The sequence below is a fragment of the Punica granatum genome, chromosome 2, assembly GCF_007655135.1.
Source record: "Punica granatum isolate Tunisia-2019 chromosome 2, ASM765513v2, whole genome shotgun sequence".
Classification (NCBI taxonomy): domain Eukaryota; kingdom Viridiplantae; phylum Streptophyta; class Magnoliopsida; order Myrtales; family Lythraceae; genus Punica; species Punica granatum.
In genome coordinates, this window is record NC_045128.1 from 25,913,925 (window position 1) to 25,985,245 (window position 71,321).

The window sequence follows — 71,321 nt, forward strand, 5'->3', positions numbered from 1 at the left end:
AGGTTCCGACCGGTTCCAGGTATACCTAGTACCCGTGCACTCCCCTAGACCCAACCATTGTGGATACTCTTAGCCACCGAGAGAGAGAGAAACGACATAAAATGTTTCAAACAGGAGAAAGGGGAGTGGATGTAAACTTGTGTTTTGAGGATAGGAGAGAAATTGATGAGAGCTATGTGTTTGAAAATTGAGTAATTTCATCGATTTATCCCTGCATTTATGGTTCAGTTTTACTTTCTTCAAATATGACAAAAGATACTAGGGATAATTTTATAAAATTAGACAGGAAATAACCGTTGGGGGACGCTCCATTTGGTTTCGGAGTCGCAGTTTAAAATTTTAACTCAATACACTACACAACAAAAGATATTTTTCCAAAGTCAAACTGGTGGGCCTCATATATTATTCAATATACAATCCCATACACTACTCAATACACTACACAACAAAACTGATAAGGTTTACAGGCCCTATATTTTTTTTGTCTTTTTCCACAATCAAAATCAAAGTTACAAATTCAAAACTTTTACTCTGAAATTAAATGCACTGCAAGTGTTTCCTTTATAGAAGTATAGATATATAGATTTGGTGAAAATTAGTAAAACATTTGATGGTAATGATGGTAATGATGATAACAATAATAATAATAACCATAACAACAACTACAACAACAACAACAATAATAATAAGGGAAAAGTACAAAAATCCCATTATGATTTGAGATTGAGACATTTTGGACCTTATGGTTATTCTAGGGATAAATAACACCATATTGTTCACTTCGTGAGACTTAATGGATCTCATTGTTAATTTTTTCATTAATTTTGGTCCTCAAACTTTCAATTTTTTTTACAATTTGGTCCTAAAATTTGAAATTGGGGCGTGGGGAAGGGGCTTGGGCCTCCGATCAAGTTCACCGACTAGAGGCTCAAGCCCCTTTCCCCCCCTTTTTTTTCGAATTTTAGGACCAAATTGCAGAAAAAATTTGAAAGTTTGAAATCCTGGTTGATTTGGGGGCTGGGGCAACCAATTTGCAGCCCCAACCCCACCTCCATGGTCGCCAACATCCTCTATGGGTGCATGCGACCTCGATGGTGTGGTCGGCGTCGCCAACCGACGGCCCCGGCCCCTTTCCCTTTAATACATGTGGCATTCCAAAAGTTGTTGAATGAGAAGCCTTCATTTCAAGATTTTGTGCAAACGAAAAAACAAGAGTGAATGCCCCAACAATTATATATTATATATAGATTAATACACATATCGATAGAGAAGACGCATTTAATATAAAATCTATCTATATATTTGTTGAGGAGACTCGAAAAGTCAGTCCACCATGAGCAAAGGGAACGTTTGGGGCTTATGTGGAAGAATCTTATTAATGGATGGAGAATTTCCGTGTAAGTAATCTACATTTCTATATAAATGTATATATATTAGATTTTTAGGCCAGTGCGTTGCACAGTATTTACAAATAAAAATTCATAATATGTAGAAATTTAAATATATATATATCTATTGAATTATAAATTAAATTCAATAATAATGGTTATAAATAGGAACTATGTATAAAATATATCACATATAAATTGTTTTTACTCTATTATTTTTAATATTGCAAATTTCCTGATTTCACAACAAATAATTGCACGAAAAATAAATATAATAAATAAGAATACCCAAGCCAAGAAATCATATTAAATGTCAGCAAAATAGCCTCTCAACATGCCCATAGACAATGAACACATGAGCTCCAAATCCAACTTATATATACATATATATTTTCATGCGATTAAAACAATTTAGAATTTAGTGATCATAATGATTCCATTAATTTTAGTAGTTACAAAACTTTTTATTCTTTTCATTGACTGCATTGATGGTAGAATTTATGTTGGATTAATATTAATGGGAAGATAATGTTTTGTATAATATATTGCATGAACATTTAGAATTTTTTAAGTCACAATGATTATTATACTGAAATTGATCTAACTTCTAGTTTAATTTTATTTCAAAATATCAATGTTCTAAATTTTAAATGATCATTGAATTTTCACATCTATTAATACCTACTGGTTTACATATAGATAATAAACTAGATTCTTTTGCTTGTGCCTTGCATAGGACTTTTACAATAAATATATTTTTATTTACATTTTAGCTAAATTTTAAAATTTTCATGAAAAGATATTCCTTTTTTCTATAGCATATAATAAAAATCATGTCCAAATATCTTTAGGAATTTCAGTCAATTCATATATTAAATATATGTTAGAGAAGCATAAAAAATAGTGCTGTAAAGTTTCCAGAATTATCAATTTTTCTAATCCATTAAAAAGGTAGTAACTATAACTTTTTTTTTTCATTGTACTTGCTTTCATGTTATCTTTTGTTGTGCAAGTAATCCCTTCTGATCTTAATCTAAAAAATGACATCCGTTATAAATTCTATCAATTTTGCATACGCGAGCGATTAACTTCAGATCCATTTTTTACAAATCACCATCTCCTACCCTCTCCCCCTTATCTCACGCCTCTCCATCTCAGAGAACAACTTCCCCCAAATTGGAAAACCCTAACTCCCCCATTGATTCGTGAAGTTCTTTCGATCAGCTTACTTTCGAGATTGTTCAACGAGCTGAGATCTTTGTCGCCTAGGGGAGGCAGGGCTCGCGTGATGTTGAAATTATTGACGGGCATTACACATGTGACATTTTAAACGTTCATAAACAACACTCATAAAACCTTCATTAATAAACAAATAAGATAAGTTAAATAAAAAAAATCTAAATTTTCAAAAAAGTCTCAATTTCATCATAAATTTGGTATGTAATGAAAAAAAATCATATGTTTTATAAATTATCTTGGAAATAACCTCTCTCCTCATCTGGGTCTCCTTACAGTGCTCCTAAAGTCGGCCCCGGCTAGCATCTCCCCTCAAGGACTATTTCTGAGAAAATTTTAAAATATGTATTTTTTTTAAATTACAAATAAAAATTTGAAACAAAACTGAGACTTTTCTAAAAATTTAGGTTATTTTTCTAAAGAAAAGAGAATATGATCAGATGATGTGTGAACTTTATCGGTGCGTTTGGTTTCAGAGTTAAAGTAACTTTAATTTTGATTGTTGAAAAGGACAAATGTTGTGTAGTGTATTGAGTTAAAGTTAAAGTTAAAATTTTTGACTTGGGAAATGTGTATTTTTATTGTGTAGTGAGTTGACTTAAAGTTAAAGTTAAAATTTTTGTGATTTTAACCCTGAAATTAAACGGGTCAATTGGGTCCCGTAAAGTCCACGTGGGTAAATAGACGAAAAACTTAACATAATAGTAATGAGATGTCAAATCTAAAACGATTCTCAATACATGTGGATTTGTTTTGTTACAAAACAAAATTTATGACAAAACTGAAACGTTTTACAAAATTTAGATTTTTTTTGGTAATTTACCCTTCTTTATTTGCATTTATTTCATGTAAATATTTCATTAATAAAGTATTTATTTTCTTTGAGACAATATTTTTTAATCATGAATATTATTTACAGATTTACATTTATGACCTCATAATATTTAAAAAATTACCTTTCTAACTGTACTTAATTTGTGGAATACAACTTTATATATATGTATATATATAGATTTTTACTGTATATGATGAACTTTTGTTTCAAAAATATTAACATCTATTTTTTATTGATGATAATTTTTTGTTGCATGTGAAATTTTTTTATTCCTAGTTTTATATGTGTTTTATGACCAAATAATTTTTATTATATAAGATATGCTTTTGTTTTAAAGACATTAAAGTAAAAAAATATATATATTTATACAATTTTTGTTACATTTTGTAATTTTTTTATTCCTACTTATAATTATCTAATAAAAAATTAAAAGAAAGGAAACCTGCCTAATAGCTTGACCTTTACTTATTCTAATTATTATCATCATAAAATTGAATAAAACTATAAATTCAATTGAGTAGTGATCGAGAAAGTTACAAATTTAGCTCTATTAATTGGATGAAATGAACTTCACCCATATAATTTTTTATATTTTGTCAGGTTCTTTTAAAAGTATATATTTATATTGAGATTATTACATATATGATATTGTATTACGAATTGGTAAATAAATTTTATGCTAAACATTACATATGTGATATGATATTAGTAGTAGGTGAATAAATCTTATGCTAATTCATAAGCATAATTAAATTTGTAAAAGTTAATCATGATTTTTTTATCATGATTTTTGCCTGAGATATATATATTTATTGATTATGAGCACAATTAAATTTGTAAAATTTACGCCATGTATTAATTAATAGTATACATATATTTTTTTTATCATTTATGAATTATTTTTAATTAATTCAAATTATTTGATAAATAGAACATGATATATATTAACGACTCTATATCTATTTATCAGATAAAAATTATATATATATATGTTACTCAATTTATTATTTGAAAGAATATATATGAAATAATGTTTATATGAATTAATTGTATAGAGATTTACAATTTTACTCCGATTTATTATGGCGTAATCAAGCTTATATAAAATATAATTTTAAGTTATTTATTAATTATTTTTAATTAATTCAAATTATTTCATAAAGGGACCATAATAAATACTATGATTCTACGCCTAATTATTAGATACGAAGTTTATGTATGTTAACTTATTTAATATATGAAAGAATATACAATAAATAATTTTTATATTAGTTAATTGAATAGAGATTTATAATTTTACTCCAATTTATTATAGCGTAGTCATGTTTATATAATATAAATGTTGCAATTTATTAATGAATTATTTTTAATTAATTCAAATTATTACATAAAGTGATCATTATATATATATATATGTACAATTCTACACCTATCAATATATATACATAAAGTTGTATCCAATCCTATTAAATAGTGATAGAAAAGTAAATGTCTTAATAGATAAGTATATTATTTTGAAAATGAATAATATTAATTATTATTGTAATTATTATTTATATACGTATACATATAAAAAGTTGTATCCATCCTATTAAATAAGGGCGTAAGAGTGACAGTCCTAATAAATTAGTATATTATATTGAAATTGAATAATGTCAATTATTATTATTGAATAGTATTAATTATTATAACTAATCTATATGTATAAGGTTGTTTCCTACCTCATTAAATTGGGGTAGAATAGACCAACGGGGGTTAGTTCAAGCGGTTCGATACTTGTTCCGCTTAAATGAGGTCTCGGGTTCGAATCCTTGTGAATATAGAGAATTCACGCTTGGAGAGTTTTACCCCTTAGTGGGCCAGCTCGGCTTGACTAGATTAGTCGGGGCTCAATTAGGCTTCCGGATACCATGGTTTACAATAAAAAAAATGGAGTGGAATAGTAAATGTCTCAATTTAATAGGGGTAAAATAATCAATGAATTAGTAAATTAGTATGTTATATAGAAATTGACGTTGCGTTTGGTTTGTAAGTAACATTTTAAAATTAGATTTTGATTTTGAAAAAGAGTTGTATAAATGGTTTTGTATGGGGTCCACCCTTTGATTTTGTATGGGTTATTTTGTTTTGTTGTGGAAAAAAAAGTAGTATAAATGAGACCCACCCTTTGACTTTGTATGAGTTATTTTGTTTTATTGTGGGTGGAATTAAGTTAAAGTGTGAATGAAGTTAAAGTTTGGAATTCTTTGAAGGCGTCGAGCACAGCAATGTGAAACATCCATCGGAGTTTTTGCAGATTGGGGTTAACTAGTGGTGTTATACTCTAATCGGGCAGTTTATGAGCAAGGCTCCCGATTTCGGGAAGGTAGTCTCTGTTGTAAATGGTTTATGGGGGAAGCAGGGGAAGGTAATGGTTAGCACAATGAGTTCTTTATTCATATTTCAATTGCCAAATGAAGACGTCATGACATGGGTTTTGGAAATTGGAACATTGGCATGCGGAGAGGAAGTCTATGATTATGCTTATGTAGAGTCCAAAATTCACTAAGGAGGATCTAAGCTTGAAGAAAATACCAATTTGGGTGCAATTACGAAAGATCCCACTTCAGTATTTCCATCCCAAAGGTGTTAACTACCTAGCAAGTACCATTGGTAAGACACTACACATGGATAGAGCTACCACTCTTCGTTCGAGATTAGACTATGCAAAGGTATGTATAAAAGTGGAGATCGAGAAGGAAATCCCAAAGTTTTGAATGTTGATTTGGGTAATGAGTATATAGTGGAGTTTTTGGTGGATATTTCTTCGTTGCCATCGATATAGTGGTACAGTGAGGTGGCACTAGCAGCAGGATCGATGGCTCTTATTACTCCTAAATCTGCTAAGGAGGGATGCCTCGCAGTAGAAGTTTTTGAAGATTTGGTTGTACATTCTATCACTCCAGCTACTTAAAAGAAGACCCGGGCTGCTGATGATAAGTCTCGGAATTATGTAGCTGATGTTTGTGCAGCCAAACCTGTTGAGAAGGACTCCGTGTTTGCTGCTGATACTTGTGCAGCGGATAACTTTGCTAAAGAGCATAAGGTAGGAGAAGTGCCGAGACAAGACTCGAATAGTGAGAAGAGAGTTGTTCCTATTAAAGAAGAGACCTCAAGGGCTGACAAAATGCAAGCTGACATAGATGAGGAAGTAGAGAGTCAAGGAAGTATGACTAGTTCAGATGATGAATTGGAAAGTGTTGCTAACGTGAAAGAAATTCGATTGGGAGACTCGAGAAAACTAAAAGGCGCAACGATGGGAGGGGCGCAAGTAGTCTTGAAAATGCAGGGACAAAGGAAGTCGAGGACAGGCATAGGTGGTAAACCTCCTAAATTCCTCTCATGATAGTTGCTTCTTGGAATGTTAGAGGGCTAAATACCCTCTTAATCAGAAAATAGTTCAGAAGTTTGTGAACCCCAAGGGATTTGGCCTAGTGGTTAATGTGCACTCAAGTTTGCACCGAGACTTGGGTTCGAATCCCCTTGGGGCCACCGGAGCGCCTTTGGCGTAATTACTCGCTCCGTGCACCGCCGGGGGTTCACGGAGCCTCGGGGATTAGTCGGGCGAAGCCCGGATACCCCGGGTTAGCCAAAAAAAAAAAGTTCAGAAGTTTGTGAAGAATCATGATCATGTTAGTAAGGACATCCTTTATCCCCATATTTATTCGTCATTGCCATGGAGATGTTCTTAAACCTATTGGAAACTGTTGTAGCTGAAGGTAGAGTTGGTCTTCATCCAAGGTGTAATTCTCTAAAGTTGACCCATCTCTATTTTGCAGATGATAGGTTCTTATTCACAAATGGTTTTAAGGAGTCTATCATTGCTATTCTGGATGTGTTGAATTCTTTTATAATTGGACTGGTTTAAAGCTGAATCTTGAGAAATCTGAAATTTTTACGGGAGGCATTAATGAGGAAAGTGTCTTTGAATTGGCGACTTGTTCTGGGTTAAAGAGAGGGACGCCACTTGTGCGATTCTTGGGGCTTCTTCTTGTTTCTAGGAAGTTCTCTTCGAAGAATTATGAGGCTCTAATAGAGAGAATCGTGAAAAGAAGCAAGAGTTGGTCTGTAAAGTACTTATCTTATGTAGGTAGGGTGCAATTGATCAACTCTGTACTCTTTAGTATGGCTAGCTATTGGTGTTCTCACTTCATTCTTCCAAAAAAGTCATTAAATTAGTACAACAGAAATGCAGATCCTTCCTCTAGAGAGGTCTAAAGTAGCATACAGGTGGAGGCAAGGTCAACTAGGAAATTGTATGTCTTCCAAAGGCTGAAAGAGGTCTCGACATCAAGGATTTAGTTTTGTGGAACAAGGTATATGTGTTAAAAAACTTGTGGTCTCTCTTAGTGAATTCGAGATCTCTTTGGGTGGCTTGGCCTGCTAAATACTTAATAAAATGACGAAGTATTTGGTCTTTCCGGTTACCTAGAGAATGCTCATGGAACTGGAGAAAACTTATTTAGCTTAGTGTTTTGATGTTTCTTTATATCAGTTGCAGAGTTGGCTCATGCATGAGTGAGTCTTTTTGGTACAATGCCTAGCTACCAATTGGACCATTGATTAACTTTTGTTGCTGGGGAATACAATGTTTTCCATCACTTAGAAAACATGCAAAAGTTAGTTCAGTTCTGGTGGGTGGCTATTGGCACTGGCAGAGGAGTTTGGACTTGCAAGCTGCTCTGATTCGGGACTTGGCTACAATAATTGAGCTCTCAAATCAGGATAAAGTCATGTGGACACCTAACAAATCTAGGCAGTTTTCTATCGCCAATGCCTGGAAGTGTTTAAGAGCCAGAGGTTAAAAAATGGAATGGAGGAATGCAATTTGGTTTGATGGACAACTTCCTCAAACTTCTTTTATTAGTTGGCTTTGTGTGCATAATAGGTTGGATACAAAGGATCGGTTGCTAAATGGAGGATTTCGCTTGCTGCAGCTGAATGTGAATTTTGCATATGCAGTTGGAGACTCGAGACCATCTCTTTTTCAAATGTCCAATTACTTAAGGAATTTGGAGAAGTCATTGGCTCGAATTGACTAGCATAGATCTGTCGTGGATTGGAATACGGAGCTTTACTGTATCTCTTCTCTTCGAGGCAAGAAGCTCGATGTTATTTGTCTTAAACTTCTATAGACTCATTATATATACTATATATGGAGGGAGAGAAACGTTACGATCTACCAAAGGCAAGTTTTGTCACCAACTGCTATAATTTTGAAGATTTTTGCAGATGTGCAAGCGAAGTTGTTTGTTCACCCCTGAGTCTCGTATAAGATTGTACGTTTTGTCTTAGCAGGTCATATGCTTCATCTTTCTGATGTTGCTCACAGTTAATTGGTAGACTTTTGGGGTATTTTGGTTTGTACATGTTGTACTTCGGTGAATGGCTTCTTCATGTAAACACAATTTGCTACTAATGGAGTATTGCCATTTATTAAAAAAAAAGGGTTGGGTGAGAAAGCAAATTGGAAGGAAGTTAATTTGATCCAATTTTATGTATATATATAAATTTATTTTAGTAATTCATATTATATATTATAAGTTACACTTAACAATAAAATTAAAAAAGAACAAACAATACACTTTAGATCCCACCTAAAGTACAAGGGTAAATTCAATTTCAGTTGCAAACTGATAAATTGTATTAGTAATTGATATTATATTTATGCACATACCCTTGAAGAGTAAGAACGAAAATGTACTAGAGCTCATGAATGAGGATATTGACAGCACGAGGACTTTAAGCCTATGCAACATTCTTATCAGGTGGTGATGGCAGGCACAATAGTGGCAATGGATAAAATGGTAGATAGAAGAAAACGAAGAGAATAGAAATAGGGTAAATTGCACTGGTGGTCCAAAATGTTTTACAAATGTTTCATAATGGTCCAAAAAGTTTTTTTCGTTACATAATGGTACAAAATGTTTCAAAGTTGTTTCATGATAGTACAAACCGTCAATTGGCCCTGACGCCGTTAACATTTTGCTGACGTGGCGCGTCCTACGTGTCACCTCCATGCCGACGTGACCGAAAAATTTTAAAATTTTAAAATTTTAAAAATAATTTAAAATTTTAAAAAATTTTAAAAATAATTTTAAACTTTTAATTAAAAAATTAAATTTAAATTTTAAAATAATTTTAATATTAAATATTAATTTTTTATCAAAATAAAAAAAATTCAAAATTTTAAAATTAAATTTTTTTATTTTTTTTTCTAAATTTTTACTCTTTTTTGTTTTTTTATTATTATTTTTTTATATTTTTTAAAAAAATTAAATTTTTTTTATATTTTTAAAAAATAATTTTCAAAATTTTCAATATTTTAAAATATTTTTTTATTTTTTTGAAAATTTTTACTCTTTTTTTGTATTTTTTAATTATTTTTTTGGACTTTTTAAAATTTTATTTTCTCTTAAATGACGTAGCACACTATGATTGGTTCCACATAACATAAGTGACACATAGGACGCGCCACGTCAGCAAAATGTTAACGGCGTCAGGGCCAATTGACGGTTTGTACCATCATGAAATAACTTTGAAACATTTCGTACTATCATGTAACGAAAAAAACTTTTTGGACCATCATGAAACATTTGTAAAACATTTTGGACCACTAGTGCAATTTACCCATAAAAATAGGGAGAGAAGAAGAAACTTGAGATAAGATAAAATTAAATTAAATAAAAAAGATATTAATGATATGGTATATCTTTTCTCTTAAACTCTTCTTCTCTTTCTTTTTGTTTTTTTTCCCAACTACGTATTTTTGTGTCCATAGAATCTCCCAAAAAATTTGATTGGAAATTTGAAAATAAATTATAGATGGCATAATGTCCAAATAATTTTTAAAATAAATTAATATAAATTTTGAAAAATTTGTCAAACAATATTAATTTTTAATCACAAGATATATGTTAGTAACTCTTTAGAAAATATCCATCTATAAAATCATTTAAAAAAATTCTTAATATAAATTTTGAAAATTCATTGATAAAAATGTAAATAGGAAACGGGAGAGAGAAACCGTGAGCGTTAAATGAAGAAGTTATTTCATATTTGATACGTTCGTCAGAGTGAATAATTATGTGAAAGAACATGCTATGTAGTTTTTATAGTGAAAACAAATATGAAATGGTGCATGAAATCGAAAGGTCATGAGAAATAATAGGTTTAAGTTGGTTTTTGAAACTTGAAAAAAATAAAAGGATTATGGTCCAAGAAAGAGAATACGAATTTTTTTTCCAACAATTAGCAAAGTCAAAGAATAATAATTAAAAGGAGAAATAATTAAAAATCGAAAGAGAAAATAGAAAAGATACAAATGTAAATAGGAAAGGGGAGAGATGAATCGTGAGCGTTGAATGGAGAAATTATTTCATGTTTGATGCGTTTGTCAGAGTAAATAATTATGAGAAAAAAATATACTAGGTAGTTTTTATAGTGAAGAAATATGAAATGGTACCTTAAAGTTGAAAGGTCATGAGACTGAATACGTAAGAGTCAGTTTTTCTATTAAAACGAATGCAAGGATGTCATGCTATTGAAAAGATACGATGTTTAATAGCATTTATATTATTGAGTAAATGGTAGAATTGTAATATTATTAATTTACTAAGGGAAAAAAGGAAAAAAAAAAGTTCGAGAAACAGTTTGGGAATGGTTGTACTTTAGAAGAAATGTATGAAGTTTAACTCGACTAAGGCAATATATGATAGAACATATGAGGCAATAAATGTTGAGAATGAGAGATGAATAGAGAATTGAAAGTATGCGAGAAAAAATCATACTAACAAAGCACACCCATAAGTATGAAAGTAAAAGATATGAAAAGAAAGGTAGAAATTTATGAAGGATACAGATATTTTTTTAAACAAAATTAGGAAAATAGAAAATTTGAAAAATAACCACGTGATTCATAGCGATGAGACAAAGAATGTATGAACATATTAGGACGACAAATGTTGAAAAAGAACATATGGTGTAACGAAATTTTGAAACTATAAATCGTTATGAAATAATAATATAACAAATATACCTGTGATGATGGCTAATTCGATTGAGAGAGATGTGCAGAAATAAAGCTTCGAAAATAAGCAATGAATAGAAAGAGCTTGTTTATACATATAGTGAAAATGTGTGATCAAAAGCTACGAGCCAAAAAGTTATGAGGAAAAGTCACGGGGATATAAGGGCATTTTTGAAATATTAAAAATTGGATAAACTTGTCATACTTTTATATATAGTATATATACAGATTTTAAAAGCAATTATTAAATAAAATAAGAAGAATTATAATTAGTATGTTATATGGAAACTGAATTATTGTAATTAAAGAAAATATATCCAAAAGAAACTTTAAATAAAAATTCTAATCACTTATTGTTATTTTATAAGCAACTTTAATTTTTTATTAAATAAATATCAATAATTTTAAAGAAATTAAGAACTATTAAACTTTAATTAATTAATTTTAATAATCATTATCAGGCTCGTAAAAGTTAAATTAAAGAAAACTCTCGTTGAAGTGATTAATCATTTTATCTAAAATTATAAAACTTAGGGTAAATTACGCCATATATCTTATGGTTTCTCCTTTTTTAAATCTATCATATGTTTTTAAAATTATCAAAAATATCTCATGATTTATATTTTTTTTTCAAATCTATTCCGCTATTATATCTTTCGTCAACATTTAACGGTCTTGCCATTATGGCCCTTTACCCATGATAGATTTGAGAAAAAAAATTAAAATCATGGGATAAATTTGGAGCCTATTTACGTTTTATTAACGGAAAATATAACGCTGGGATAGATTTGGAAAAAATGTAAACCATGAGATATTTTTGATAATTTTAAAAGTATACGATAGATTTGAAAAAAAAATGTGAAACCATGTAATATATGGGGTAAAAACCCTAAAACTTAATATATGAAACATGAGTGAGAAAAAGACAATTGCGAATACATAATGTTAAAATTTTATAAAATTTGTGATTATTAATATTTCTTTTATTAACTAAAGTTAGGAATTTTGTGTTTTCTAGATTTTATAATTATTTTCTTTTAAATTAGATTGATAATTGAGACAATGCATATAAAATATTTTACATGAATTATTTACTTATGAGCTCTAATATTAACATAAATCAAAGCATAAAAACATATAAATCAATATTAATAATTGTCATAATATCTAACATTTCATAATAATATAGTTTATACTAATTTTTTAACAAAATTCGTGCAAACACACAGGTTTAATAGCCTAGTATATATAAAGTTGTACCCTTATTAAATAGTTGTACAAGAGTAAATGTCTTAATAAATTAGTATATTATATAGAAATTGAATAATATCAATTATTATTGTTGAATAATATTAATTGTTATTGTAATTAAAGAAAATATATCTAAGAGAAACCTTATAGAAGAGTTCTAATCATTTATTGTTATTTTATAAGCAATTGCTATTTTATTAATAAAAAATATGCATAATTTATAGAAATTAAAAATTATTAAAGTTTACTTAATTAGTAGTAATTATTAATAAGCAATTGCTATTTTATTAATAAAGAATTATACATAATTTAAAGAAATTAAAAATTAATAAACTTACTTAATAATCATTACTAGCCTTATAAAAGTTAAATTAAGTAAATATCTCATCTAAGTGATTAGCCATTTTATCTAAAAACATATAAATCAATATTAATAATTGTCTTAATATTTAACATTTCATAATAATATATTTTATAATAATTTTTTAACAAAATTAGTGCAACGCATAGGTTTAATAGCCTAGTATATATATAAAGTTGTACCCTTATTAAATAGGTGTAGAAGAGTAAATGTCTTAATAAATTAGTATATTATATTGAAATTGAATAATATCAATTATTATTGTTGAATAATATTAATTATAATTGTAATTAAAGAAAATATATCTAAGAGAAACCTTAAAGAAGAATTCTAATAATTTATTATTATTTTATAAGCAATTGCTATTTTATTAATAAAGAAATATACATAATTTATAGAAATTAAAAATTATTAAACTTTACTTAATTAGTAATTTTTATTAGCCTTATAAAAGTTAAATTAAATAAATATCTCATCGAAGTGATTGGTCATTTTATCTAGAACTATTTAAATTTGCAAAACTTAACATGTGAAACATGAGTAAGAAAATTGCAATTGCAAATAAATATTAAAATTTTATAGACTCTATGATTAATAATCTTTCATTAACTAAAGTTAGGAATTTTGTATTTTTTGGGTTTTATAAATAGTTGAATTGATAATTGTGATCATGTCTATTAAATAATTTACACGAATTATTTACTTATATGCTCTGAGATTAAAATTATCTAGCGTGGTTATGAAATTTATTGTAGTATAAAAATAATTTTTCTATATATTAATATAAACAGGCTTCAAAGTTTTGTTGATGGACTGAGTTTCTACAGGGAACTGGAGGAGAGAGAAATTCCAAACAGGCTTTGAAGTTTAGTTTATACTTCCATCTTTAAATTCTATTATCCTGGAAGGCATATTACTAGTGGAACTTTCAAATCTGCCTACCTCTTTAAGATTCTATAATTATGGAAATATAACTTATTCCCATTTAAAAGGCTTAGGAGTCATGACTCCAGATCTTTGCGTATTGGCTTCTATTAAAACAGTTTCTCCCATTTTTTATGCTTTCAAAGCTTTCGATGAAAGATTGGTGGCCATTAACTTGTAATAAATTCTATATATTAAGACAAAACCTTTTCCTTGCTTTGCGAAATCATCATTTTGCGTTTGTACGTTGAGGGTTAAAGTATCCAATACTAAAGGGTAGTTTAGATCTATTGAGAAATTAGGATAACAATTAAGATATACATAGCTATTATGTAAATTTGATTCTAAAACTGACACCAAAGATTTTTTGAAAGATGTAAACCTTGTATCCCTTAAGCAAACTGAGATAGGCATGTCTAATCCTGCTCTATGTAGCGGTTTTAATGGTATTTGCTCTAATCCAATATCTAAAAATTTGTATTTCATCCTATGTTCTTTTATAGATTCTTTCGCAAATAATTGTAAGTTAATAGCTTATTCTGAAATAGGGATTGATTTTTCGATAGTTTTAATAGTATGATCCTAAAAAGAATAAAAATTTTCCACTTCGTATATTTCTTTTTTACTAGTCTTAGGAGTATCCTAATTTTGCAGATCTTATTCTATAATTGCAATTTGAACTTCTTGTGAATTATGTTAGTCTCGGTTAGATTCCATCGTTGACGTAAAAAATTCGGTTTGAGTGGAGTGAAAAGAATATATGTTGCTAGGGTGTGAGCTATTATTAGATCTTCGACGAGAGAGTTTAATAATTTTCTTATTATGACAAATTGAGGGGAATGAGTTTAACCTTAAACGCCTTTTAAGGGGCTGTTTGGATCAGTGTCATGTAGAGAGGAACCTGAAATTCCACCCTACATTATGCCGGAGATTGCCGCTCTCAAGCTCGTGAATCTCAAAATTGATATTTCCTGGCTTTGATGGGCCTTAATAGATTACACCCCCGGGTGTAGTCTCAGAGTACCATCCTTGATTACGCCCTCAGGGCTAATCTCCTTTTTTTCTTTTTTAAACCCAGTTCTTTTTTTTTTTTAACTCCTATTTTACTTTTTCTTTTTAATATTTTCTTGCGTTTATATATATGCATATGTATATATATATATATATATATATATATAGGACCGAGTTTTTTTTTTTTTTGTAAAATGATGCATCTAATGTATATACACACAAACACGTACAGTCTATGTTATGTGTATCGCATGTAGCATATATTTATATATAATAAAAGCAAATATATTTATATTTAAAAATAAAAATTGAAAATTAACTTTTGGATAGTAACCATGCAAATTAAGGGTAATTTTACAAAATTACTTAACTGTCTCATCAATTTGTTTAACACACCAAACGTAGCAATTTCACATTACCTTATACTTTCCCAAATACGTCATAACTTACCAAACACAGTAATATCATATTCCTTCTAATATGACATTCCTGAGCTTACTTTTTCAGCAATTTAACATTCTTTATAATCTAACAATGTGCGAACCAAAAGGCCCCTAAATGCTCAGGGAACACTGCTGACCCACGCTCTCACTGCTTTTGTCTAGGCCTTACTGCTGGGACCACAACTTTCCAATGAATGAGCATCTTTCAGTACTACACTTAAGCCACTTCAATTTATCTTTACTTACTTCAATTTTCACACTATTTCGCATATTAGAATAAAAATGTTGTTAGTAGATGTAACATTGATTGATAGTATAAACTTGTTATTTTTATGTTGTAACTCTTTTTTTTTTCTAATTGAAAATTTTAAATTTATTTGTAATATATTTGTATTGATGGGTATATTTATTTTTCATAAAAATTTATTCAGAAATTGTATACGGTATAATACTAAATCCAATACAACTTCCATATGAATAGTTATATTAAAAAATACATATTTCGTTTATTGATATTTGAAAGATAAGATAATTCGTACATTTTGTAGTAGCGGAAGTTACATATTTATGACTATGAGTCTTAAAAGTTCAACATCCATATAACATATTGGACGTATGATATGTGTGTCACTTTGCAGGGTGCCTGGATGGGGGAGTCCTTGATCCAGTCCCCCTTCTCGGCGACCACCCAGCTCCTCGGGGTTGGTTCTTTTTCTTTTTCTTTTTAAATAATTTTAATTAGCAACTAGAAACAAATTACCACGTGAGAAAAGTTAACAGCGTCAATTCCACATCAGTAGCTCCATAATGCCCACTCACGAAACAGATCAAAACTGTATAGCTGACCAAACGTATTGGATTGATTCTGCTTTTTTGAAATTTATATGAGTAAAATTGACTGAAGACCAAATCTATATGACTAAAAATGTCTTTTTTTATAAAAGAAAGTATGAGAAAGAAAAGAATAAAAAAAAGTTGAATGGCAAGTTTTGAACGGATGACTAACCATTTCTCTAACACCACAACACCAACAAACTTATGCCCACCTCTCACATTTTTTAAAATTTCTTATTAATTACTTTCGATGGATGGATTATTAAATTAAAGAAGGTAAAGGAAGAGACACTCAACTAAGAGTTGAGTAATTGCTTCAAAATCCTACGTGACAAACTCTTATCGCACAAATGGAGACTTCTCGTCGCACGGGCTTGAGGAGCCTCATTTAAATACCTATAACAGATAATAGATATGGATGGATTTTTACCCTATATAAAATATAATATAATATAATATATGATTATTATCAACGAATTTAGGATTGATTTGAGAGTGTTGTTGCTAAAATAAAAGTGTTGAAGTATAATTGCTGAAAAATAAGTGTTGATTTTAAAAATAAGCAAAAGCGTTTGGGAGGTAATAATTTAAAAATATTGAAATTAAAATTAATGCTTAAAATGGAGAATAAGCAAAAACAGTTTTTATAAGTATCTATCAACCAGTTGGAGAAAATCATTTCCAACCACATACATTATTTCTACTTAAAACTTGACAAGATAAGCACATATTCAATCACAATCGTACTCCCAAACAAAGCTTTAATGGCAACAAATTGCGGGTTTTAAAGCGAAGGCTTTATTCATTAGGCTTGCCATGGGCCGACCCAGTCCAATCCCATCCCATACTAATCCGGTCCTCCCATATCTTGTCCCGTCGGACCGGACCAGTCCTGCCGACCAACCAACTGCTAGGGATGTAAACGAGTGGGTATGGCTACGTATACCTAAAATTTTTCAGTTCCCCTTTAGTTCAAACTGATTTTTCTAGAGAAAAAAAACCACTCGAAACCCTTTTGATTATATAAAAAACCGACCACCCATAACTTCGATTTTTTTGGGTGGTTTTTCGAGTACCGAAAAAATAAAGAGAGCATGTGTTGATGTTCTTATTTTTTTTTCATTTTTTCCCTAACTGTATATTAAACTTCTTTTTACCAAAAAAGAATATAACAAATATATGTGTTTTTCTTTCAAACCATGTACTATAATAGTGGAGATGAATGAATGAATGGCAAGAAATTACAGAATGCAACTCATCACCATGATGACGATGAAGAAGAGGGAGTAGGGGAGATAAGTTCTCTTATATAAGAAACTAATAAAGATGATCATCATCATTGATGATTACATTACTTGTGCACATTTAGAATTATAAAATATAAGTTGAAACATTATATACATACATACTATTTGTACCCTATTCATCCAATATATATATACTATTCAGGTGGGTTCAGGTACCACCAGGTTTTACTAATTGATCCCCACTTTTTTCGGGTAGGTTTTCTTTGGCCATAAAAATCGCCCATAAGGTGTATTCGATTTTTTCGGGTATGGGTATTTCGGTCTGGGTAGGTTCGGATTTTTCGGTTTTTGGGCTTTTACTTACGCCCCTACCAACCGCAGCTCAAAGGGCCGGTTTAATATTAACAGAAACATTTAGGACTCAAATTACAATAATTGAAAATTTCTCACCCGCAAGGCAAGAAAAAAGCCATAGTTGATCGGATCGGACGGTCCACCTCAAGTGGAGAACAACCTATAAAAACCAAACCCTACTCTCTCTTTCTCTCGTCCCGCCGCTGCCGACTCCGCCTCCTCCTCCCTGTCCATCTCTCTGAGCTTGCACTCTCCGGCGAAAATGGTGAGTCTCTCTCAGCTTCAGTGACCTTCTCTCCTTCTCGGCGGCATCTGTGGGCCTCCATTTCCTGTCCTCGTTCTGTAATTACCGAATCTGTTTGTTATGATCGGTTTCTTGATGCGCAGCCTTTCAAGCGATACGTCGAGATTGGGCGGGTCGCCCTCGTCAACTACGGGAAGGAGTACGGAAGGCTCGTCGTCATCGTCGACGTAATAGACCAGAACAGAGTATGTGTCTCTTCCTTCCTGCTTTGTACTATTCGAAGCATCTGCTTCCTTTCTCAGCTCGCTATTGAGATTTCTTCTGGCACACATAACTGTTTGAGTTTTGGAGTGTGGAGATGACTCTGAGGATCGTTACGATTTCTTCAACTGTATTGCTTGATTAGCTGGCTGGTGTACTGGTCAGAATCGATCAGAGCTTTGCTTATCGTATATAGTAACCGTGTGAGCATTGAGGAAGAAGATGATTTTGAGTTCCTGTAAAAGCAGCTCAGCGATGCAATCCGTAATGTGCTTACGGTGAACTTCTTGTGCGATTGTTGAATCGATTGCGAGTGTTTCAATCATGATGAAAGCTTAATATTGCTGTCAGAGGGTATTTCTTTTTTTCGCCGATGGTTTTTTGCTATAGGCATGGAAATACTATGGCAGTTTACCCATGGAGTGTGAAAATTTAGAACCTTATGTCATCTTTTCCTGAACTGTTATATGTCGGTGTATCCTTTTTCTCTAGCTAGAAGGCAATAGTATCTAATCATTTTTCATATGTTAATTATGATAGATGATATGCTCATCCTTTTGAAAGTATATCTTTTGGTTTTAGAAAATTATCGAGAAAAACTCCATCCAGGAACAAAGTCTCTTGCTTGTTTTACCGTTCTTGCACATTGACGTTCAAAGCTTGATGAGTTTTATTTTCATCTGAACTTAAATGGCATCATCTTGGACCTGTGACAGAAGGTTCTCCCTTTGCTTATCGTTTTGGGTGATTTCATTGATTTCACGTGTGGAAGTTGGGAAATTTTTGGATAACCACGAAACAACTTTTTCAATGGTCATTCTTGTTAGATGAAAATGTTGCTTATTGTCTGTTGCCAAGGCATGCGCAGAATTTGCTTGTTCTTCAACTATTATATAGTTTGTTACCACTATAGTTATTTTTAAAGAAGGGATCCTTTGTAGTTGTCAATGTCGTTTGTTAGTCAAAGTGGATGTTAGTTAATTACAAATCTTACAAGTTTCTGTTTTTTTCAGGCTTTGGTTGATGCTCCTGATATGGTCAGAACTCAGATGAATTTTAAGAGGCTGTCGCTCACAGATATCAAAATTGACATCAAGAGGGTCCCCAAGAAGAAGACACTTATCCAAGCGATGCAAGAAGCTGGTAGGCTCAAATATTCTTACTAATAAGTTTCTTATAGGCCTGTTCATGATGCTTGTGGTGCTCCTGTATTAATAATTTGGTGTGTTTGATCGGCAGACGTGCAAGGTAAGTGGCAAAAGAGCTCGTGGGGCCGTAAACTTATAGTACAGAAGAAGAGGGCATCCCTTAATGACTTCGATAGATTCAAGCTTATGCTTGCAAAAATCAAGGTTTGCGTCTGTTCCTCTTGCCTTTTACTATATATTAAGATTAAGATTATATAGCTACTCTCCCTGAGTCACATCCAAATATCCAAATTCTACTACACTTACTGACTCGGGACTCAGGAATCAACAGTCAACTTCGAATGCAATGTTAACATGCTAATTTATGTGATGTATCCAGAGGGGTGGCCTGATCCGGCAAGAGCTCTCGAAGTTGAAGAAGGAGGCTTCAGCATAAATTCCAAGTCTTTTGAGTTTAACTAGATCTTGTTTTCGAGTCTTTTTCGGATCCGTGGTATCCGACATTGACCATTTCTTGATCGATTTCCATCTACATTGGACTGAGTTTTACGGGAGTTTAGAGTTAAAAGTGTTGTTTTCGGAATGTCAAATTCGTTTCGAAAGGTTAATTTTTGCATTTCATCTTTGTCCCGTTCTTGTTTAAGGCTTATACAGTGTCGCCAGGACGCAATGGAAATATTCCAAATGATTATCTGGATTAAATTCCTCAAATACGCAAGCCCGGGACAACGATTTGTAGAAAACTTCAGGGGCCAAAAGTAAAAAAGTTACACAGATCAATCTGGCAGCTATCTATAAGAAAGTCAAAGGGAAAGGAACCTTCATTTTGCACGCCGAGTGTTTGTGTTTAAACTGTGTTTTATTTCTTGCGACACCTTTCAACTTTGTTCATCATGTATGGAAGAGTACGAGCAATTTGTGTTCCAGTTTTGACAGATTTTGTTTACTTTGGTTCAAGTTCTACGGCCAAATTCTTCTTTCTGTAAAACAATTATAATTCCTGAGCAAGCAAATTTAATCAGCTCTCTTTATCCCATATCTGTTATAAAAACAGTTCGTATGATAATCTTGTTATTATTGTCTTTGAAATGAATAAATCATATTCCCATCCCATTAGACGGATGATGATATCTAATCTTATTATCGGAAAAAGGAAACTCAAATATTTGAACAGTCTGATGCATAACGGGGCCCTCATATACTATTTATCTTCCTTGAGCACAATCTATCAATTTCAAATATTTGAACTGTCAGATGCATGACCTCCTTTTGTGGAGGTCACTAACAAGATCTATTGCCATCAAACTCCTCTTTCGCTGTTGTAAATTGCCAATGATTTGATATATGATCGGTCTCTCTATAGCAATTGGTGATGATGAAATGCTCCGATCTTTCAAGGGTTCTCGCAGTTTTTGCATTGACATAAAAATTTATAGTCCTACATTGTTAAAACATCAAGAAAAGTGGTAAATATTGACCGAAGGATTAAGATATCCCATACTATCAAAATTTGAAACATCTTTTCTACAGCAATTGAAACATTGGCGTATATTTATACTTATATTCATACAAAATTCGAGACATTTTATTTAATTACCCCTTCTAAAAATAATATAAACCAGACAAAGGTATACAACGATTGAAACATTTGGCTATATATTTAATTTCATAGAAAACGTTGGGACCTTTTACATAATTACTCCTTCTAAGAGTGATATAAACCAAACAGGAGCGGAAAATTCAACTCTGATTCCATGCCGAATCAAACGAAAGGGATAATTATCACGTTCGGGGACTTGAACCAAACCGCCCCTTGTAAAAATTTGCTATAGACTGTAAAGAAACTCAGTTGCTGTTTTGTCTCAATTGAGAGGGCATGAGAAACGATTATTGCAAATGAATTAGACTCGGCGGAGATAGCCTACTTAGACTAATCTTTCTTATTCATCACAAACAACACATAAACCCGAAGGGATGTCTGCGTACAGATCCTAAAAACATTAAACCAAGGTAGTGAGAGATCTGTCAGCAAATACCTCTTTTACAGATTAAAGGGAAAAATTCCTTCGCCTAATATAATATCTGGGGACAAAATTGATTTTGATGCACAAAACTAAGCATATCATGAATCCGGCCCCAAGCTTTTCTCCTCCTTTGGTGGAGCAAACTGCCTGCACAGCCTGGATCTTGTCCATGGATCCAAGGATGGTCGTTGCGGAAGTTGAGGTGCTGGTGGTTTCGACTGTCTAAGTTCGTTTTCTCTGTCAATGAACCTGCCCAAATTTGTAATATATATATTACCGAAAAGAACACAAGTAAAATCGAGAATCATAAACCATTAGCTCCCTATGAAAGTAGAGGTAATATATCCCAAATGGATCCTGAACTTCTCTCAACCTTAACAAATATCAGATTTCATCTGTCCATAAAAAACTTTGTCCAGTCCTCCATACTCAACTTACGCCACCTAATCCTTACTAATGAACACAATCACAGGCTCAGACCTCCGTGCTTTCATTTGAAAGATCGTTGTCCTGATATCTAGGCGGTCCATGAAAGCGGCCGCTGACACTTGGTCCTGGATCAGTGGTTCGACGGCCGATGACTTTATAATGGAGGGACCAAATTAGATGTTCTTTGAAGTTGAGGGACTTGATCAAAATAAAATATGAAGTAGACAGACTAGTATCGTAAAAGAGCACCACAGAATGATGAGACTACCAATTTTGTTAATATAAGGAAACATGATTTGAAGATGAGTAATTATTTACTCACTCAATGTAAGCCATGGGAGCGGCATCACCAACTCGGATGCGGGTTCGAAGAAGTCTCGTGTATCCCCCAGCTCTGTCTCTGAGGCAACAAACAATGACCATTAACCAGTGAGAAGTTCTCAACTTATGGCAAAACAAAGGAATGAGGATCTTGATGGGTTTATCATAATCACTTGTATCTATAAGCTAACTCTGTAAACAGCTTGTGAAGGACGTCATCCCCTCGCACAAACGCAGCTGCATGCCTAGCAGCAGAAAGGGAACCCTGCAACCAATAGTTGCAAAGTGTAGAATTAACATTTCAATCCGAATAAAATCAGAAACAACCATATAATTGAGGCCATTTACAAACACAGCTGCCCAGAGAGAAACTACTCAGGCATTACATTCTGCAAGGCTGCACATCAGCTAAATCTACCCCACAGGCAAGCTAGCATTATCAACTTCCGGTATCACTAAACGATAGACTTCTAGACAGACTGTTCTTGCCAATCAAGCCATGACAAAGCATCACAATGACTCATAAGCTCAAAAAACTGTACTGGTTCTAGTTCAAATATGCTGAATTGGAGAGAACCAGCGAAACTGCATTTCACTTATTTAGTACACGTTGCTACAGAATGAAAGGTGAGAACAGTTGAACAATCGGAATCCCAGGGTACCTCTTTCCCAAGCTGCACCATATTATCGGCGAGCCGCCTAACCTCTTTTGCCTGCAAACGCAAGAGACAACGATGAAATTCAAAACAATTTCTACGCTTCAAAGAGTATCTTTCTTCCCTGTTGGGCTTGGCAAGAGGAGTGTCATCAACTAAAGGAAGAAGACAACATGACATATCATATACAAAAACGGTACATTTCCCATAACTGCGCTCTCCAGTGAACAAATTACAGAGGAGGAGTTACCTTGGCGACAGTGGTTTCGATCCGCTCGTGCTTCACCAACTGTGAAACCATTGTCCTGCTCAGATAAAATCCGATCAACTCAGCAAAACCATTGTCAAGAAAAGAGAAATCCCAAAAAGAATAAAAATGACAGACCTGAGCATGGACATCCTGTGACCAGTGGGTCTACCGAGCTTCCTGAACTTTGTCATCCCTACGGGGAAGGAGAGAGAGGTTAGAGCAGTTTCCCTTTCCACCAACTAAAGTGAAACCACAGCAATGATTCCCGTCCTGCTCGCTGATCAATCCAGTCGAAATTAGGCAAGAAACAGCGGTAAAGTGAAAAATTGTCAACTCTTTCCCTTCTTCAACTTGGCAGCGGATGCGGTAGGGGACGAAAAGATTGGATTGGCGATCACAAAGAGATCGCCAGGGGTTCAGAAGAAGAGGAGCAGCCGCCACCGAGCACCGGTGAGGAAGAAGAAGAAGAAGAAGCAAGCAAGCAAGCAAGCAGCGAACCAGAGAGAGAGAGGGCAGGCGACGGCAGGGAAGCGAGAATGACAGTCAAGCCAGCGGAAAAATGGGCCATATGGGCCTTGAAAATAATGGGGAGATGAATTACCGGCCCGGCCCATGAAAAGAATCTTCGTGGCCCTTGGTTCAGTTTAGTTTACCGGGCTTGCTTTTATCATCTTTTAATATTAAAGAATAAGGTTAAAGAAGTTTGGCAACAATAGTGTGTGGAATGGACTTAAAAGTGACACAAACACCCCTTGCATTTAAATACGCCACATAAGTATAAATTATAATTTATAAGGACCCTAATTTTATAAAAATTCTTGAGTAATTCAATCTTGCCACGTGACGTACGAAAACACAAATTAGATTGCGTGAAATGAGAAAATTATTGCTAATCACTCGAATAATTACTATAATTATTATTAACTGAAGAAAACTAATCGGTTCTTTTTTACCACATCAATAAGAAATAGAATTAAAATTTTCTCCTAATTTTGTTTGGGAATTATATTCATGAACAAAAGTAATTGAGAAAGGAAACAATTGGTGTAAATGTCCTTTACAACAAGAAGTCTTTATCTGATTCCATCAAAACAAATATAACCAACATGCGAATGGAGTTAATCTCAGTCCAATAAATTGAGGATAATCGTCGTGATTTCATTGGGAAAAAAACTCATAGTAAATTGGACTTTCCGATCTTATGATGCTATGAATGAGAATTTAGAACTAGTAGTGCATAGTGCATGATATTATCAATCGAAATATCCTTTACGCCTTTAGTCCCCAAACCTTGTACGTAGATGTGCAAAAGAAAAGAGTGTCATGGAACTTTTTGTCATAGAGAGCTCTACTTAGAGGAGGATAATTATGAATGATTAGACATGATATCTACTCACAGAGAGAGATCCCATATAGAAAGTTCTGTCATTTGTGTATTAGGAACAGGAAGAACTCCTTGATCCCTCGAAATAGCATCAACACTAACCGCTTGTTTGGATTGCGGATTATGGAGGGTTATAAAGGAGTAGATTATAGAGGGTTATTAGACATTTGTATAATAACCCCTATAACCAGCAATCGAAACGACCCAATAGTTCTCGTATGTTGGGTGATTAATTATGATCTAAATCCTACCTACAGGAACCAAGTTAATCATATATACATAAAACCGAAAAGGCTTCCTCCCGAATTCTAGGCATTAATAGTTGTTATCGATCAGCATATGTATGTTGGCAGAGCTAGCAAGGACACTCGAAAGAGCCTATTGTATGACAGCTAGCTAGAAATTGTAAATGAAAAACTTAAACATGATAGATCAAAATAATCCACCCTCAATCCTCCCTCCCAACCAGCCTTCGGACATTATTAATCTTTTAGGGTGTTAGGGCAATCTCATCTATAATCTCTTGACCATAAACTTCTCTGAATAATGATAGATGAGATTACCGGTCCGCTCAAAATTAAAAGAGACAAGTATAACCCGGAAAAAAAGAAGAAGAAAAAAGATAGACAAGCATTTATATGTTCACGTTTTCGTCTGCAAAAGTGGATAGTCAAATTTACGAATCACAAATGTTTTCAGCGGTGAACTTTACCTACAAAGTTTTCAATTAAATCACAAAAAGTACTTCGTAGATAGGGGAAATTGACGCCCGAGCAGGAAATAAACTGAGAACATATCTAGAGGAAAAAAAAAGGAAGCATTTTGTGCATTTCTAAATTGTCCCACAAAGAATTCCTTCCCGGAGTCTCTCTCCCATACTAATGAAGCTCTCTTTCATGCTTCTGAACATTTGCCAAATACTGTCAGTCGAACAAGAATGCAGCTCCGTAATGAATTTCCCGCAATTGTAGCAAAATTCTGAGCCACATCTGCATTAACATAAAAACATTAAAATTGGCAAATTTATGCAGATTATATATGTATGCACGAAAGACTGTCAAAATAGCTTTTTTTTAAATTACAAGGGAAATATGTTTGCCTAATGTAAGAAAATAAAAAATCTAATAAAGAGGCATTGATAGTTCCATCATGAGTCGAATATGAAATATTTAGGTTATCAGGCGAAGGCATTTGCTATTGCACTAATACACTTTCTGTTAGTCCTAATAGCTAAATGTGCAGGTGCAGCAAATATTGAAACACCAACAGCAAGTTTATGAAGATACTGGATGATGAGTCGATATAACTTCGACTTCGACTTGACTGAATTGGACTAGGCAACATGTCTGATCACAATTCAACATACAGTTTGGGTCAATATGACTTTTGTTACAATCTTTGATTACTAAAAACTTAGACTGCACTTGAAAACCCAGATCAGTGAATATATACCTGCAAAACACCGTGGAGCATCCTTCTATGCGCTCCACATAGTTCTTGCACCCAGGACACGGCTTCCACTTCTTTCTCTCAATGATGGATAGCACTCGATCGCATTTGTGCCGCTCTTGCTCCTCCCAAGGCAGCGAACACCGAAAGCAACACCCTGTCTTGCAGCTGGGGCAGACAATTCTCCTTGGAGCCTCGGATCCACCACACTCATCGATGATCAGTTCCTGGCAATCTCCATTGGGGCAGTAGCACCTACCATACCCTAGCAGGTTCCCTTCGCAGGCAATGTGGCACCACTGAGTAAACACTTCGTTGGACACCAGTTCCTGGCATGTGACTGGGTCGAGTGGCTTGGTACAGTCCAAAAGGCATAGCGGACAACTTATCAAGGTGCGGCCTGCCTTGACAGAGACTCTGATGTACGAGGCCGTGCAAGAGATGCAGACGAAAATATCAGGGCAACTGCACTGGTGCACTGTGAATGGTAACTTTTGGCTTATCGGAAGATGTTCCAAGCATATTTCGCAACAGAAAGATGACGAGGACGAGGTGGCCATTCTTGTTGAAATGCTAGGGTTTGTTGTTGTTGATTGTTTTTAGGCAATCACATGTAGTTTCTGTTAAAAATGGTTGTTATTTTTGATAATCGTGATCCTGTTTAGATTACTGGCCGGTATGTCAGTATATCCGATCTCCTTTATTATTTTTTTGGGGTGAATCGATCTCCTTTATTTGAATTTGAAGTTAGTTACCGGGTTAATTATATATATTAACATTCACATTTCTTTATCAATCGCTAAATTAATGGCGAAAGTGCTTTTTTTCTTTCCTAGTCACGATGGAAGTACAAGGGTCTAATAAAGGAAAATGAAAGTTCACCAAAAGATAACGCTAAAGGAAAGAGTTAAATTCGCCCCGATCGATAGGCTAAGTTTGGGTTTGCCCCCTGACCTTCAAATTTTTGTAAAGTACTCCCGACCTTACTGGAAAGTAAGCAATGTATCCCCTCAACCAAATTCCAACTAAAATTCCGACCAAAAGATGACACATCCCAGTCACATATCATATTAATAAGGGCAAAACCGTCTCTCCATTGATTATTACCTGAAAAACCAAAAAGAACGGAACAAAGTGCAAGCTGGGAATTAGGGCACGATCTTTCCACCCATTGCCTCTGCACGATCTAATTAGTTTTATGAGTTTCGGTCGATGTGTTTAGTCGATGTTTTATAAATTATATTAACAAATGTACTATTGATGATGGAGATCATGAAATATGTAAGAGTATTGAGAAACATTTTTCAAATTAGTCATGTAATTAGCAAGTTGTGCGAGTTTTTGTATTTCTTTGTGTTTAGTTAAAATTTTTTAGAAAAGTATAAATTTGGTCCTCTAAGTTTGAATACTTTTCTATTTTCGTTATTTTTCTATTATTTTTATGTTTTCATCCTTTACCTTTAAAACTTTTTCTATTTTAATCATTCCATTGTAAAAACCGTTAAATGTGGATGAGTTGAAGCCACATCAGCCGTCACATGTACAACACATTCCACGTCAATGTTAAAAAAAAAAAAAGGAACACTCGATAGTCAAGTCATTTGGCTTCTTGCCTTCTTCCTCCGATTACAAAAAAAAAAATTGCTTCTTCCATCCCGACAAGTCAACACAACCTTCTATCCCCGGAGTCTTCGCCAAGCAGTGCCCTTCTTCCATGACGAAGCGTCGAGCGTGGGCGAAGGAGAGGTGCCGGTGGAGGAATCGGGGATGAAGCAGAGGGTGGTGATGTAGGACGTGATATTCCGGAAAATGGTCCCGTCGAGACAGGTTGGGAAGTTCATCAGCAAGGAAGGCTTTCGTATTCTGAAGATTGAAAAGACACCAAAGCTACTATAAAATATATATATATATATATATATATTTCCTTACTAGGCCATATCAAAATTGTTTTGGCCATTGTTCAGTTCTCTCTTTCTCTCTCTCTCTCCGCCTCTTCTCTATCTCTATGTGTCTTCCTGCCCCTTGCAATTACGGCTCAATTCCTCTTCTTCGATAAAATTAGCTTTTTACAGGAAGCTTATGATGAGATGGGGAGTGTGAATTAGAATAAACTAAGCTGGGCTCAACTTCAAATTTGTTATCAAGATCAAGGCACTGAAATTAGGGGATTTTCTAACATTTGGTGTTGAATTGTTTATATATTGGCGAGTTGTTCTCCAAATGAAGGGGCGAAGGATATCTATTGGATATTTCCTCTTCCTTGGAATCGTTCATTGTGTCGGAGCCGAATAGAAGAAACCACTGCATGTGTTCGTTTTTGGGCTCTGGTGCTTCCAAAGCTCCATATGTGGTTGAGGTGAAGAATCCAATTAACTCTTATTCGAATGTCAGTAGAAGAAAGTTCAATGTAGGAGCTGAATAAGAAAAAGAAGACGTTAGTGTTTGAGTTCTTGGTGCTGCCTTCCCTGAAGAAATCAAATTATTTTTCATTATTGACTTGACGTGAAATATGTTGCACATGTGGCAGTTGATGTTGCTTCAACTCCGTTTAATGACTTTGGTAATGGCAGGATTAAAATATAAAAAGTGTTCAACGGTAAAGGGTGAAAACAGAAAAAAATAATAAAAAAGAATGAAAATATAAAAGTGCTCAAACCTGGAGGATCAAGTCTATACTTTTTTCAAAATTTTTTAAGGTCGAATTTATGAATGTTATTTGAAGAGGGATCACAACTCACGATGTATATAAAAAAAAATTTAATTCCAACAATTTGTATATATTATGTGTATATTTTATATCGAACATAATTTATGCAAATCATATTTAACACTTTTATATTATCAGCGTTTTTGTTGTTCTCGTATTCCTGTGAATGGAAACACTCCTGCGGGGTTTGCGGGGCTAAATTGATTTGTTTTCTTCTAGATTTATTTAATTCATCCTTTGTTGTTAATGTATTTATATGTAGGTTATTCCGTTAAAGAATGTGAGTGAAGAGACACTCATTTATGAGCCAAAAAAAAATCTAAAATTCTACATGGCAAGCTCTCATCGAATGAAAGATAACCTTTCATTGCACAAACTCTATGAGTCAAAATTAAAAACCTATAATAGTATAATAACAGATAGATTTCTGTTATAGCTCGTTGTTGTTATTTAAGGCGTTGAAATCCTATTTAGATTTTAAACTTGTGATGCTAACCCTTTATTAATATATTTTTGCTCGAATTGTTTCATTTCATCTTCCGTTAGTTGTGGATAAATTATCCTGGGCGGTATGTCAGTATATCCGATCCTCTATTTTAAGTTTTATTTACATGGGCAATTATATTAACATTTCCTCAAATACGAAGTTTTTTTTTCCCTGTTACAATTGAATTACATGATCTAAGAAAGGAAATTGTAAAACTAAATCAAGAGATATGGGAACTCTCGCTAATGACAACCGGGCAAGGGGGGACTAACACGAGGCGCACACTTTGGCTGCACTCGGACATACTGGGCCTGGCGTGGTGTGAGTCCATGCGCATACGCGCGTAGGCATGCGGAAGTATAACCCGCTCTGATACCATATTAAATTTCCATTGGGCTTATACGGGCTCAGGCCCATATCCACTTAAAAGCTCAAGCTGATAAGTGATGGTACCCAAGTCTCATATAAACCCATGGATATTCTTTTTCTTTTCCGATATGGGATTTATCCCATTTTTTACTCCTCAACAATTGGGCTTCCGGATATCAGACAGTGCACACAAGAAAAGAAAAAAAACTGTAAAATCTTTTAAAATTTATATTTAGAATACTTTTTTTAGGTAGGATTATATTTAGGATACTTTAATTTAATTAAAAACCATAAATCTTTATTATTATATATATATATATATTAAAAACCATAAAACCAGTTGAAGTATTTATCTTAATTTGAAACAGTATATAATGTAACTCCCTTAAATGTAGGAGATACTATACAGTTCTGTTTTTCGTCGTCTCTGCTTAAGCAGTAAAGTCTGGTCTGAGCTCTCTCCTTTGCTGGATCAGAGGCATATTGATCTGTTTTTTCCTTGGAGAGGGTGTACTTAGCTTGTCTTTTATTCTCATCTTGGAACATTATTCTGACTTGACTATCAATGGTTATAACATGGTTTGGTGGGAACTGATTTGGGTTAACTGAGGAAGATGGGTTTACTCATACATACATATACATACATATACATACATATATATATATATATCTAATCTTATCTTATCTTATCAGGTCCTTATAATCAAGGTGACATCATGTCACCATTTCATGGGGTTTTTCACCGTTGGATCCTCGAAATTAAATCCAACGGTGGAGAATGATTACCTGCTGCTCAAGTAGGCAATTTTTCGATGTTTACGTATTCAGAAACTCAATGAATCCTAACTAATACAATTCGAGTCGGGTCAGCCCACTAAGGGATAAAACTTTTTTAATCAAGAATTTTCTCCATTCCCTAGACTTGAACCTGTCACGACCTGAAATTTCAGCAGAATTTCCCCTATATTTTCTCGATATCCATTATCACATAAACAATTTATTCATAACATGTTTTCCACCTCTCAAACAGTTAACCAATTCAGCAAGCTATACCAAAAGCATATAATCAATTCAGCAGGTTCTGATATATATATATATATATATATATAACTCTCAAGAGAGTACTTTCCACAACCCTATTACTAACCCAACTAAACAAAAGTTCCAGGTCGTAACTTAATCATAACATTCTACAAGAACTTACTACTTATACTAGGAGTGGGCCCTACTGCAAAAAGATCCTCTGCGCTGATCCTAGTTGTCCAAAAAGATATCATGTGCGGTTAATCTAGCTCCCGGCTCATCTGGAAAAATTTATGCAGAGGGTGAGCTGCATATCAGTGTGTATTAAATTCCACCATAAAATAAAGTATCAAACATGTTTAAGCATTCACAACCTCAATTACAGTCATACCATTTACTTCAAACTTTCTAATGATATATACATATATATATATATATATATCTATATATCTCCTTTCCAATCTTGACCCTTTCTTTTATTAGCCAATTCAATATCACATAATTCAAACAATCATTCAAAAGCAACAAATAATAGTAGCCATAGGGTCGCAATCCTCGCGACAGAGTTTTCGACGGTACCGTGACCCCGCATCCATATCCACAAACTTCTCATTTGATTTCTCATAAGCGAGGGCTGCCTGTTATCCTCCGGCAGTAGGAGTCTAAGCGTCCATTTAATATCCCGTCGGATCAACGGTCTAGCTGTCCCTTTTTGTATCCCGCCGGATCAGCGGTCTAGGCGTCCTTTTTTGTATCTCGCCGGATCAGCGGTCTAGGTGTCCATTTTTCTATCCCGCCGGATCAGCGGTCTAGGCGTCCTATTTATATACGGCCAGATCAGCGGTCCCATGGCTACAAACAATAATTTCACCACATCGCAATCAACCGAATTCATTTACGATAACTCCTTGAAATCCTCATACTATCCTCATTCAACTTATTTCAATCAAGCAAGCATTTATACAATTAATTTAAGATTTAGTTTCATTCTATAGTGGAATAAAAATACTCACTAAGACCCCCCAAAACGATAACTCAACGAGTCGAGCCTTCCAGGTGTATATTCTCGGTCTCCTCAGCTCCTATAAATTATAAACACAGTTAGAAAATCAAGAAGTAATATGCGTATATATACTTATGCATCTCAATCTTAATCTATCCATAAATGCCTGACGATCAAAATTAAACTTAGAAGATCAAGGAGACCAGACTATATAATCACCAATAATAATACCAACCACTTAGCACTCCATACAAGAAATTTAACAACAATTATTATGCTTCAGCTTCGTTAGTTAGTTCCCCAACATCCTACAATTTTCATCTCAGCTAGCCGTCATTCCAGAACTTAAAACTAATCCATCTCATCTAATCCTCCAAATTCAATAATTCAATCAATCAGTAACTCTGAAGCAACAATAAAATATGTTCTTAATTACTTCAAAATCTCCAAATTTTTAACTTAATAAAACTAACTATAGAATACTCAAATAATCCCCTAGCAACAGTGAAAAGCCAAATGCATCGACAAAGTGTAGATCCTAACACTCAAAATCGAAATGCAAAATTAAGCAATTTCATACTAAAGCTAAGAGCATCAGTCTTTCTACCTCAGTTGTCCATCAATCCATAATTCCAAATTCACCCATTTCTCCTACTCAATCTGCTCTTAAATTCCACATAATGAATCACACTAAATCGACCTTAAAATGATCAAAGAAATGGAAAGGATATAATTAAACCAATAATAAAAACCGCTTAGCATTCTTTCAAGGAACTTAACACAATCGAAGACATCAAAGAAGAAAAAAAACAATCATGCTTTAACCATCTTCACAACCAACTCTTTATTGTACCCATAGATAGGCAAGAATAAGCAAGAAAATATGCAAGCAAATCGCTAACAGGACAATTCAAATACAAATAAACAACTTCAAGTCTACTACTATTAATAACATGGACGACCCACAGAATGATTTCAGGGAAGAATATATAGAAAACAAGAGTAATTTACTAAGCAAGCAAGCTGAGTTCCATATTTGCAGGGCTTAAACCATTTCCCGATTCCCATTCTACCCTGTTCCTTGCTTCTCTCTTATACAATTCTACATGGAGCAGCAGCAAATTCACTCTTTCTGTTTCCCTTTACTCCCCTTTAAGTTACCTCAACCGACAGAACAAAAACGAAATTCGCACTACATACCCGAAATTGGTCGGTAATTGAACCTGAGGCAAAGTCGAGCTCTTCCTGAAGCTCTCGTGTTCTCTCTCTCTCTCGTGCTCTGTTTCTTTTCGTTTTCCTCAACAACCCAAAACAGAATAAGAAAGGAAGATAAAGAAGTCAATGGCGGTGGGAAAAAAGGGTTGATGTGGGGGAAGAAGGTTGGACCACGTGGGGTCCATGCCAATTCCTTTCTTTTCTTTTCTTTATATTTTTTATTTTTTATTTTTTTTATTGTGTAATGCTCAGCCACATAAATATGAGGTATGCATATATAAGTCTAGGTAGGTATGTATGTATGTATGTATATATATATGTATATGCATGTTTAGGAAAACCAATGCCGGATCTCACAGAACCCATCAAGTGGCCAATTTTAATACTACCTTACAATCAATTCTAGTCCTCCGTTAATGAATATATGGTACTTCAATTCTTTAAATAAGACTTTGAGTTAGTATTGTGAATTGATAAAAACCCATATTGTTATACTTTTACCTCTTAATGGGACGATTTAACTCGAACTATTAGTCAGAGTCCAGTGGGTATTCAGATATTAGGATGGACAAAAAAAGAAAGTTGCATTCACTTCACCTATCTCCCGTTCAAGCTCTCTCACTGAAATTGACGCATTTTTCTGTTGCTCTTAAATTGAAGGCCCAAAAGCATAATAATTTGAATAACCAAAAGAAAGCTTAAATATTAAAGGGAAAAAAATAAAAAGTCCGTTGTAGTTTGGGATCAGGACAAATTGCACCATGTTCTTTTGTTGATAATTAATCCTCCTGTGGTTTGCTCCGATAGACATAAGGGGTTACAGCGTTAATCTATTTTTCATTTTCAGTCCCCAATCTTTAACCTTTTAATCATTTTGGTTCTAAATCCTTTTCTTTTATCATTCATATCCTAAACTTTTCATTTTATTTCATTTTAGTCCTGAAAGAAAATTGAGAGGGAAGGAGGGATCGGGGTCTCCGACCGAGGTCGCTGGTACCCACGGAGGACGCTAGCGACCTCGGAGGAGGGGTCGGGGTCGCCGATTGGAGATCTCGACCCCGAATTGACCGGGGATTCCAAGTCAAAGGTCCCCGGTTGATTCAGGATCGGGGTCACCAATCGGTGACCCCGACCCCTCCACCGAGGTCGCCGGCGTCCTCCGTGGGTATTGGCGACCTCGGTGGAGGTGTCGGGGTCGTCGATTGGCGACCCCAATCCCAAATCGATCGGGGACCTCTGACTTGGAATCCCCGATCAATTCGGGGTCAGGGCCTCCAATCGGCGACCCCGACCCCTCCACCGAGGTCGCGGGCATCCTCCGTGGGTACTAGCGACCTCGGTGGAGGGGTCGGGGTCTCAGATTGGCAACCCCAACCCCTCTTTCCCTCTCGATTTTCTTTTAGGACTAAAATAAAATAAAATGGAAAGTTTAGGATATGAATGATAAAAGAAAAAGATTTAGAACCAAAATGATTAAAAAGTTAAAGATTGAGGACTGAAAATGAAAAAAATTAACGCCGTCACCCCTATGTCTAACAGAGCAAACTACATTGGGCTAATTGTTCCAAACAAAAGAACATAGTGCGATTTGTCTCGATCCCAAACCACAAGGGGGTTTTCGTCTTTTTCCCAATATTAAATCAAGTTTAGCCCGTTAAATTAGTAGTTTTAATTATAGTTAGTTGTGTAACTAACTGTAACCGCTGAGAGCTTCCCCACCTACAGCTCGATCGAGCATGTGAGGTACAGCTCAGCCTCCAGTCCAAGCTTCTGCTACAATTCAATTGTTGTGTCATCCTTAAATTCGAGGATAGAAATATGAATTCGGGCTCAGCATTCATATACTCGATCTATTAAAGAGATGCCCCCGTGGACGGGTAGAGGAGGAGGACGAAACCCTAAATCCAATATCTGAGGAGCACGGGTCCTTTCATTACATTCCCCGTCGTTATTATAACTGAAAAAAAATTAATAACTGAAGAGCATTGTCAATTAGGGATCTCTTATTTTTGTTTATTGTTTAATAAATTGGACTTTGATCGCCGGTTGATTCGAATTTTAGACTATCTTCAATGGCAATGCCTACGTCGTCTCTGGCGCCAGGTGTCACGGAGAGAGACGCATGGCAGGCGTCTCTTCCACCGGGACTGTCCGATCTCCCTCCAAAGAGATGCGTCTCTTTGCAGAGAGACCAGTCAGCGGCACCCATAGGACTCATGCGGCAACTGTTTTTCCTTTCTTTTTTTTTTAAGAGTCATTGGCTCTTTTAATTTAAACTATTTATATGTAATTTATATAAATAATTTAATAATTATATAAATAATTTATATAATTTAAATAATCTATGATAATTTACATAAATAATTTATGCCTATTTTTATTATTAATTTCAATAACTTTTATATTTCATTATTTAATTTTTTAAATTATGTGTAATTAATTTAATTAATTTAAAATTACTGAAAATTATTAATTAATCTAAATTTGAAAAACCACCTGTTGGATTATATCTGAAATCATACTCACCATAAGCGTTAAATTACTCACTAAATAAAATAGATGTTAGTCATGTAATTCTTTTTGCTTGAACTGACATCATGTAATTTTATTTTGTTGTAATGAAAATCAATTAATTTGATTAATTTTTTTATTATCTATTATTTTAAATAATTATTTAATTATATTTAAATAATTAAATATATTTTATTTATATATAATATTAGCTATATTCATTTTAAAAAATATAATATGTATGTGGGTCATCATGAGAGACTCAAAAAGAGAGATAATCATTGGAGTAAGAAGTCTATTTTTTTCTTTAATGTATCTTTATTTGACGTGGCGTTTACATGGAAGAGATGAACCATTTCAAAGAGTTGGGGAGTCTCTCCCATTGGAGATAGTCTTTGTGGAATTGGGTTTTCTTTCTTTCTTTTATCATGTTTAATCAATCGATTTTGATTGTTATTTTTATACTTTTATATATTTTAAAATTATAAAATTAATTTTTTGTTTTATTGAATTGGTTGGTTCTGTCTAGAAATGATACGATGGGTTCGTTGAGCGTGGTCCTAAATATATTTGCGCATTGTCATTTTACGCATGTATCACTGTGTATAGATAAGATTTTTTGATTAAAATCCAATGATAGAGATACAGTCGAACTACTATAGTTACTTTTTTAGTCAAGCACTGTAGGATCACTCTGTACTATAAAGGACTTCTCAATATATACTTTGACGTCTCAATATATACTTTCAACTCAACTCAACTCAACTCCACTTACCTTCAATTCAACATTACAATCATTACTTTTTTTTTTATTTTTTAAATATTTTTAACCATTCGATTCAATTTTTAATATTAAATTCTCTTAACTATTCATTACTTTTTCACAATTCAACAACACAATCATTACTTAATCATTATTTTCTCTCAATTATTTATTACTTTTTTACACTTTTTCTCATAATTCAACAATACAATCATTACAAACTAATTAAAATCAAAACTCAGCTCAGCTCAACTCAATTCAACTCAACTCTCAATCCAAACACACCCCTAGGATTTGGATAGGGATTCGCCGGGGTATACAACCATGTGTGTTTGGCTTCAAAACTTTTTTTAACTCAACTCAACTCAATTCCACTTATTTTCAATTCAACATCACAATCATTACTTTTTTCCCTTTTTTTAAATTTTTTTAACCATTCAATTCAATTTTTAATATTAAATTTACTCAACTATTCATTACTTTTTCACAATTCAACAACACAATCATTACTTAATCATTATTTTCTCTCAATTATTTATTACTTTTTTACACTTTTTCTCATAATTCAACAATACAATCATTACAAACCAATTAAAACCAAAACTCAACTCAACTCAACTCTCAATCCAAACACACATTGATCATTCTTTTCAAGGGGTGGGTTTAAGATGGATGAGTGATAATATTATTGCCCTTACTTTTTGTCTCAAGTTTGCAAAATTGCCACTAAATGAAAGAAGAAAGGAGAGGGACCAGTAGTGGTTCAACGGGTGACTACCACCCTGACCAGGTCTCTAGTGGTATCAAATTTCGCCGTCGGCTTGGATTGGGCAGTAATAGTTAGCATTGGGCCTCCATTGTCCAAAATAGTCCTCCCCATCTCCTCTCCTCAAAGAGAGAGAGAGAGAGAGAGAGAGGAGGGAGAAGGGGGCATCGATCCAGTCAAGGTAGTCGATGGCATCAAAGGTCATTGACGACCTAGACTGAGCCTTTGACGACCTAGACTGAGGCGCAGTCATGGTCAGCATTGAGCCACCACTACTCCTTCTCCCCGTCTTTCTATCTCTCTTACGAGATAAGTGAAATAAATGATTTTGGGACAGTAGAGGCTCGACGCTGATTACCACTGTTCAATTTAGTGCCTGAGAGCCCTGATGCCACTGTTGACCTGGCAAGGGCGGTGGTTGCCGACACTCGTCCACCACCTCCCCCTTTTCGTCACAGCAATTCAATCGACGTGTTCTTTTATATTTCATTCTCGATTTTATTATTATTTTGATAAATTGAAGAGAGATTAATTTAACGACATCTCCATCATTCTAGTTTCATGTATCCGCCTCAGTCTTGACATATCAAGAACGTTTGATTGGGTTGTTTAATATTCATATAATTTTCAATCTCATCTTAACCTCCTTTATATGATCCCATCCTAACCGGACAACGGGCATCTGATCAACTCGTGATCTTTCCCCAGTTGTTGATCGTCCAGTCCTCATGAGAACAGCGGACTTTCCGAGTAATAATGTGACGCGTTAAGAATCTATCAATCGATGCTGTCTATTCAGGAGAGGACGGGACGGGCTACCGCGACCGTTGAAAATGTTCCGACCGCCCACGTAAAGAAGGTCCGTTCCGTTCCCCCTCCCATATAAAACGGCTCTCAACTCAAAACGCATCCTTTCACACTCAGCAAAGCAAGAATCACCAGCTGCTGCGAAAGTCCACCCCCACTCTCCTTCTCCTGCTCACGATTCCTCCTTTTCATGGTGGTGGAAGAACCCCAAGTAGAGAAGAAGCTGATTGGTTCCCCTCCCTCCTTCCTCTGTCGTCGTCATCGTTACTGTTACCTCAGCTGTCCGCCATTTGCTGAAATTCGATCCCCGCGGCCCCTTTTCGTTGGCCGATCGAACCCGTATCTCCTCTCTCTCTCTCTCTCTCGCCTTTCCAGAGTCCCATTCCCTGGAGCTCCGTCACCCCAATTCCCTCGAATATTCATCCCTTCTTTCTCCCCTCACTTTTCCTCTGCTATTTATGCCGCTGTGTTTCGGCCTGCCCTGTGTCGCGATCCCGCTCCGATTCAATTCGTCTCATGCTTTGTCTCAGCCGGGTAATTGTTTTCCCCTTTGTTTACTCCTTGCCAAATGCCCATTTAACGAGTTCACCTTCACGTGTCTATATGCTTTCGAGCTGGGCATCATCTACACGGATGATTGACGCCTTGGTACTATTTCCCGCAACCTGTATGGCTTCTTCAGACACTGCCGTGAAAGAACTGGCCAATTTCTTCAATGTTCAGCTCTTGGTTTTGACATTCTAGTGATAACTTCGGCTTTGCTTTTGCTGTCGTATATTCCGTGATTAATAAGATAATATTGACATTTGGTTGGGAAAAGTAGTAAATCCTACTGCAAGAATGGACATGAGATGTACATTTGTTTCGAGATAGATTTCTGAACTTACAGTGAAATAAGTGATGTTTGTGGATTAATTCCCATTGCAGGACATTATAAAGGAGGAACCTTTCCTTGATCAGCATTGCGTTTCGGAGAAGTCTCAGTTGAGGAGACATGAGTAACCAGAACAATGTATTCACTCTCTCGTTTCTTCTTCCTTGTTGCAGTCACTCAATTTTGTTGTAATGGATTAACATATTCGTTTTGATCCTGCTCTTATTTAGTATTGTTTTCTGGTACAGAACTATGATGAAAACAATCAACAGGTCGATATCGGTGGGTCTTCTATTCTTTCTAATGTTTATCGCCTTTCTACCGTGACTTTCTAATGCATAGGCTATGACTTAGTAGACCCGGAGCTTTGCTCATGTATCGTTCACCATGAAAAGGAAACTTTGGACTCACATAGTATTACTGCCCGGCTATTCAATTTATTTCCATGCCTTGAGATCAGAAACCTCTTCAGAGTTTCGTTCCAAACTTGCTTTTCAAGCTTTTTGGTGGCCTCTACTTGTCTACGAGTTTTGTCTGTGAGGAAATCTGAATGATCTGTTGCTATATATTTTTCAGGTGCTATACTACGCAAAGGAAGGGAAATTCTTCTTCAGGTAAAAATCTGGGAATGAGTAGCTGCTGTGTTCTTTAATGACTTAAAAACGACATAAGTTAAGTCTGAAAATTTGTAATGAGTAACTGAAATTTTCACCAACAGGGTTTCAACTGGGAATCTCACAAACACAATTGGTGGAGAAACTTGGAGCAGAAAGTTCCAGATTTAGCAAAATCTGGATTTACATCAGTGTGGTTGCCACCTGCGACTCACTCTTTTTCTCCTGAAGGTTCGAAGGACAGCTCTCATCATATTCTAGAATCAGATTTTAAGGTCGCTTGGTCCGACTTCAACTGACCTCTTTCTTCTCTTGATAATTTCCTGGATCAATTTCAGGCTATCTTCCGCAAAACCTGAATGACTTAAATTCTTCATATGGATCTGAGCATTTACTGAAACAACTACTTCAAAAGATGAAGCAGTACAAAGTTCGAGCGATGGCTGATATAGTCATCAACCACCGTGTCGGCACCTCTAAGGGACATAATGGAATGTATAATCGTTATGACGGAATTCCACTATCATGGGATGAACGTGCCGTCACATCTTGTACGGGTGGATTGGTAATTTCCAAACATAACTTTTACTTCATCGAGATAGATGCTCTGCACACTGAAACACCTTCATCTTTCAAAGGGAAGAGATTGTGGCTCTGATTAATTGAAAAGCAACTTATAAACAATTCTAGAAAACTGTCGACTTTTTCAGTTTCTTACTCTGGAAAATGCAAAAGATGTTTTTCCTTCTTATAGGAAAGATTATTATTAGTGTGGACACACTTCAGAAAATGTTTTGTTCCGCTTTGTCCATCCTGCTCTCGCAATGTCTCCTGTAACATTGAAGGAAAATTTGTATGCAATAATTTTTTCTTAATGCAACAGAACCTAAGCTAAAGTTTCTCCAAAGCAAATAGATTCTCAACATGAAGAAGCGATATGTTGAATAACATGCTAATCTGAGTTTTTTTTGTCTATTTTCAGGGCAGTAAAAGCACAGGAGACAACTTCAACGGGGTACCAAACATTGATCACAGTCAACATTTTGTTCGGAATGACCTCATAAAGTGGATGCAGTGGCTACGGAGTGTTGGTTTTCAAGATTTCCGCTTTGATTTTGCGAGGGGGTATATATCTCCCAATTTCCATTTTATGTGTTTCCTTCTTCTAATTCATTACTATCCCCAAACTCAATTCCCATGTTTTCCGAATTCAGATATTCACCGAAATATGTGAAAGAGTACATTGAAGGTGCCAAACCCTTATTTTCTGTTGGGGAGTATTGGGACTCTTGTAATTACCATGGTCATGAATTGGACTACAATCAAGGTATTGTACTCTAAAATGTTACATCTTGCATGTTTCAACAACTGTATTTTGTATTATTCACATTCATGCGCATCTCAGTGTCTTTTTGGATTAGATGAAAATGGCTGTGTTTAAGCGTTGGAAGTGTTTATCGATTGAGTTGCAGACAGCCACAGGCAGCGGATCATCAACTGGATTGATGGAACAGGACAGCTTTCAGCTACATTTGATTTCACAACTAAAGGAATTCTTCAGGTAGACTGTTCACCAGAAATTCTCTGTTTGCGATTTATTCTTTTCTAATAGTTATCCGTATTATTGATGGATCACACAATGAGGATTCAAGATATTATATTATTTTCTCGGATCATAATTTCCTGTTAATCAGAGATCATTATTTCTTGGCTCACTTTCTGAAGGTATTTTGGGTCATGAGTGTAGATATATTGCTGAATATATATAATGTCAGTTGTTTGAATAGCAAGCAGGAATTCTCAACCAAAAAAAAAAAAAACGGAATTTAAGTTTCTTCCTTAATCTTCTGTTTCAAGTAATCAGGTTATGCATTCTCCATGTGCCATGCAGGAAGCTGTTAAAGGACAGTTCTGGCGTCTGCGTGATGCACAGGGGAAGCCGCCTGGTGTTATGGGATGGTGGCCTTCAAGGGCTGTGACTTTCCTCGATAATCACGACACAGGTTCCACTCAGGTACCGACTCCCAAATCCTTCCGTCATGATTATTCATCTGATAAGAACAGACAGACTTTTCCTTAATCGAGACTGGTCAAAAAATTTCTCGCGGATATTTCTATTATGTATTTATTAGCAGGGCAGGTGGACAGCATGTTCATTCACTAGTGGATACTTGATGATTGCTCTCTCTTGTAGTCCTAGCGAAATTAAATAAATGAATCATCAGGTTCGAGTTTAGGATTAGGAAATGGCCCAAACGATGTGACATACCTGATAATTGGAACTATGGGAAGCAAGCTTTAGTTGAGTTGGACTCACAAACACTATCACCCATGAAAAATATGAAGGCTGTCTAAGTTAAAGATTGCATCGGTAGACTTTTGTTTCGGGACGTGGAATCATCTACTAAAGGCGTAATGCGATCTTCTTGGTCTTTGCAGGCTCATTGGCCTTTCCCACGGAATAATGTTATGGAGGGTTATGCTTACATACTGACTCACCCGGGGATTCCAGCTGTCTTTTATGACCATTTCTATGACTGGGGCAACTCTACGCATGACAAAATCGTGAAACTGGTATATGCTATATCACTTCTTATTCCTTATCTACCGACCATAGTTATTCTCTATAGACAAACAGATTGGCTGGCATTTGCTTAGATTGTGATTGGTGTTTCTGAGAACTATGATTTTCGAGGATCGTACCTCATCCTTTACGTTTTTGTTTCAGATTGACATTCGAAAGAGTCAAGACATCCACAGCCGATCATCAATCCAGATCCTGGAGGCACAGCCGAACCTGTATTCGGCAATGATTGGGGAGAAACTGTGCATGAAGATCGGGGACGGTTCATGGTGCCCTTCGGGCAGAGAATGGACGCTTGCCACATCCGGCCACCAATACGCTGTCTGGCAAAAGTAATACAAAATAGCTGAGTCATAGCTGTTTAGCTATTACAAATATTATATGAATGCATGACAAGGGAGCAGATGCTGAATCGGCGAAACAGATCTGTTGTACTTTGTGTCGCGATTCTATATCCTCCCGAAGATGAATTGTAGTAGTCTACTTAGCATATTTATATACGAATATGTATGCATACGAATACAGCCTATATCTATGTAGAGATGGAGGAGAATGCGAATAAATTAGCTCCCTAATATGAATTTTGATGGAGCCACGGTATGTCTGTGGAAATAAAGAATAATTTTCAGCAGTTCGTGCTTTTATTTATTTATTAATTATGTGAATTTCTCTTACCTTGGTCTGCCAGTAGGAGTGCAAGCAATTTTTTTTTTATTATTATTCAATGGGCTCCAAATAATAAATATTGTATACGTTGGTTGGAGCATTACGACGTTTTGGGAAGGCATCATAGCGAAAATCAAATTCACTCTTCTTGGTCGCTTCCTAGAAATGATTCCTCTCCTGATCAGAAAAATCCATTCAAAGTGAAGAACACAATACGAGCGATCAACAGTCAATTCAAACATCACGTTTTTGGACTTAATATAATTAGTTAGAATCACATTCTCGATTTGATTTTCGGCATACGTCTTCATACGGATTTGACCAGAAATTCTTCTAATCGTAACTGGACTTCTGTTACCAGTCTATGACATGGTTAACCTGATCATCTGTTTGGATCACTGTAGAGGCCCGAAATGTAACTGGCAAAGGATGCCAGTTGTTGGGAATTCGAATCTGCCCGAGGACTCAAAAACTTCATCAGAAGGTAGCTAATTAATGACTTGATGTTTTATCAATATATCCGTAATAGAGATATTCGATTGGTCCAAAATCAAATGAGAAGCTGTCTTCGACTATCGTTCTTACATAAAAGGACACATCTAGCTATAAATATTGAATGACGACATGAAAACGCAAACCTCTCTGCCCTAAAACGATGATACCATGGGACGGACCGGACGGACATGTGAAAACTTCAAGGGTTGGAGACGGGTTTTTCAAACATTACTTAGCGCCAACGACAAACCCCTTATGCACATTCAAAAAAATCAACCCATTTCACCAAAGTATTGAAGCCCTTCAGGTGTGTTTGGTTTTAGAATTAAAGTAGAGTTGAATTTTAATTTTAATTGGATTATAATGATTGTATTGTTGAATTATCAGAAAAAATATGAAAAAGTAATAAATAGTTAAGAGAAAGTGATGATTGTGTAATGATTATATTGTTGAATTGTTGAAAAAGTAATGAATAATTGAAAGAATTTAGTATTAAAAATTGAATTGAGTATAATGAAGTTGCATGTTGATTTATATATGGGGCCCACCTTTTTGAATTGGAAGATTGATTTTTATTTTGTAGTGAGTAGAGTAAAGGTCAGAGTTTAAATCTTAAAATCAGATTGCAAAATCATAAGTGATTTTCAGCCTGCATGACTCGTACTTATTGACTAATTCAAAACAAGTCCTCAGTCAACACGGAACCCCCACTTAATGAAGCCCACCATGCTACGTCAACCAACGCCCCCAACACACTCACACATCACTCCCCTCTTCGCCATAAATACTCCCATCACCCCCCAACAAGTTTCCCATCGCACCAACATTGCAACCACAACTTCAGCAAAGCCTCATTTTGTAATCCCTAAGCGCAAGAAAAATGGCTTGTTTTCGAAGGATCAATGTTCTCCTGATCGTTCTGGTGATCTTTGTGGTAGTTCTGAGCAGCGGCGGGGTTGAGGCTGCGCGTGCACTGCCGGAAGAGTTTGCCCGAGCAAACCACCTGTCCTCGGCATATGAGAGGGCCAAATACACCATGTCTTTCTGGTTCGAGCGATTGGCTTCCGGGCCTAGTCCCCGTGGACCCGGTCATTGAGTTATTTGATAAGTTCATTGGTTACAATATTGTAATGGAATTTAGCTATAGCTAAATAATCAATTAGAAAGGGGTATACTTTTCTTTTCTTTTTTGTAATGATAGGCCAAAAGACGGGGTGTAACCTATGTAAATGCAAAATAAAATTCTTTAATTCCATAATATGGATTCTTCTTAAAGTTGCCAAAATCATACAATTCCATACTATTGGCTTTGATGTGTTTGGTGCCTGCCGTCCTTTCTATCACAATTACAAACACCATATTAACATGGTCAATGACATGTCAGGAAATCAAATTTTCCGTGTCAAAAGATTAAATAAGTATTTTAGTTAGTGTAACTTTCAAATTCAGAGAAAAAAAAGTTAAGAAGAATTCGGCATGGCCATGTTACACTCAACCCAAATTCAAATTCTACCCCTGAAATTTCTTTCATATCCTCTACTTGTCCTATCTTTTGCGCCTTATTAGGATTCAGGGCCCTATTTTGGATCCATAGTGTATTTTCTCCCCCCTTTTTATTTTTAACAAATGAGATTCATGAATTTATTATTACGAAAATAAAAATCTAAATAAAGGATATAAGTAGTCCATCGACAAAAGTCAAACCCGAATACTTTTGATGTATGCACATCACAAGTTTTAAAACAGATTTGATCGGTCGTTGTTGAACATTTTTCAGAGAAATATATTGCAGTACTTAAAGCTTGAATGCGAAAATTTATAAAAACATAAAGAGCATTGTGAGAGAGAGTATGATCATACTCTCGTATCTTTCTTTAATTTTTTGTTAATTTAATAATTTATTTTAGTACAATTGTTTACTTATCTATTATATTATAGAGTAGATTAAAAAGAAAATTTTCATCCATATACATATTTGTTTTATTAAATAATTTAAAATTTAAAAATAAATAGATTGTTTATAACCTTAAGAAAAAGAAGAATCGATTCCACTATCCTTTTCTTTTTTTTTTGGTGATCAAGCCCCCTCGTTATCTTTCTCATTAAAATATAAAATTGCAAAAACCGAAAAATACATTTATTTATTTTTTTTTACCTATACCCTCTTTATATTTTCTCAGTTTTATGTTTCAAATTTCGTCACATATTCATTATTAATATAAAGAGAAACTGAGGAAGGGCTCATAGTATAATGGCACAATATGTCGTTCGGTATCAAGAGATTTTAGGTTCAATCATCAACAGTGAAATTTATATGCCTCTTTATTTCGCTTTATTTTTTTCTTTATACTAGATCATTACAGAGGTATTAGGGCTTTACCCAGCCCGACTAATCCCCTCCATCCCGCACTCTACGAGCTCATGAGACGGATAAATTGGCGGGAAGCTGTGCGGAGACCTCAAAAGAATTTGAATTTGAGGAGACAGTGTGGTAAACTACTCACACAATTCCTATCCCAAACCCCTTGGGGTTGATGTGTTCATTTACTTAACGGGTGTACATTCACGTCCAAACTCTCCCATCCATACTTTATCTTTTTAATAAATTAAGAATCGGAGAGGTTGAACATTGGAGGAAAGAGAGGGGAGAATAATATCAATTTTCCTAGAGCGGAGAGGTTGTCACTCCCTTCCCGCTCTGTATCTGATCGCTCTTGCTCTGTTTTCCTAAGAGCATGGCCGCTGATTTATTGGAGGAGAACGAGTTCCAAAATCATTATATATGCAAGAATCTCATATTGTTTCAAGTTTTATAGCTACAGGGCCGGAGGAGCTCTGCCAGTCAACCAGATGGTGGCTGGCGCTCCGAATGTGTTGATCGATGATGAAAAGATGCCAGTGCAGGGTATGGCCGTGGCTTGGGTCAAGGGTCATATTTCCATGGCCAACCATTTTGGAAGCTCGACATCTCGAAACGCCCTGCCCATTTCTTCTATTGTAGTTTACTTGTGCGTTTTTGAGATGGACTGTGACTATGCTCAATCGTCTGTTAAGGTTTTTCGTAGTGAAGGTCCAGGCTATGTTAGATGCAACCAAGTCCCTCGAGCGATCCTTCTGTGCAGGACCTGAGCGTGAGAGACGTAGTCCATATATTGTCCATTTCTCCGGGTGCTTCTTTGCTGCTAGCTACTTCGTTTACCCATAACGTCCTCTTCTAGGACGTCTCGAGACTCATTGACGTATAGGTAAATATTTTCGATTGCACCGAAAAATTGATTTCTCTGTTGCTGATTCTGATAACCATGTAGATCATGGAACCGCGAATGTCACCCTTCGAATTGGAAGAGTCGAGTCACCTTCTGGAGTGTCTCTGACTGGATGACACCTCCTTCCTTCTCCTGTCGAGCAGGATAACATGCACTGCGGAGCAATCCGTGACCCTGCCGGATTAAGAAAACTCATTGCCATGGGGCGGGGGAAGAGGATTAGCATCTTGACTTCGGATAACTTCACACAGACACTCACCATTAAAATTGAAAAAAAATATTGTATTGCTGTTGTATTCCTCATTTTTAAGCACTTCAAGAAATTTGTGTTATTCTTATATTTAAGCACTCATAACAAAGTTGCATCATTTGTGATTTTTAAGCAATTTAGTAAATTTGTGTCGTTTCTCATTCTTAAGTACTTTAGAAAATTAATAGTTTCTTCATTAATGAGAGCAAGATACACTACTTCATCACGAGTGTCCAACTCAGCAAATGCATGTGCAAGCTGTGTTTTTTAGTACTTCATTAAGCATTTGCTACCTTTGAGCAATCTAATGGGGAAGAGGAATACTTTTTGCAACTGTTAAAAATCATAATTGATCATATTGATAGGATCGACACAAATAGTAATGACGTGCGAGAGAGAGTAAGGAGAGTGTGCAGAGGACTGTTAGCCAATGGGGCGCATTTTTTATATTCTAATAGAAGGGAAAGTGATATACGTCTTACATCTTACTGTGGTAATAAAATAATCTGTCCAACTTCCACTCTATATTTTTTATTCAATGTATTTTTCTTTTTTGAGCTACGCATCGTATGAATTGTTGGACTCCTAACCTTGCAAATCTTCATTGTATTCTTCAATTAAGTATTTTTGCAAAGCGACTAACCATTTGAAGCATAACCGTTTGACAAACGATAACTAACAATAAGCGTTTGACTCCAAACATACCTAATTTGTAATATTCATAATTCCTAATACCTTTATGAAATAATTTCTAATTCAATATCACTACTACTCATATAATAACTAATTGCTTGACTCCAAAGGTCCTTATAAATTGATGTTGCTAGATACCGTTTGAGCTAATCGAGAATTATCGTTTGACTCCAAAGACTTCTAATTGTTTAACGATGTTTGAGCTCCAAAGATACCTAATGCGAACATTATCAAACAGTTAGGTATACCTAATGTGTGAGCTCAAATATGTGTAAGAGTAGAATTGATAATGCAATTATAAGAAGTGAAAATTAGATCTTCCATCATTCTTATTTTTTCATCATTCTCAACTTTTCCATCATCCTTAGCTTTTCTTATATGTTCATTCAGCAAAATTCGAGCTAAAAATGTACCATCATCAGCAAAATTTGAGCTAAAAGTACTCTCATCATCATATATATTGCCTGACCAATTCAATGAAAAAGTACATAATCAACAGAAGGAATCAGTCGGTAGATTGTTTGCCGGTACCCAATAGATACAAAACATAGACACTGATTGAAATGAACACTAGCAAGCACAAGAGTAAGATGACTCAAACGAACTAGAACAAGTTGTTACCGAATGAGTGCGCGATGAATAAGAGGTGGGAACATTCGCACAAGGCCAAACCCTAGGTCAGAAAGGTTGTCAGCGCCTTCCCATCGACTCTCAACTCGGCACCGACCCTTTGTAGCTACAACTCTTCTTAGAATCTTTGGTCTAGTAATTGACAGCAAAAAATACACATTTTTTCCTCAAAATCTAAAGACAAAGATATTTAACTCGTTACCCTCGCCACAACAGTGAATTTGCATTTAGCATTAACTATATATATTTCAACTTATCCAAAAGAAAAAAGGGTTAAGATAGGCTAGATGTCTAATATTTTAGTTAGATCTATCATGTATTCTTATATCAACAAAAGAAAAATCACATAATTTTCTCTCATAATACCGTTGTATTTCTTTCAAATTCAATCATTCGGTTCCATTCCCTTCTTTTGTACCAAAGGTGACCTACTAGGCCCTTCCGGCATTTACACCTCAGCCTAAAGCCTAGTCACCTATTAGCTATCACCGCCATCCGAGGTTTGGGATGCTTGTTTGATCCCTCTAATTAAGGACCACTTAATCCTAGCACATCCAAACCGTCATATGATCTGTTTTTCAAGAGACTCATAGCCTAAGAAGGATAATACATATGATGGTCGTGGGAGGCCAGGACCAGTCCACCAGAGATAGGGTAGAATTCACCACAAGCAAGGAACTGCCGGATCCAAGCATCCTGGATGCTAACACATAGAATAGTTTATTTTATTTATTTATTTATTTGTTTATTTATTTGTTCAAAAAAGGTAGTACACATCGAATAAATTAAATTAAATTAAAAAGAAAGGTCTCTCAAAAGAGGAGAATTTAGTAGGACAGAAAGGAAGCACATGTTTGACTTTTGATCTGGTGACTAATATTTCTATACTTTAGATCACTTTGAATTGGCATTTGCGAAAAATAGTTATTTAGTTCACATTTGCACCCCAAGTTTCCTAGCATGACATAGTAATAGTACACACATATATAAAAATATACTTTTCTCATTACAAGAAAGCATATAGACTTTTAGTAAGATATAGGAGAACGTGACGTAAAGGAACACTTTGATAGAAATTGAACGACGGTCCTCTTTCTTTCAATCTGAAAGCAAGTATCACTCGATTAAATCCCATTAAGCAAATCGTAACCAATTGAAAGAACTAAAAATGTTGCATAAATGATAGAATATACGAAGTATATTATCACATGAGCTGGTGGACTCTTGTGGATCCAGTCCCATGCAATTGTGTCAATTATATCGGCTCCCCAATACGCCAGTTGACACTATAGTAAGTGCATATTCTGATAAATTTTATGAGGACATAAACACTTTGGTGAGACTGAACCATATCCGTTAATCCGGAATTGAAATATAGGACTAGCTTAGTGCCAAACTTTTAGAAAGCTTTTATGTTACAAATATTAAAATGGTACCTCTTTTTCAACTAAATATTTAGTCGAAGTTCAATTATATACTTTGCTATTTAATTAGACTCAATTTAAATAGCTGTGTAAGTTATTAAAAATATCCAGATCAGAGATCATAACTGATTTACTGAAAATGAGGATAATTCACTGAACATATATTAAATCAAATTTACTCTTAAGTAACTTACTTAAAAGCAATTTACTCAAAATCAGGGTATTTATCGGACATCGAAGTTTAATTAGAGTTTCGCGATAAATCTAGTTGATATTAAGCACTGCGCAATTATATTTTTGAGATAATTATACGCTAAATTTCTCCCGTCTCAATTAATAAATTATTAAGCAATAAAGCATCTCAAGACATCAATTAATAAATTTTTTTTAAGAAAATGGGATAATTTTTTTCATTACAAAAAATACTTAAGGACTCAGTAAACTAAAAGAAAATGAATAATAAAAGAACACGGATAGTTTTCGATATACACTCTAGTTTGTGGAAGTCCGACGGCCCCCAATTAATTCAATTCGAGTTGGATTGGTCCACTAAAAAGTAAAGTTTCCCAACATAATTTTTTTTTCAACCAACAACACTTGAACTCAAAACCTTATTAAAAGAGAATAAGTATCAGCCCTTTTAAATTAACCCACGTTAGTAGCAACGTGAATAGTTTGATTAGCGAAAATTATTTCGTTCCTTCCTTGGAAACAGGGCAATTAGGTGTTTCAAAACAAGTGAATTTGCTCGAAAATTCCTAGGATTCAACCCTAAGACGCACATCAGACTTGACAAATTCATACCAAAGAACGACGCATGTCCGTTCCCCAAGGACTGAAATATTCAAAAATCCCAACCAAGATCTCCAATCCTTGGTCAACACGCAAATATATCCCCCCACCCATTATCTTCAAACACTTTGAATTAAACAATAGAAAAATAATAATATTAATATATCAAAAAAGAAAAGTCCAAGTAAGACCCAAACAGTCACAGCATCCCAATCCACCCACTCACTATAAATAGCCAACGCCTCCCCACCCCTCTCTTCATAGACCACCCAAATTCAGAGTTTTCATATCACAACACAAACTCTCTGCAAAACCAAAGAAAACAATACGCGTCAAGCCGATATAAAGGAGATTCGGAAACCTTTTTTGGGCACGATGATGAGCAAAAGGAGGTCAGTGAGCTTCATGGTGATTGTTTTGATGATATGTCTGGTCGTGAATTTCAGCTCTTCTATGGTTGAAGCCTCGAGGGTTTTGCCGGAAGACTTTGCGAGGTCGAACCACCTTGCATCTGTCGTCTATGAGAAGGCGAGGTTCGCTATGGGGTCTTGGCTTCAGCAGCTGGCTTCAGGGCCGAGCCCTAAGGGCCCCGGTCACTGATCCAAACGGGAACATAATTAATTACAAAACCAAGGCTCATGCCATGCATAAACATATATATATGGGAGAATCTTTAGTTGGTTAAGACTCCATATATACGTATATGAATCATCATCCTTGCCATGGGGTGACCTCATGTGTTCAACACAATCAAGTTCATTCTTTGATTTTTATTCTTCTTTCTTTTTTTTTTCTTTTTTTTAAGGAATTTAGGGAGGGGTATATATAATAATAGGAGGGGATCAATCCAATTTTAATGTACGGCTACATGAAAGCAAAGTTTAATGAATGGTTAGAAGTTCTTTGATTCTTTTAAGACTGTACCCAAAGAGGGATTAATGGAAGTAGCCCCTTGAAGTTATTCCCCATTACAGATAATTTTTTGTTACAAAAGAGTAAAAATCATAATATAATTAACAATGAGGCATAAATTATCCCGTAACGAGTATCGAATCCGACACTCTCTTGATTAGTAGGCGAAATCGTACGCTGCTGTGTTACGCACTCTTTTAATTCCATTAAAAATTATTTTCGTCGATTATTTTCAATGATTCAGATGTTTTTACTGTCAAATATTGATTTCATACTACGACGTCGGAAAGGAAGGAGAGTGTCTTCTTTTGTCGGCGCCGAGGAAACAAAACAAACTCATGACTCGTGAATTGCTGTCTTTGTTCGCGCAAAGGACAACAGCGACGTGCCTTTAATAGTAGACCTTCTGTGCTGTTCAATCGCCACTTTAATGGACTTGATCTTTCTTGACACGTAATTATGGAAAATTTTCGAAACGACATGTTTTCAAAAAATTGAAATATAATTTAAAAAATGTTATTTTAGCCTGACTTTGAATCTTGACTCGAGAATGTGTTGGCTTATTTTAACCGAGTTGTTTTCTAAAGATCGGCGGATTAGTAAATTAAGCGGTCCACATTTGAAGGCCGATTTGTTCATATCTGATTAAAGAAGATATATAAGTTACAGAGATTACTTGTGCCAAATTGTAGGAGCAGGGAAAATGACAGCATTACTTGAAAGTAACAATACTGCAGAAACTCTTAAGGGTTAGCGCAAGTAATTAGGACATGCGTATACTTTGTGAATAATTCACGAGATCATAGGTTCGAATCTTCCCTCGCACATGTAGTTCTTGGTAAGGCCACTCACACATATGCTTGCATATGGACTTACCTAGGTCCATGGGCTTGTGGGGGTGTTCATGGAATAGGGGAGAATAAACTCCTATACTGCAGAAAGTACTTGAGATCCAAGTGAATTGCCTAAGATTGGCTTAGAGCGCCATTCCAATTGTACCATAACTGTATGGGAATAATCTGATGATTAGCTCTAGAATTGATCAAGTTGAATCCTTCTTGTTTAAATTCAACCCGACCTGGAATCCGGAGCTCAAGCAGAGTTGACATATAGTATAACCACGATGCTACAGTATGTGGATTATTGGGGTGAATACCTTTAAGATGGAACTGAATATTTAATCCAAAGCCATCTTTCGAAATTGCATTATTGCATTACCCAAAACAAGGGCAGCTGCTTCGAGAAGTTTCTTTGTCGAGAAGTTGAACTGTTACTCTGTTCTCGAGTTTCCAAGAACCATGGTAGCATTCGCTTCTGGCACCTAACATATAACCCCTGTGCAAGTATCACCAAGAATGGCACCAGATTACTACATGAAGGTAAGAGGATACACAGTTCTCGAGCTTCGAAGATTCAGTCCTCAAACTAATAATGCAAAGTGCTTTTGGAATGAACAAGAACATCCTGATAGCAGAGAAAAACATAACAGAGAGATATAACCTGAGCTGCTCCATGCAGGTAATGTTTGAGATTAAGTAATTGTTCATCACATTTTTCAGCAAAGCCTAGATGTCGTCGTCATTTAAAAATGTTGTCAATGACAATCAATTCTTGTTTGAGAAGATACAAGTCATTTCCTTTAAAGTACATGTTAATGGAAGATTTCTATTTTGTAATGAGTTTTGCAACTAAAGAAGCTTTCTTTTATATTTTGGTAAAACTCAAAATGTATAGCTAGACTTTTTGGATATATATACTAAAGCACAAGCTACATTTTCATTTTCTGCAAAACCTAAAAACGTACTATCCCACACCCAAGTAGTGGAGAACATATTAAGTTAAAAGTTCATCTAGTCAACTATCAACTTCAAATTTGTAGTATGTACAACTTGTGAATATTTAAATGCATACCGTCAAAAGACATGCACATGAATAGCTCAAGACTCAGTTATTTTAAGAGTACAAAGTATTGTTGAAAACTAACCTCTGACTTAACAGTCAACAGCTTGACTTGGGGGCTCTGATGGTTTAGCACAGGAGAACCATGTTTTCTTTTGTCAGCGAAGGCCGTCACCTTTATGCCTCCTTCTATCATCTTTGGACATTAACAAGGCTCCGGACAAGTTTCCTCAGAATCATAATCAGACAGCAAATCTTCAGAACCCGACTCATCTCCAGAAACAGTCCGACTTGTACCAATTTCCTCCAGCACATCTGTTCCTGAACGTTTTTCTTTCTTATAAAGCCCTTTGCTTCTGTCAAGAAATCCTTCCCTCATCATGCTTGCCAATTTATCCCTGAACTCTACGAGGGGGTGTTTATGCACGAGATTATGCCGGTCATAGGCCTCCCTAAGTATTACCGTTTGTGTGTCAGACTTCTTAGAGATGTAAAATATTCCAGGGTGCCGTTCCAAAACCTTTGTAAACTTTTGAGGCAAAGATAAAGGTCTTCGGAGGTTGCTCACATTCTTTCTCTCGGTCTTCTTTCCAACTGTGAGGTGGAGAAGTTCATGAAAGACACCAACGATCCTCTTCTCTGACTCATCAGTACGAGGATCCAAGTGGGACCCGTCAGAGTATGGAGAAGTATAAGGAAGCCGCTGCCATTCTTCGAGCCACTCCATGCATTTCCTCTTCAGCCCAAAACCTCTTGGGAATCCAATCGGGAAGGAAATGATACCATTTTTCAATTCTTTGTCACTGTTCTTTCCCTGTAAAACTGCATTCTTCTGCAATTCGGACATAGCTAAGTTTTCATCCCACAGCAAAAGTTTCACACCAACACGATCATCAGGGAGGCGAATCAAGGAGAATATATCCAGGTTCTTTCTTATCACAGATTCCTCATAGTTATAGGGCAGACCAAGATCCCACTTCAACTGGTCTATAGTTTGTAAGGGAAGGGTTAGATCCCTTGTGAGCATAAGCAATCTCCTGAGCCTGTTGAGGAAATCCATATGGCAGTTCTCAAGAATACCAAGCCCTTCCTCATGGAGTCTAAGGGCTTTTGGAGTTAACTCAAACCACGGGACACGTGTGCCTCCACTGTCGAGGGCATAGAACTCGCGGAAAATGTTAGGGTATCTCCGGATCAATGTGGAGAGCTTCAGATCTTGGGGAAGGCCAAGTTGTCCCCTACAACGGGAGAGGCAGTATATGGGGAGGCAGGATTTCTGAGCGCAGGATATTATCGAAATGAGAGAGCTCACAGCTTTAAGGTCCTTTTCACGAGAAACAACTGTATCAAGGATCGGATCTTTCACCCACTTCAGTTTCACATTCACCAGACTGCGACTTTGATGATAGTTGAATCCTTGGCAGCACCGAATTAAGAGAGTGAACCCTGCAGTTCGACCCAAGAAGCTAGGAGACATACTGGGATTTTCATCCACTTGAGCTACCTACTGTTGGAGCCCGGCACATCATAACTTCCAACAACAAATTTATGGAATTATCAGCGTACTGTCCAACAATTTGGAGTTCATCAGAGACAGGGCAGTGCGAAAACATCCATCTCCAGACACATAAAATTTTGCAGAAACTCTGTGAGCAGCCAATTAACAATCCCGTAGCATGTGCAGAAATTAAAACTTTGGTTTCAGCATTTCATCAAGCACCTTAGTGCAAGTTGGATTTCTCCCATCTCCATAGACACCTACTTGTACATGCTTATAAGAGATCATGATACTGATCAAAATGAATACGAAAGTGCTCGATGGATGTAAGTAAAGAGTAAGACAAGCGAAGCATAAACTCACATAATCGAATAGGATATTTTGGAGAGAAAATTCGGGCATAATGTTCCCGAGCTTATCAGATGCCGCAGCGTCAAACACAGTGACGATCTCGCCGGTGACGAGATGGAAATAGAGCCACAGACGGCTACTGTTAAGCAGCTCGAAGGAGGCGGCCAACTCGATGAAAGGGGGGAACCGCTGCTGCCAAGCAGCTGTACGGAGGGGGACGGCCGTCGCCGGTGACCGATTGCCACAGAGTCCGAATGGTGGCCGCCAGTGACAGGGTAATAGCAGAGAATGGACCGGACCGCATCTATTTTGGTTTCTTGATTTTCGTCTCGAAATTTTTCTTTGGGCTTATATCACGTCCTCAATCTTCTCTTATGATATCAATTTCAGTCCTTCCGTTAATCATAAATCAAAATCGTTACATTTTCCGTCCGAAAAGCTTTTCTAAAGTAAATAAAAAAAATTCTTTTAAAAAATTTGAAAAATATAAAGAAATAATTGTACACCTGCGGCCTGCCAGGGGATCGTGAGGAGGAGCGGACCAGTGAAGGCCTTGTTGGCGACCGTTACTCCTTACTCAAGGTCATTAACGACCACACCGAGGCAATGATGCTTGTCAGAGAGGCCCAATTGCCCCCTCTTCTCGCTTTCCTATTTTTTTTTCGAATTTTTCTTTTCATTCAAGACATTGGAGGCCTTATTGGCGGCCACCACCACCGTGACATGCCCCAAGAAGCCTCTCCTCCTCCTCTATATGCATGGAGCTCCGATTTTTTTTTTTTAATCTTTTCGCCTTTTATTTTTTGACAATAACTTTTATCTAGAAAAATAGATGAAAACCAAACAATTGATTGAAAATTAATGGAATGACTGAACCATATAGGAGAAGATTGAGGATGAGATATAACCCAAAAAAAAAGATTCAGCATGAAAATAAAAATCGAGGATCAAAAATGAACTTTTCTGGATAATTAATTTTGTGAATTATAAAGGAACAGTGACAACAGCCCAACCCACGCCCAGAATTTTATAAGTTGCTCAGTTAGGCCATCCATATATAATTTTAATAAACTTTTCGGAGTTCTTTCAAGTTTTTTAATTACCGGACTTTGTCACCTCCCAGTTTGCTGAAGTTGTTGAGCAGGTCTGGTCTATAGAAATTGCAGGCATCCCAATGTTCATTTTATACAAGAAACTGCAGGCTTTGAGGGGAGTTCTTAGAAGTTTCAATAAAACTCATTATAGAGACATCACCAGGAAGGTCAAGGATGCAAAGGCCTTTCTGGAGGAGGTACAAGCAAAGATTACTAAGGGAGAGGATAATGCTACTATCTTGGCCCTTGAAGAACGGTTGAGTAAGCATTACTTTAATCTTAGAGCAGCAGAAGAGAGTTTCTTCAAGCAGAAATCCAGGATTGATTGACTGTCTCTAGGGGATAGTAATACAGGCTACTTCCACAAGGCAGTGAAATTGCGAAGGAGACTGTGGGGTTTTATCAGAAATTGCTAGGCACTGTGGATGATGGTGCCTCAGGTGGTTCTGTAGAAGAATTACAGAATGTGCTGGGGTTCAAACTGAATGTTGATCTTCAGGCCAACCTCATCAGTAAGGTTACTGAAGTAGAGATCAAAGAAACCTTGTGGAGTATGGATGAGGACAAGGCACCAGGCCCCGACGGCTATAGGGTCCACTTCTTCAAGACAGCATGGAGCACTTTAAGTGGTGATTTTATTAAAGCTGTTCTGAACTTCTTTAATAGTTACAAGCTTCTTAAAGAAGTTAATTGAACTTGTGTGAGTCTGGTTCCAAAGATCCCCCGTCCCTCAAAGATGACTGAGTTTAGGCCAATCTCTTGTTATAAAGTTGTTTACAAATGCATTACTAAGATGTTGGTTAATAGGCTCAAATGTTTCTTGCCTACCTTTATATCACCCAATCAAAGTGCTTTTGTACAAGGTAGAAGCACATGTGACAATATTCTTATGGCACATGAGCTAGTGAAGGGTTATCAAAGAGAGAGAATCAGCCCTAGATGTGCCATCAAGGCAGATATCATGAAGGGGCTAAGGCAAGGTGATCCATTGTCTCCCTACCTGTTTGTCATGGCTATCCAAGTTCTTTCTAGGCTGCTAGATAATGCTGCTGATAAAGGCCTTTTGGAGTACCGCCCATTTTGTAAAAGCGTCAAGCTCACGCATTGGGGGTTTGCAGATGATCTCTTGGTGTTTTTGAAGGGCTCTACCGACTCTTCAAGAGTTATTCTTGGGATCTTTGACAGATTTTACAAAATGTTAGGTCTCAAACTGAACCTAGCTAAGACTGAACTATATTGTGGAGGCTTGACTAAGGACGTAAGGCAGGAAATTTTTCATATAAGTGGCTTTAAAGTAGGTTCTTTGCCGGTAAGATATCTGGGGGTGCCTTTGGTGTCTGGTCGACTCACTGACAGGGAGTGTAGGCCACTAATAGAGAGAATTACTGCCAGAATCGAAGGTTGGGCTCATAAGAAGCTCTCTTATGCAGGGAGGCTCCAGTTGATTAAGTCAGTCATCCATTCACTGGCCAACCTTTGGTGTGCTGCATTCATTCTTCCTAAGAAGGTTACCAGAGCTGTGGAGCGGAAGTGCAGAGCTTTTTTATGGAAAGGCACAAGTCGGGATGCTAAGGGTTTATGTGCGTGCCCAAGTCAGAAGGTGGATTAGGTGCGAAGGATCTGCTTTCCTGGAAAATGCTTGCAGCTTAAAACTCAAATGGCTCTTGCTAAGCAGGGCAGGCTCCATCTAGGTGGCCTGGGTGAACAAATACCTAATAAAAAATATATGTTTTTGGGAACTAAAACCTCCTAAGTTCTGTTCCTATGCTTGGAGGAAACTACTCAAAGTCGGAGACTTGGCTTATCCTCTAATTAAACACAAGATAGGGGATGGGAAAAGCACTTTTTTATGGTTTGATAACTGGAGCTCAAACTGTCCTCTAATTACCAGCTTTAAGGACAAAAGGTACGGCATTCCATCACATGCTACTGTTGCAGGGGCCCATGGTGACACTGGGTGGAGGGACATGAAATGCAGGGAGGAAGCTAGACAAAAACTGCGGGCTACACTTAATGAAATTCAATTTTGTGCTGGTATGGAAGATGAAGTGATCTGGGCTGTTGCTAAGAAGTTCTATATTAGAAGTTCCTGGGGGGGAATTAGAAGGAAGTCCAACCCTGTAAGCTGGTATAAACTGGTCTGGTATCAGCACTATATACCAAGACACAGCTTTATATGTTGGCTTGCAATCTTAAACAAAGCTTTCACCCCCGATAGAGTGGCTTCTTGGACTGCGGGGCAGAAAAAAAGCTGTCTGCTGTGCAAGGAGGATGAGGAATCTAGAGATAATCTATTCGTTGCATGTGGCTACTCAAAGCAGGTGTGGATGAAGGTGCAACAGCTATGTGGGCTTCTGAAGCCTGTGGGAGATTGGAGTACTGAATTTGCTTGGGCTGTTCAGCACTTGAAAGGCAAGTCCGTGCAAGTTGTCCTTCTCAAGATTGCTTGGAATGCCTACATATATTTTGTTTGACGTGCTCGGACATGATATCATGAAGGGAGTCTCCGATATATCTCAAGAAAAACTGTGAATCTGGATTAAGAAGGCTGTGCAAGGAAGAATGATGGAGACAAGGAACTTGGAAAGGAAAGTCACGATAGCACACCAGAGGGAACTTCTCACAAACTGGGGCATCACAGTCAGCTGAAAGCTGCTTTCTAATTATTGTAGTTTGTTAGGAGTTTCTATCTGTGACTCTATTGTACCTCGGGCTTCCCTTGGTTGACGTATTTTGGATTGAGCCTGTGTTATATGGGCTTCTGTATATTTTTTATGAGGCTATTATCAATAAGAGCACCACCGACTAGTTTCATTGCAGAAAAGAAAATTATTGATTTCATTCAATGATATGTTATAGGCATATATTATAAAATATAAAATCATAAGAGGTAAATGAATTACATTCATTGGCATATATATCATATCAAATAATGAATAGTAAAAATTTGCACACATACATATATATATATATATATTATTTAAATTTTAAATTACAAACATATTCCTATTTGGTTATAATAAGAAAATTTCCAGAAAAAGTTCATAATAGCCATTAAAAGTATTTTATAATTACCAATTAAGATAGTTAAATTTAATATATTATACACATGAAATTTTAGGAGCAAAAGTCACAAAATTATTTTTTGGACAACGATAATGTTGAAGTAAATATATATAGATATATAATGCACTAATAGAAAACGTAAATTTTTTATCTAAAAATAGAAAATAATTAATATTGATTTTTATATAAAAATTTTCTTAAAATCTAAAGATCAGATGAATTATCACTTATCAAGAAAAATGGTAAAATGACACTAGTGGTCCTATAAGTTTATCAATTTTTGACATTGAGTTCTAAATGTTTCACTTCGAAAAAATAAGTCCTAAAATGTTTGGAAAAGTGTCAGCGTTGGTCATAAATCTAACTGACCGTTACCGTCCGCCTACGTGGACTTAACGCCGTGAAGTTCGCCGTTACTGTAGTGACGTGGCATGTTTCTATTGGACCGATTGAAATCCGCGATTTCAACCACCTTGCTCTAATCCGACCCGACTTGCTCCCATTAATACCGTTTCAACCCGACCCGACTTTCCATCCTTTCCTGTAATCTTCTTCTTCGATTGAAACTCTCCCCTTTCCTGAAATCGATTAAAAGTGTTGTTCGATGAAAGTGTTGTTTGCTTCGTTCTCAATGTTTCGTTCTCAAGCAATATAGAGAACCTCTCACATGGGGAAAGAACAAACAATAGATCTGCACCGACACTGGGAAGCCAGACTAAAACTAGCAGAGGCAATGGCATCAGGGAAGCCTATCGGCACATGCATTGATACCATAGAGGATGCCATATCCGGAAACAAGATTTAGGTGAGAAAAAGAAGATTGAAACAATTGGAAGCCATGGAAGTTGCCATGGAAACAATGATTCTTGATATTCTTTCAACACAGATCCATCAACAAAGCAGAGAATCTAACCCTAACTAAATCCTTCACAAGATCATCATCAATAAGCTAAGATGATTGACTGACTTTACAAGATCTTCTGTAACGAATCTTCGAGAACAAAGCTTGAGCTATGGCGGAACGAGCCTTTCCTCAGAACTCCTGAGAAGCAGAGCCAATCTCTCCACCACCCTTTGTCTTCTTGGGCAAGAGAGTCTGGTGGATGTTAGGCAAGACTCTTTCATTGGCGATGGTCACAGAGCCCAGGAGCTTGCTCAGCTCCTCATCGTTCCTCATCGCAATCTTTGAGTTTTTTGGAAATCATGAACAAACAATCGATCTGCAATCTTAGGGTTTAGGGTTTTCTGGAAACCATGAAGAAACAATCGATCTGCAACCATGAACAAACAATTGATTTGCAATCTTGGGGTTTTCTGGAAACCATGAACATCAAGCTCCGCTTGATCGATATGTAGCACAAGCTCCACTGATCGACCATCAACACCAGACCTACCTTCCATATCGAACCGCTAGGACCTTTCAAGTTGCTCCTCTGCTCCTCTGCAAGACCCGGCTCCACGGGAACGCCCTTGCCGGGTCTCTCCTTGAGCTTGCGCTGCTGAACTCCACAGCACAGCACAACATAGAGAGGAGGAGAGAACAAAGCTGGTCGGGTGAAGAAGAAGACATTCGGACCCGAACCGAACCGAGACCCGATATCCGAACCTGAACCAAATCGGTCCAATAGGAACGTGCCACGTCATCACAGTAACGACCAACTTGACGGCATTAGGTCCACGTAGGCGGACGGTAACGGTCAGTTAAATTTATGACCAACGTTGACACTTTTCCAAACCTTTTAGAACTTGTTTTTCCGAAATAAAATATTTAGGACTCGATGTCAAAAATTGACAAATTTATAGGATCACTAGTGTCATTTTCCCTAAGAAAAATTGATAAACTATGTTCTATTTTGTGAACATTATCAAGAAAATTAAAAAGTAATAAATAAGTATGCATTTAAATTTAAGTAAAAATAAGTGTGCATTTAAACTAATTAGAACAATTACAATAATAATTTTCAAGTATGCATTTTAAAACGATTAGAATAATTACAATAATAATTTTCTACTATATATTAGTTTTGCAGCATATTATCATAAAGGCAAATCTTGAAATAATGAAGTGGTTGTTATACATAAATAGATGATCAAGATTTGTATAAATCGAAAAATTGGAAAAAGAATTTAAAGGGTAAAAAGTAATTGCGTATTATTTCTTTGAATTCAATTTGTATCAAAATAATCTAAAAGTCTCATGAAAAGTCGACCTAATATAAAAAAAATTCTATAATTATTAAGTTTAATTCTTATGTATATATAATTTGAGATGGAAAGTATATTTTCTAAATATTTGTTGACATACATATAGAAAATATTTAAGTCATATATACATGAAATATCTTTCCTAGATATTAACGGAGTACATACTATTTAAGATAATTATGCTAGGAGAGCAAAACGATCAGAAATTATACATTTATCATTGATGGAATTACCATATAATTTCCATGCATAACCAACCGGTGGTGAAAATAAAATATATCTTGCAAGATAATAGTTTGAAGAGTTATGAAATAAATAGTATCTAGTATAAGATATAAAAAAAATCTATAGAAATTATGAAAAATAATATTAAAAATTAACTATGTAAGATTTGATTAACACAAAGTTTATATTGTACATCATTTTTTAATTGAAACTTTACGGGAAAAGAATTATTGACGACTATAATAGTTCAAAAACACAAAATTTATAATGGTGAGTGATGGAAGAGACTTAAGTTTTCTTCGTTCTAAGAATTGTTTAGAGAAATAACTGTATTTAAATATAAATCTTGTAGTTACAACTAAAAGAAATCATGGAACTGTAAAAGTTGGGAAAAAAATAGTTAATATCGAGAGAAATATTCTTAAAAATAAAATAAAAAATTGAAAAGATAATGCTAACTCCATCAATCTTCCCAGAGTACATGTATGACCCTAGTATGTACATCAAAGATAATGTATAAATATAATAAAGATGAAGATGCTTAGAACCTACTTAAAACTATTCTTCAACATAAATACGCTAATACTCATCAAAATAAAACTAATAAGATTATGTAGTCACGCCACCACAAGATCGTAATTTATGTACTCTGGTCGTGGATTTCAATCGAACAAAATATATTATCTATAAAAAGTTTAAACCTACTTAAAACTACTCTTTAACGTAAATATGTTAATCTCATCAAAATAAAATTAATAAGATTGTGTATAATAAATAACTAGTGAAGCTTGGAAGATAGAGATGAACATTTGCGTAGAGTTTGATACTACTTGTTTGGAAATGATCTCCAAATACCTATACATAGCGAGTTAATCTTTCCCGCATTGTGTGATCAAAGTAGGATCTAAGGAAGATGAACAAACACTAATGGCTTGTTTGGTTTGCAAATGTGATTTTAAAATCACAACTTTAACTTAATTTTACCCATATCAAAACAAAATAGCTAATACAAAGTCAAAGAGTGAGCCTCATTTATACCATTTTTTTTCGCAACAAAATAAAATAACTTATACAAAGTCAAAGGGTGGACCCCATTTATACCACTCTTTTTCAAAATCAAAATCTGATTTTAAAATCCTACTTTGAAACCAAACGCAGCATAAGATTTTTAACGTGTAAAACCCAATGTGGGAAATGGGACCAACTCCGCGTCAACTTCACTAAAACAATAGTGGTTACACATAGCTTTTCATCAAGAACAAACCCTTGAATCCAAACTCAAGAGACACAATCTCTTGGATCATAAAAATTGAAATTCGTCACTCGAAAAGTGCAATTCATAAACTCAGCCAAAATAGCACCTACAAAGCTCAAATTAAAATTTTGACCGTTCAAAAACCTAACCATAAAAGTCATGAGGCCTAACCAAAGTTCCATCTCAATCAGAGTTCATTTGACATCTCGATCAAGGCTTGATCTCATGCTTATTAGAGTTCTTTGACAGACGATTTTCTCTTATGTTCTTAATTTCTGTATGTCGCTGCTCTATTATGCTTGGCTGCTTTATCCTTGTGCTTATGCCACTTGCACACATAAAACTCCTCCAAATTCTCTACTTTTATATTGAGAATGCAAATATATATTTGTGTAACGTTAATGGTATAACCAATAAAATTTGGAAGGTATATATGCATATGACCATATAAATTATTTTAATGTCGTTATTGGGCTATATTACATTGTATATAATTAATATGTATGTATTCTATTGCATATTTTCTTCTCGTGTATGTACAATCTATATGTTCTACTATATAATTAATTAATAAAATTTAGAACAATCTGTATATATTTCCTTATTATATAATTAATGACGTGACAAAATAAGACAACTCCGTTTTCTTTTTGACCGCCTCATGCAACGGTCAAAGGCTCAAGGCAAGGCCATGCACATGACTGCTCAATGCAACAATCAATTGCAATAGATAAATACACTATTGATCAGTATTTGCATTGGTTATTCAGTTCATGTGATATGTTCGTGATTGAACACGCGAGTCTAGACATTGCGTAGCGAGAGGTGGTAAGGTCGCCATTATTGATGTCCACTATATTAATTTTTTTTAAAAATACATTGTTGACCAGGAGTTGACTGTAGGCAACGGTTGACAAGTAAAATCCTAGTTCTTTTTTTTTTAATTAAATTTCACTTGAAATTTTAATTTCGTCCACTTAATGCGTGAATTACACAAGTGATTTATAGAATATATAAGTCCATTGAATTTGAAATACAATTTCTCAACAAATACTAGTCAAGAAAAGAGAAAATAAAAGAGCATATGAGTCTACTAGTAAGAATTGAACCCGCACCTTTTGCTTCCGACCGAGCCGAGGACGATTGTCAATGAACTACATATGTTTCTTATCCAAGTATTTAATTTGATAATGGGTGTGTGGGACTTTGAAGCTCAAAACTGGGAGTAACTTGCTCAGTTTGGAATTTAGTTTATTGAAGAATTTCAGGCTACTGCGATGCCGTGCCTGGTGGAACCAAACACTTACGAAGATCAGTTATGGAGGTATAAAATTCTACCCTTTTGCCGGCGCAGTCTCCGACTTATTGTAATGCTTGCAAATGTTACTCAATGTAATGTAACACATCGTAGGCCTTTATTGATATTATTATAGTATGTGCTACGTAAGCACCCATTATTAAGCTCAACTGCTAGGAGCTAACCTACCCGAGCTTTCCATAAGATATAATTTAACATTGTGTAAAAGCATGACAAATCTGAACTTGATGCGATCTTAACAGGTAAGGTTGTCCCCAGGAGAAACGCCGAGTTGGTTGCAGTAGTCGGTGTAGTACTTAACACGCGCTTGTACGGCGCCACTGTTTCCACCATTACACTCGATGGCACCATTGATGGCTCTTATCGTAGCCCCAAAACCTTGACCGATCACGGAATGCACGTTGTTCATCCAGAACCAGAAAGCTGTCTTGAACGAGATCACTGGGTCCTTGGCCACTGTTTCAGGAGAGTTCAGCCCGTCAAATCCAATAGCCTTTCCCGCTGGTCCATAGTTGTAATTCCATGTAATTTGCAGCGGCCCGCGACCATAGTAGCCCTTGTTTGGGGCACATGGATATTCCTTGTTGCTCTCGTCGCAGTAGTCCTTAGAAGCACCATCTATCTCTTCTACGTAGCAGAAGTCTGTCGATTGAAAAGATCAATTACATAATCAAAATCGAAGCACCTATTGTGGTATAATCTCTTTTGCAAGATCAAATCATTGCAAAAGATCAATATTCTTGAAATACACATGGTCTTGCTAATGTACTCGTTTACTTGATCGTTGGTACGTGATGAACTATGAAAAATATTCAATATTAGACGTATATTGGGTACCATGGACCTACTCGATTATTAGTTTGCGTGAGACATGCCTGGTAAATTCATTATATGTGGGTTCATCATTAATTATGCATGATTAATGTTGATTAACTCAGAGATGATAGAAGAAGAGAGCCATATATGTATATCCTTACGTCCAGTTTCATGCGTGACATGGGCAAAGAATGCTGCAATCTCCCTCTTAGAATCATCGGCTGAACCAGCAGCGAACTGAGGGTAACTTTTGGCCGCATCGAGAAACGCTTGCCTTGTATAGAAGCTCTTCCCAGCGCAGCTCGCTGCAGCTTGCCCAATGATTCCATTGAAGAAGCTGTCACTCACGATATTGGCAACCGAGCTGCCACCAGAAGGTGTCGGGGTGGAGTTCTGACCATATGCTTGTTCCGATGTAAAACCAGCAATTAGGCCGACAAGAGAAAAGGTTATTAGGGTTTTTCTCAGATTGAGTATGGCCATCTTGAGAGCTACTCAATTAAGTGAATGATGAGGGACACTGCCTGTAACGACAATGGGACAGGCTATTTATAGGCTAACTCGACTGATCTGGATATAAGACAATATGAACTAGCAATGTTTGTATATGGCGTGTAGCTTACGGATCTGGTATTTTTCAAGATTTGACCACACTTCTAATCATCACTAAATTAGAATATAACTATCTGCACAATATTACTGCAGGTCAGAAATTAGTATCACATATTTAGCTAAGCTGATGCAAGAATGGAAAATCAACCTCGTATCTCTATTAGGCTGAGGACGTTACCTAGCTCGTGCCCCAACCGGAAAAGAATATAATATCAAGATAATCCGCTCTAAAAGATGCTGATATAAACAGTATCGATTGTTATTATCTTAGAAGCAGTCTCAAACACAAATTAAAGTGAGTAAAGCTCATGAAAAGAATCCATGACATGTAAAATTCATTTAACATCGTTTTGTTCACTATGTAAGTTCGATTTGATCAAATTTTTGGTCGTATTATGTACTTGGTTATTTTCCCTCAGATCTGCTCTAGTACCTCTATACTTTGGACAACACAATCACATATAATTGTAGCTTTCCACATTTGGATATATTCACTATAATATGTAACATTCGCTAAATAATACTGTTATTCTCGATCGGATGACAATAAATATTAGGTACATGTTTAGCTTTAGTCTTTTAATCATATTCTCTAATGTAATGTAGTTTGGTGAGTCGAGAATCAAATCTTTATTTTGGTGACATAATTCAACGCCAATTTGGTTGCATAAAGCATGCTCTTGCTACCAATAGTATTTTAAATTGGGCCTCGTCAAATTATGAGAATTAGTACTATCACAATTTCGAGAGACTGAATATTAGTGATTCTTTTTCTCCCAATAAGTGCATTTCTTGAAATTGAACTTGTATTCTTCTCCTAACCAAGATTATGCTTATCATTTAATTAACATTTTGTTGATCCCTACCAAGAGTACTTATGTTAGATGGTTAAATCATATAATTTACAGCTCCTAGTTATTACGTGATATATTTTCTATATAGAGAGTTTCAATTCACTTGGACATACCCGAGACTAGTCTAGCGCACGATGCCACCCTCAGGACTCCCTCTCCCAGTACTTTAGATCAATGAAGATGAGCCATGTCCTATCTAAGGGGCGGTTTAGTTCGCTGATTGTTAAATTACAAAAAATGATAAGATTACAATCAAAATTTAACTATGGAATCATTTTTCATGAGTTAAAGGTTGAAAAGTAAGATTGTTGTGTTTGCTAAATATATTGGATTACAGGAAAAATGGATGATAATATAATATGTCATTTACTTTTGTAGAGATAAAATGTGGGATCCATTGCCGTAATTCGAATAACAAGTGTTTCGGCCGCAAAAATTTTTCCAACTACAACTGTAGAATCTTAACTTGGGAAAATGATTTCCTAACCACACCTGTAAAGACTTCATGTCCAAACGACGTAAAATAGGTTGTAATCTTCAGATTTTCTCAGGAAAATCCGAAGAATACATCTATTTATCAATATGGTTGTCAATAAATTTAAGTAAAATAATTATTCCTTCCTTTTGAGTGGGTATAGTATAATGAAATAGAAATCTTAATAGCTAACTCAACATAATATCAACCTAAATTTCTTGATTATTAGATAAGGATGTGCACCAATACGTTTCACCCTTATTGATAAATAATTATTCTTTTAAACATTTTCAATTAAATTTGCCAACTGTATTTTACATTCATTAAAAAATAATTTCTACAGTTAATTAGTGATGGACAATTGGATAAATGATAAGTATGCTTATGGAATTTTTTTTTTCAAAAAGATAAATGATACTTAAGATTGATTTAAACGCTTATATAATGAAGTAATTCGTTGCAGAACTAGATAGAAGTAGCAAAAATAAATTTGACAAGGTACAAACCCATGCTTTATGAAAATGTATAAATCAAAAAATATTTAATTTATGGTGAGCTATTTTTTATTTAAAAAAATCTCAAGATTCATTTTTTTCAAATTCAGATTTTTTTTAAAAAAATTCATTTATAATTTTAATGTTTATCTAAATTTTTCATATAATAATTATTATAATTAGAATTAGGCCTACATGTTATGCTGTTGCACATTTATTCTTTAATTATCGAGAAAACTATTTTGTTTTGAAGAAAATAAGTAGTGTTTATTCATGAATTGATAAGTTAATTTATTTTTAAAATTTTTCAAGAAATCTTTTATATTTTTTTTCCTCGATGAATAAAGGAGGCAAAGCTTAACAGGAAAATTAGACAAATCTATTAATATCTAATCTCGATTTTTGACGAAGAATTAAATTTTCCGACTTATCGAAAGGATGATCAACCATGTATTTAGGTTACGTTTGGTTTGAGAGTTGAATTTGGATTTTAATTGGTTGATTTTGATTTTAATTGGATTTTAATGATTGTGGTGTTGAATTATGAGAAAAAGTGTGAAAAAGTAATGAATAGTTAGGAGAATTTAATATTAAAATTTGAATTGAGTATAATGGAGTTGTATGTGGATTTATGTATTGGGCTCACTTTTTTTACTTTGAAGAGTTGATTTTTATTGTGTAGTAAGTAGAGTTAAAATTTTATAATTAGATCTCGAAAACAAACGGAGCATTAACCCGTTTGTTTTCAGGGTTAAAATCACAAAAATTTTAGCTTTAACTTTAATTCAATTCATTACACAATAAAAATATACATTTCTCAAGTCAAAAAATTTAATTTTAACTTTAACTCAATACACTATACAATATTTTATCTTTTTTTTACAATTAAAATTAAAGTTAGTTTAACTCTGAAACCAAACGGACCGGCGTTTTGAAAAAGTGAGTGCGTTGACTGCTGAGAAACAGGGACCACCCTCCTCCTCCCAATACCATTTTTGGCAGTATTTTAATTGTTTATTTGCCATTTTGGTTTTCACTGATATATTATTTTAATAGGAGAATAGTTATTATTTCATATTTCACTATGTCTATAAAAGAATTTTTATATTATCTCGGTGACGTATTACATTCGATAATTCTCGAGTCTTGAATCGATCACTGTTAATGGAGTTCTCTTATAACGAAAAAAAAAGAAAAGAAACCGCCACAGCTTGTCTTTATTGGACTTGCCTGTCGTTTCCGTCCAAAGACCAATTCAACATATCATATAATTTGGCATTAGACCAAATTGGATTTGACGAAAACAGCGGGAAATTAAGATTGCCAAGAGATTGTGTATAGTAAGGACAGGTGTATATCTTCTGCATGCAAAAGAAATCTCGACTTTCTTGCTGCCCACTAAGTGGTAAGATAGATTTAGGGAGAAAAGAATACAATAAGTTGACCAGATATCTAAGCTTGAATCGAAGACGTAATTTGAAAATTCCTTAATGGTTAAAATATTGTATATTTGTTTGTTATAAAATATATAGCCCTAATTTACGTGCGATGACAGACGCATAACCTAAGGTAATCGAAACATCTATTTTTGACCGTTTTTGTTTCTTCTCACCAAATTATTGCATCGGAACCTCGTGATCGGGATCAAATCGATGTATTAATCTCAACCTATTGTATATAATTCATTTCTAGTTTTGCCTGTAAGTAATGTTCTTGTTGATGTTCAATCATAATCATTTTCCTTTTATTTGAAGATCTGGAGCTAGTGCATGTCAAACTTTCCAGCTGAGTATTAAAATTGATGGGGGAAGTTCAGAGGGTCAAATCGTCGCATCAATAGCCGTGATTAATGGGATGAGTCTAATAGCCGCCGCTCATATGGCCTGTTTTTCGTTCCGTTAGGCAGGCAGCTTCAGAAGATTTGGCGATTCATTTCCACCTCCTCTTGACGCCTCCTATGCTCATTTCATTTTTCCGGTGTAATGGTCCGGATTTCTCGAGTTTTTTCGGTACAGTTTAATTCCACCTAGTTCGGCCCAAGCAGATCTCGTATGCCGAGGCTAGCGCGAGCGGAATGACTATCCACAGATAAGTTTACGGAATATGAATTCTAAAGGAGATCAACAAACTCTCTCACGGTCCGAACCAACATTATATTAGTTCTTTCATATCAGTTTTGTTTTAGAAATTGATTATCCTACTAAAAAAAATACCCAGAAATTCTTCCCCACTCTCGTCTAACATAATTATTAGATGGTTTTGGTAGCACCTATTATGAAAGACTGAATATGTCATAAATATCATTCCATATTTTTGTGTTGAATCAATTATCTATATACAATTATAAAAGCCCGGATAACACACACGTGAAAAAATTTTAAAATATCACGCGATTTGGTGAAATTAAGGTGATATGTGCTCACCAATGAAAATTTTTAAAATGTCGTGCTATGTGGTAAAATTAACCCTAAAAATGAATTGAATAAATTTAGGTTCTATCTATTAAATTTACTTAAAGTTGAAATATTTAAATTATATAAGTGATTTATTTTTGCATAAAAGATATAAATTAAAATATCTTTTGCAATTTTGATATTAAAAATTAAGAATATTCTCTCCCTTCTTTCATGCATCATATTTAATGCACTTAAAATTTTTTTAAAAAATAATACAAGTGAATTAATCTAATAATTTTCAATTCCACAAGCTTAAAATCAAATTCAATTTTTCAATTAAAAAAATATTGAAATATCTCTCGAAAATTTCCATACAAGTAATTTTACTTACTTTATCAAAATTGTAAGGAACTCATAAAAAAATAATACGAGTAAGTTAATCTAATAACGCATACAATTTAGCAAGAAATATAACTTTTCAAATTCAATTTATTAAAATTATTTTCTTTTTTCATTTTCCAATTCTACAAATGCTTAGTAATATCCTTGAAATCGTAATTGGATTAGTTAGTTCAAAAGGGATGTTGAAATACTTTTTGAAAATTTTTCACACAGGTAATTACTTACAAAATTTAAATTATAAGGAGTTTTGAAATATTCAATACCCATTACAAGTTATGTGTTAATATTAATTACACTTACAAGTAAAAAATATGTTAAAAGAATTTATTTCTTTAGAAGTTTATAAAACAAATGAAACAAATTTAGTTTCTATTTTTATTAAATTTACTTAAAGTTAAAATATTAAATTCTAAGAATGATATAGATTTTGGTGTGCTACGAGGGACTTATTTTTGTACAAAATATATATATCCATCATCCTATTATATCGATATTGAAAATTTAGATTCTTTTTAGATAACTATAAGATATAATTATTACCTTAATTTTATTCAAAATAATTATATTCATGCTTTTACTAATCTTATTTATAAAATATATAAATTAATGCTTTTTAAATAAATGATATAGTTTCTTATGTATATAAGATAAATTTAAACTTTCTAATCATAATTATTTTGACAATTATCAAATAATTAGTTTTATAAATAAATTAAATTAATATTTTTAAAGACACTTTATAATAAAAGTATATAAATTTATACTACGATAAACAAAAAGAGCGCAATGCGCGGGTGAAATGGTGAGTAATATAAAATAGCAAAATGAAAAGATAGGTTCTATGAGGCTATGCCATGTGTCATCCAAAGGTTAATAAGATTGTGCCACATGTGAAGTCTTTAACTTTCTGTTGCATGGTTTCACCCACAAGGAAACTTCATTGTAATTAATTATAAGACGCATCCTTAAAAATATTAAATTACCATTAAAGAAGTTAATATTTTTTAATTCATACACGAAAAGATTAGAGAAGTTAGCAAAAATTAGAGAAGTGGAAAAATCTCTGCTCACATGAAATCAGCAACAATCCCCTCCCTCTATGTCTCTTTGTCCGGGTCTTCATCTTTCAATTATTCATTCATTTGTTTGGCCATTAAATATTTTCGTAATTTTCCATGAAAATAATTAAGCACCGAAGAACTTTTGGTTCAGCTAGGTGGTATTTTATAGAACCCTTCACCAAATAAAAAATTGGAATCCCTAAAATGAGAATAAAAATATTAGGAGAACGAAAAATAAGAACAAAATGTAGTTTGAAATAAAAAAAAATAAAATATGTGAAAATATATATTTAGAATAATTAATTTCCCAGGACAACAAGCAAAAAAATGC

General features: G+C 35.0%; 7 protein-coding genes and 1 long non-coding RNA gene across 13 annotated transcripts; 3 read left to right on the forward strand and 5 right to left on the reverse strand.

The window, feature by feature from the left end:
- Positions 1–18,059: 18,059 nt before the first annotated feature.
- On the forward strand, positions 18,060–20,298 carry LOC116198192 (60S ribosomal protein L14-1-like). Its single transcript, XM_031528546.1, has 5 exons — positions 18,060–18,217; positions 18,340–18,441; positions 19,471–19,600; positions 19,697–19,809; positions 19,985–20,298. The coding sequence occupies exons 1-5, from the start codon at positions 18,215–18,217 to the stop codon at positions 20,039–20,041; spliced, it is 405 nt and encodes a 134-aa protein (XP_031384406.1). The 5' UTR covers positions 18,060–18,214; the 3' UTR covers positions 20,042–20,298.
- Positions 20,299–21,506: 1,208 nt separating this feature from the next.
- LOC116198168 (50S ribosomal protein L17-like) lies at positions 21,507–23,809 on the reverse strand. Its single transcript, XM_031528518.1, has 6 exons — positions 23,421–23,809; positions 23,286–23,340; positions 23,042–23,092; positions 22,553–22,644; positions 22,381–22,458; positions 21,507–21,878 (listed from the first exon to the last, which is right to left on the reverse strand). Exons 1-6 carry the CDS (start codon positions 23,474–23,476, stop codon positions 21,728–21,730), a joined length of 483 nt encoding a protein of 160 aa, XP_031384378.1. The 5' UTR covers positions 23,477–23,809; the 3' UTR covers positions 21,507–21,727.
- Positions 23,810–25,331: 1,522 nt separating this feature from the next.
- LOC116195281 (probable E3 ubiquitin-protein ligase RNF217) lies at positions 25,332–29,703 on the reverse strand. Its single transcript, XM_031524352.1, has 2 exons — positions 26,122–29,703; positions 25,332–25,658 (listed from the first exon to the last, which is right to left on the reverse strand). The coding sequence occupies exons 1-2, from the start codon at positions 26,676–26,678 to the stop codon at positions 25,502–25,504; spliced, it is 714 nt and encodes a 237-aa protein (XP_031380212.1). The 5' UTR covers positions 26,679–29,703; the 3' UTR covers positions 25,332–25,501.
- A 1,026-nt stretch (positions 29,704–30,729) lies between these two features.
- On the reverse strand, positions 30,730–33,063 carry LOC116194776. Its single transcript, XR_004154523.1, has 3 exons — positions 32,908–33,063; positions 31,718–31,786; positions 30,730–30,985 (listed from the first exon to the last, which is right to left on the reverse strand). It is a non-coding gene; the product is annotated as an uncharacterized LOC116194776 (long non-coding RNA).
- Positions 33,064–37,864: 4,801 nt separating this feature from the next.
- Positions 37,865–42,472, forward strand: LOC116197532 (probable alpha-amylase 2). 2 transcript variants are annotated; one of them, XM_031527701.1, is made up of 12 exons: positions 37,865–38,417; positions 38,697–38,781; positions 38,892–38,925; positions 39,220–39,257; positions 39,362–39,488; positions 39,596–39,822; positions 40,240–40,382; positions 40,472–40,584; positions 40,730–40,818; positions 41,149–41,271; positions 41,697–41,831; positions 41,986–42,472. In XM_031527701.1, exons 2-12 carry the CDS (start codon positions 38,764–38,766, stop codon positions 42,175–42,177), a joined length of 1,239 nt encoding a protein of 412 aa, XP_031383561.1. In that variant the 5' UTR covers positions 37,865–38,417; positions 38,697–38,763; the 3' UTR covers positions 42,178–42,472. The 2 variants fall into 2 exon arrangements, with proteins under 2 accessions (XP_031383561.1, XP_031383560.1); XM_031527700.1 differs by having other exon boundaries at positions 37,865–38,303.
- A 9,247-nt stretch (positions 42,473–51,719) lies between these two features.
- Positions 51,720–55,012, reverse strand: LOC116196488 (protein WHAT'S THIS FACTOR 9, mitochondrial). Of its 5 annotated transcripts, none has more exons than XM_031526231.1 (3): positions 54,730–55,012; positions 52,954–54,433; positions 51,720–52,304 (listed from the first exon to the last, which is right to left on the reverse strand). In XM_031526231.1, exon 2 carries the CDS (start codon positions 54,343–54,345, stop codon positions 53,074–53,076), a length of 1,272 nt encoding a protein of 423 aa, XP_031382091.1. In that variant the 5' UTR covers positions 54,346–54,433; positions 54,730–55,012; the 3' UTR covers positions 51,720–52,304; positions 52,954–53,073. The 5 variants fall into 5 exon arrangements, with proteins under 5 accessions (XP_031382091.1, XP_031382090.1, XP_031382087.1 ...); XM_031526230.1 differs by having other exon boundaries at positions 52,954–54,485; XM_031526227.1 differs by having other exon boundaries at positions 52,954–54,626.
- A 1,688-nt stretch (positions 55,013–56,700) lies between these two features.
- On the forward strand, positions 56,701–58,285 carry LOC116193827. Its single transcript, XM_031522581.1, has 2 exons — positions 56,701–57,341; positions 57,703–58,285. Exons 1-2 carry the CDS (start codon positions 56,701–56,703, stop codon positions 58,283–58,285), a joined length of 1,224 nt encoding a protein of 407 aa, XP_031378441.1.
- A 5,668-nt stretch (positions 58,286–63,953) lies between these two features.
- LOC116194260 (endochitinase EP3-like) lies at positions 63,954–65,226 on the reverse strand. The gene is made up of 2 exons (XM_031523027.1): positions 64,858–65,226; positions 63,954–64,522 (listed from the first exon to the last, which is right to left on the reverse strand). Exons 1-2 carry the CDS (start codon positions 65,177–65,179, stop codon positions 64,116–64,118), a joined length of 729 nt encoding a protein of 242 aa, XP_031378887.1. The 5' UTR covers positions 65,180–65,226; the 3' UTR covers positions 63,954–64,115.
- Between the last annotated feature and the right edge of the window lie 6,095 nt (positions 65,227–71,321).

What these genes read in the sequence shown, in the direction of transcription:
- LOC116198192 (XM_031528546.1), top strand. An exon ending in CCAAGCGATGCAAGAAGCTG is followed by an intron (nt 19,601 to 19,696) that starts GTAGGCTCAAAT and finishes TTTGATCGGCAG; the next exon opens with ACGTGCAAGGTAAGTGGCAA. An exon ending in TTATGCTTGCAAAAATCAAG is followed by an intron (nt 19,810 to 19,984) that starts GTTTGCGTCTGT and finishes TGATGTATCCAG; the next exon opens with AGGGGTGGCCTGATCCGGCA.
- LOC116198168 (XM_031528518.1), bottom strand. Translation starts at nt 23,476, where the DNA reads ATGACAAAGTTCAGGAAGCTCGGTAGACCCACTGGTCACAGGATGTCC. An exon ending in CACAGGATGTCCATGCTCAG is followed by an intron (nt 23,341 to 23,420) that starts GTCTGTCATTTT and finishes TTATCTGAGCAG; the next exon opens with GACAATGGTTTCACAGTTGG. An exon ending in GAGTTAGCTTATAGATACAA is followed by an intron (nt 22,459 to 22,552) that starts GTGATTATGATA and finishes TTGTTGCCTCAG; the next exon opens with AGACAGAGCTGGGGGATACA.
- LOC116195281 (XM_031524352.1), bottom strand. Translation starts at nt 26,678, where the DNA reads ATGGCCACCTCGTCCTCGTCATCTTTCTGTTGCGAAATATGCTTGGAA. An exon ending in TGCTCCACGGTGTTTTGCAG is followed by an intron (nt 25,659 to 26,121) that starts GTATATATTCAC and finishes ATGTTAATGCAG; the next exon opens with ATGTGGCTCAGAATTTTGCT.
- LOC116197532 (XM_031527701.1), top strand. An exon ending in TCACTCTTTTTCTCCTGAAG is followed by an intron (nt 39,489 to 39,595) that starts GTTCGAAGGACA and finishes GATCAATTTCAG; the next exon opens with GCTATCTTCCGCAAAACCTG. An exon ending in CATCTTGTACGGGTGGATTG is followed by an intron (nt 39,823 to 40,239) that starts GTAATTTCCAAA and finishes GTCTATTTTCAG; the next exon opens with GGCAGTAAAAGCACAGGAGA.
- LOC116196488 (XM_031526231.1), bottom strand. Translation starts at nt 54,345, where the DNA reads ATGTCTCCTAGCTTCTTGGGTCGAACTGCAGGGTTCACTCTCTTAATT.
- LOC116193827 (XM_031522581.1), top strand. Translation starts at nt 56,701, where the DNA reads ATGGCACATGAGCTAGTGAAGGGTTATCAAAGAGAGAGAATCAGCCCT. An exon ending in ACCAGAGCTGTGGAGCGGAA is followed by an intron (nt 57,342 to 57,702) that starts GTGCAGAGCTTT and finishes TCTAATTACCAG; the next exon opens with CTTTAAGGACAAAAGGTACG.
- LOC116194260 (XM_031523027.1), bottom strand. Translation starts at nt 65,179, where the DNA reads ATGGCCATACTCAATCTGAGAAAAACCCTAATAACCTTTTCTCTTGTC. An exon ending in TGTCACGCATGAAACTGGAC is followed by an intron (nt 64,523 to 64,857) that starts GTAAGGATATAC and finishes TTCAATCGACAG; the next exon opens with ACTTCTGCTACGTAGAAGAG.